The sequence below is a fragment of the Apium graveolens genome, chromosome 7, assembly GCF_009905375.1.
Source record: "Apium graveolens cultivar Ventura chromosome 7, ASM990537v1, whole genome shotgun sequence".
Lineage (NCBI taxonomy): Eukaryota > Viridiplantae > Streptophyta > Magnoliopsida > Apiales > Apiaceae > Apium > Apium graveolens.
The window spans coordinates 204,656,303-204,728,391 of record NC_133653.1 but is presented as its reverse complement, the minus strand read 5'-3'; the positions used below and the strand labels follow the sequence as shown (position 1 = coordinate 204,728,391).

General features: G+C 36.0%; 2 protein-coding genes across 2 annotated transcripts; both read left to right on the top strand.

The window, feature by feature from the left end:
* Nucleotides 1-41,525: 41,525 nt before the first annotated feature.
* On the top strand, nt 41,526-42,349 carry LOC141674396 (uncharacterized). The gene is made up of 2 exons (XM_074481104.1): nt 41,526-41,660; nt 41,789-42,349. Exons 1-2 carry the CDS (start codon nt 41,526-41,528, stop codon nt 42,347-42,349), a joined length of 696 nt encoding a protein of 231 aa, XP_074337205.1.
* A 9,346-nt stretch (nt 42,350-51,695) lies between these two features.
* On the top strand, nt 51,696-53,762 carry LOC141671676 (aspartyl protease AED3-like). Its single transcript, XM_074477978.1, has 3 exons — nt 51,696-52,277; nt 52,433-52,910; nt 53,228-53,762. Exons 1-3 carry the CDS (start codon nt 51,795-51,797, stop codon nt 53,584-53,586), a joined length of 1,320 nt encoding a protein of 439 aa, XP_074334079.1. The 5' UTR covers nt 51,696-51,794; the 3' UTR covers nt 53,587-53,762.
* Nucleotides 53,763-72,089: the final 18,327 nt, after the last annotated feature.

Here is a 72,089-nt window from a genome sequence, read left to right as displayed (position 1 = left end):
TAGTCAAAACAGATGCTTCTGAGTTAGGATACAATGGTATACTAAAATAAGTAGCCAATGGTAAAGAACAAATAGTTCAGTTTATATCTGCACATTGGAATGATTCTCAAAGAAATTATTCTACTATAAAAAAGGAAATACTTTCAATTGTTTTATGTATTACAAAATTTTAGAGTGATTTATCAAATCAAAAATTTCTCCTTAGAGTCGATTGTAAAACTGCAAAAGAGGTTTTACAAAAAGATGTCCAAAATATTGCATCAAAACAAATTTTCGCCAGATGGAAAGCATTATTAAGCATTTTTATTTTGATATTGAACACATTAAGGGACATATGAACTGTGTCCCTGATTTCCTGACCCGTGAGTTTCTACAAAACAGATAGTCTCATGCCCCGAAAAGGCAGAGATGGGGGAAAAACCCAACCTTTCCCGGACAATACCCGGTCACTCAACAAAGCAAAGTGAGTACTTCATCAGGAAAACCGATCACATACTGGATCGATAGGGATTACCAGCAAGCGTGACACAATTCATTCTTTATCCAAAATCAGAAGAATAGTCATTCCTGTTTATTTTATTTCAACACCAAAATCCAAGTCCAGGAACTCCCTGTTTGGTTCCTTCAATGGTAGGATTTTATTTGAGCAATTGAAGAAATTCTTACTCCAAATGCATCTGAATGTCTAAAACTGTTCAAAACACACTTCAAACCCACAGAATATGAAAGACTTTTTGTGGCGCCCTCCAAACCCGGGTCAGAAGTTTGGGGTCCACAACACATACTCAATATATAAACCTGTATATAAAATATTATTTGCAATGACCCTGCTTTACATAACCACAGATCGCAACAGGTTAAAGTATGAAAACAAGCCACAACCTTAACTTTTATTACAACGTACCAAATCCCAACTAATTTAATTTACAACTGATATGAAATTATTCTTACAACCTTACAATCTCACTACTGCAATAAGCTCCTGCTAGCTCGATCAATCAAAATCTGGAATCCTAGCTTGAACATTGAACTGGGAAACCTCGCTATCAGCCGTATCCTTCTTAAATGTAGAATACATAAAAAGATTCGCAAGAGTGAGCTAATTAGCTCAGCAAGTCATATTATCAATAACTGAGGTTAAACAATAATAAACGATATGATTCAAAGGAATCAAGTTTCTTGTTAAACAACCAATAGAATTGGATATTCATTTTAAGTTTTTAAAACCAAGGTTAGGCTGCTGATCAGTCACGCACTAACCCCGAGCAAAGCACACAGCACTGCTCTCATTACTGGATCCAAGGCACACATTGGCCTAACTTGACCATTAATATGGTCTGACCACGAATCTGGTCTCTATATAAAAACTATCCAATTCTAAAGCAGTTCAATATGATAAACAATATAATTCAATAAAACATGATCATAATCAACAGTGATGAAACTTTTGTATAAAGGCATAATGCATTTCATGAGTATCACATGGGTTATCAAAGTATGTATAAGAAATGGCCTCCAGCTTGTAGGAGAATTGGGGTATTAGAGGAACAATGGTTTACAGGATTTAGCTCTTTGAGGTCGCAAGGTATGGTTGAGCATAAAAGTTTCAGTAGGTTTAAACAATTTTGTTCCAGAGTTTGGTATATGATGGGTATATATATCTGTGGAGTAGTATCGTATTTGTGTGGTTTAGTAACTAGTAGATCAACAAGAAATGGTTTACAAAGAATAAGACTTACGGCTCAAAAATCAAATGATGTGGCTCAGGTTCAAGGCTGAAGGATTCAAAGTACGTACAGTATAAAACAGAGATATTTTGGGTATTAACAGTATGCTACAAAAGAATTTAGAAATATTTGCATTGTATCTTGAAAAAGGTTTAGCAATACTTTCCTTATCATAATCAATTTCAACTTCACTTGTACTTTTCTAATGACCCCATTCAACAATCACTCGTTTGCTTCTCATATGCCTCGCTTCTATCTTCTGATCACTTGCTGTATTTTCTACATGTCAATTCTATTTTCTGATCACCTGCTTCCCTTTCTTACGCCTTGCTTATTCTGCTAGGAATCATAAGCATCTATTAATATTCATATCACATTGTTCTAGTCGTTACATGGACGTCATAAGGTTTCAACTACCCTTCGTTTCACCCAAATCCGATTAACGGATTGAAAGTTATGCTATAATCAAGTAATCACTGAACATATAGACCGATAGTGAATCAACGAGTCACATATAACACATAACACATCAAATAATCAATGACATATCCCTTATAAAGGAGTCTCGGGTCATAAACAGGCTTTCGGGTATTTAAAATGATTTTTAAAACATTTTTCGGAATTAAAACGGGTCGTTGGATCAATTTCAGAGTAATAAACAAGGTTCGGTTGGCAAATTCTGGCTTCGAAACAATTTTATAATAATTATCGAGCCTTGGAAATAATTTAAAATAATATTTTAAAGCTCGAAACTATTTTTTGGAATTTTTAAATCAATTTTAGATAATTAAATCCAATTAAATATTCAATTAAAATTAATTAATAAATAATTAAATCAATTAATCAATTAATATTTAAATTAATTGACTAATTAAATATTTATTTATTAATTAAAATTAATTAATTAAATAATTCAGATTTATTTCTAAATATTTAAATCATTGAAAGTATTTTTGGAATTAAAAATGAATTTTAGGAAATAAAAATAGAATTTTTGAATTAATATTAAAAAGAATTTGATAGAAACAAGTTCTATGTTTTCTTTTCTGCAGGAATAGATCAAGGGACGGCAAACAGGCGGCCGGATCAGGCGGCAGACCGGCAGAACCAAGAACAGGTAGCCGGTTTCTGGGGAACCCATATTCCGGACACCGGTTCTGGTCGCCGGGAATAATTCCGGCCGAGCCTTTACTAACAACAAACGATACGGTTTGAACCGTATTTTTTACTCCAAATCGCTCCTTACACTCCCAGAAATCCATATAACACAATAACCACAACAATCCATGTCAGAATCAACTACAACGTGAGAAATCCGGCCAAATTTTCAAGTTTTCCGGCGATAATTCGATTTTCCAAAATACTCAACCAAACTCGACGTATTATATGTAAAATCGAAGCTTAAATCATACCCAAACTATTCATACAATCCACAGTAACAGCCATAGCTTAAATAATCTGGAAAATCGAACTCCCAAAACGACAATAACAACGAATTCGGTTTAACAGTTCTAGGGACTCAATACATCAATTATATACATGAATCGATTATAAACTACGTTTTAAAACTATATAAATCATCAACATCAGCAAACAATCCGTATATTGAAAACCCCTAAATTTGTATAAGAACCCTAGAATTTCAGAATGAAAATTACCCATTCTCGGGATGATTTGATGGTGAATATGGATAGAATAGATCAACACCTTCAATCTGGTTACTCATACTTGCAGTTTGGACACCAGAATCATCTTCAAATATTGTTTTGATTGTAAAGTACGCGAAGAACACGAAGAACACAACTCGCCTCTCTGGATAATTATGCATTTTACTGTATTATTATATTTAGCTGTACCGAATTACAATACTGTATTGGCTATTTATATTTACGGAAAATTAGTATCCCGTTGGATCATTCCGGATATAGAATAGTACGTTTATTTATAAAAACGGATCCAAACGGTACCGGTTTTCGGGATAATTATCAAAATCAGTACAATTTGTACTGCGGTCTTGGTCTCAGCGCCTGGTTACACCTATTACGAGGTGGTAATTGTGATAGTTTAATAAAAAGCTCTTGTTTATCGAAAATACGAGTTTTACTGATTTATCGAAACGAATAATGTATCAAAAATGTTGCGCCGGGACCCGCGCAGAACAAACCGTACGCCGGATCGAAAAAGTCGAAACACGGAAAATGCTCGGAATATTGCAATTAGGTTAGGAAGGAGTTCTCGGAAGAGTTTCGGGTTCTAAAAACGTAAAAACGGATAACGGTGGTTGGTTCCCGTTTTTATAAAATAGGTTTTAAATACCCGGAAAAAGATTTTATAAAATCCATATGATTCTTATAAATTCATAAATTAACATAAAAATAATTAGGAAGATATGACAATTATCTATATTTTATTTTGGACATATAAAATTGAAATACTCAATTAATAATATTTTTAAACATCCAAACATATTTAACACTTAACAAATAATTCACAAAATAGATACTGAACATACATAATAATTATTTATTAGCAAAAATAGTTACACGATATATCCCGGATATTACATCCTTCCCCCCTTAAAAGGATTCTGTCCTCAGAATCTCCTAAGAAAACAAATGAGGGTACTTTTCCTTCATATTACTTTCTAACTCCCAGGTTGACTTTTCAACCTTTGGGGTTTCTCCATAACACTCTTACTAGTTTTACCACTTTATTCCTCAATACTTTCTCTCTTTACTCTAGAATCTCTATCGGACTCTCTACATATGGTAAATCTGTCTGAAGCTCTATTGGCTTCTATTCTATTACATGCTTGGAGTCTGGATTATACTTTCTAATCATCGATACGTGAAAAACATTGTGAATGTGCTCCATGTGCGGGGATAACGACAACTCGTAAACTACTTTACCAACGTGCTTTAAAATTCCAAAAGGTCCGACATATCTGGGGCACGGTTTTCCTTTCTTTCCAAATCTCGTTAATCCCTTCCACGGTGATACTTTTAGTGATACCAAATTCCCTTCTTCGAATTCCATATCTTTCTTTGATTAGTCTGCATATTTCCTTTGACGATCTTGTGTTGTTATCAATCTTTTCTGGATAACTTTAATAGCTTCCTTTGTCTGCTGCACTAATTTGGGTCCAAGAAATTTGCGTTATTTCCTACTTCGTTCCAGTATACTGGAGATCTGCATTTGCGTCCCTAAAGGGCTTTATAGGGTGGCATCCCAATACTGGCGTGATAACTGTTGATGTAAGCAAATTCTACCGGGGTAAATGCTCATCCCAATTTCCTTTAAATCAATAGTACACACGTGTAACATGTCCTCGATTGTCTAGATCGTTCCTTTACTCTGGCCGTCCCTTTTGCGGGTGGTAAGCCGTACTCATATTCAGTCTTGTTCCCAAACATTCTTGAAAATTCTCCCAAAATCTTGAATTAAATTTTAGATCTCGATCGGATACGATGGACACAAGAATTCCATGACGAACTTATAATTTCTTTTAAGTACATATGAACTGACTTGTCCGGTGAAAATCTTCCATCTATAGACATAAAATGAGTTGACTTGATAAATCTATCCATTATAATCCAAATGGTATCATGATTATCTCTTGTGCTTGGTAACCTAACTATGAAATCCATGGCGATATGCTCCCACTTCCCACTCTGGAACCTCCAATGGCTATAGCAATCCACTTGGTCTCTGATGTTCTACCTTAACTCTTTGACGTATGTAACATCTGCTAATCCATTCCGTAATTTCTCTCTTCGTATCTGGCCACCAATAATTTTCCTTTAAATCCTTATACATCTTGGTACTCCCTGAATGGATTGAATACCTTGAATTATGAGCTTTCTGTAAAATTTCATTCTTCAATTCCGTCACTGGTGGAATCCAAGTTCTAGAAGAAAACCTAAGAATACCTTGATCGCCCTTTTTGCGTGCACTATTCTTCACATACTAAATGATTTATATCCTGATCCACTACCTCTTCCTGACACTTCTTTATTTTCTCTAACAATCCCGACTGAAAAGTTATACTTATACATTCTTACTCCTTTTTGGATCATGAACTCTGATTTCCAATTCCACTTTCTAGAATTCCATAGCTAATTCTTCTTGTACAATCTCTATGTTCATTCTCCCTCCTTCTTACCCATCTCTTGCCACTACATTTGCTTTTCCTCGGGAGTTCATACTTCAAACTCTTATGGTTCGTATATATATCTTCATCTTTCTCTATATTTATAATATTTCCCAATCTTTCAAAACAAATATTATGGTTGCTTTTAAATTCCCAGTTATGAGTAGGGTACTTCTGCTCATAAGGTTTCGGTTGTCTGGATGCATATGCAATAACTGTATTGCTTTGCGTCAACACACATCCTATTCCCTTACGAGAAGTATCACTATAAACTACCAAATCTCCCTGGTACTTTTAAAGTGATAAAATAGGTGTTGTAATCATTCTTTCATTTAACTCCGCAAAACTTTCTTCACCCTTCTCCATTTCATATAACTTTCTTGCTTTTCCGGTTTAGCCTCATTCAAAATATTACAACTTTTAAGAATCTTGCACAATCTCTGATAATAACTGGTCCACGATAAAACTTCTTACTTTTGTTGGTGCTTCTGGTCTTTCTTCATTCATACTATCTTTAAACTCTTCTGCTGAATCCCCTTTTTGTCTCCTCCTTACTGACGGTCTATACTAAGAATTACACTTCCTGGCATTAAAGTTTTCACCTGGTAACCTTTTTATACCGCCTCCTTTTTCTTTGACTCCTCAGCTATCATTGTATAGGTTGCATGGTTCTCCTTAAGTAACACAAGTACATCTTATCCAGATTCCTCCTTCAAGATTCTACTTATCAAATTTAAATATCACTAGTATATCAGTTCATCCAACTAACATTTCTAGAATTTTGTAACAACAGTACTGAGTTCTGAAAATTATCTTTTATATGTCCATAAGTTCAATCTTCACTTGGTAATATACCCAGTCTTAAATCAATCTTATAAAAATACCTTGCCTTGTTCATTTAATTAAACAAATCATTGGTTCGAGGTAACAGATATCTGCTCTTGAGAGTAAACTTGTTGAGCTTTCGCCAACACATAATCTCACACTTCCATCTTTCTTATTAACACATCGTGTCGGTGCACTTTAGGGGGTATGCTGGTCCAGTTGCTTTTTCTTCTAATTATCTCCTGTGTTTGCTCTGGTAATTTCTTTATTTTATCTGGTGCTATTCTGTGCGGGGTTTTGGGCACTGGCTTCATTTCAGGTGCTAAATCAATCATAAACACATTTTCTTTATCTAAAGGAAATATTGGTAACTCATCTGGAAATATATCTTGAGACTGTAAAATCTTCAAGTTCGGTTTGCTCCGGACTCTTAGTTATAATCGTCATAGTACTTATATTTTGGTCACTGTAATCTTAAATCGTTCTTAACAAATTCTTTACTTTCCTTTGTCCTTTAAACTTCTTCATGTTCGCATTTGGCGTCTTCAGAACTATCTTCCATCACGACGGTCTACCTGAGCATCACACTTGAATAGTTAATCCACTCCTTAGAATAATGTCAAATCCTCTTATCTCAAATGATATCAATTCTTCACAACTTATTGCCAGAAATATCGATTCCGCCATTGGTACTTACTTATTCAATAATTGCACGTTCTTAACTTGCTAGTCCTTTAGTCATAAACTTATTAATTCAACAGGATAATTCATCTTATCAATAAAACCTTGAGAGATATATGATCAAATTGCTCCCACATCTTTCAATACTTTAACTCATAAGGTATCCGTAATAATCTTCCACGTCATCACATCCATATTTTAAATAACATATTTCTCAGGAAAAATCGCAAATTCTCGTTCTCGGAGACGTATCCCTTATTGAAGTAGATTCCCTTGGCTCTTAATGCATTCCTGGCTAGGGCCAGTGATTTGTAATTCTCACCATATGCCCTTGTTTCCTTTCCATGCATGAGAGGTAGATGAGACTTTGCCCGTTGGGTGTATAATATGTTGACTTTTGCTTGAAAAGCTCTCGCAAAGATCAACGGTACAATGAAACAACTAGAAGGATTCACAATTTTAATAAACTTAGAGTTGAAAAGAAAGAAGAAGTAATGATTTGAATATGAATGAGACAACCACATTGGTACTTAAGATGGCCAGTCTTTCATACCGTATGGCATACAGCACATGATTAGGTGGCGTCCCACCCGACTCTTTGTTATTTCGACAAAGTGTCTCATTATAACACTGTTTGTCCCAATCAGAAAGCAAAACTTGAGGGAAACAATTGGATTTGAAAGGAATGCAAAATCCTTCATTTTGATATCATCAGAAAGAATTTATTAAGAAAAGGAGTTCATACATTTTTAGGAATTAAAAAGGAATATACGCTGTAATGTTGAGGACAAGAATAATACCATTGGTCACCATCCACATTTCACTTGTATTCATCTTTCGAGTTTGATCGATCATATCCCAATTCTATCATATAACAACTTTAAAAGTATGCTAAAATGCCTTTGCAATTAAGCATTATGGTAGATTCTTACTTGTTAAGTCTTGCGTCTGTAATATCGCACCTACACGTATAATACTTTAACAATTCGATCATAATGGCATTCTTATCAGATAACCTTGAGTTTCCTCTTTTTAATTTGGAATAACCATGAATCATTCAACATAGCGATCTTTTTATTAATAATATTCTTCTTTGAGAAAGGTCTGGAAATCTTCCCAATCTTCTTCGGTCATGCGCAGGCTTCCGTTAAATCAATGAATTCTTCGAACTCTGATAATCCCAGTAATTGGATGAATAGTTACTCCGTACGCTGGTTCTGTTGCTAATCCTATCAGACAATACTTGCACCTTGCTGTTAGGAATAATTAACTTCTTCATAATCGCAGGTTACCTCGTTCTCCAAATTAACAATACTGAGTCTGAAACAGCATCCTTCCAGGTAATCCGGGTCTTTTAACAAACAAGAAACTCAAGTAGTAACTTGACAACCAAGGTTTAAAACTTATTTTATTCAAAAAGGCTTTTTTTTTAAAAAATAAATGTGAGGAAAAATCTTTTTCGAAAACTTGTTAAAATTTTTGAAAATCACACCTCTGGTTGTCCTCACTATATGAGTTGGTTGTTGTCCTTCTTATGACCAAATACCAAGTTAAAGAACGATCACTCAAAGGTCCATTCTCTTCCATTTATCTCCTCTCCTTCATTGGGGTCTATTACTTTCCGTAATCAATGAAAACTTCTGCTGTCGTTGCACGTTATCTTATTCATAGCTTCACATTAAGGCTCCCATACTGGTAGTACTCCCGTTAACCACTTTGCAATCATTAAGTGGAACAGACTATCCAATAGTCAACAAGTCAGCTAATGTCACATCATCTTGTTAAAATATATCTCACATCATGACAACACCATTTTCTGATTTCAAGAAATCTTCAGATCCCTAATCTTCTCTAACTCTCTCTCTTCAACATTTTTCTACTTCATTTCACAAGCTAGTCATGAGTGGCCTAATTACTAATAGCTCCTGATAACAGCCATTCGCCAAAACACTTGAATCTTCTTTCTAAACTCCTTCTTACCTTAATTTGTATCTCAATACTCACCATTTACTGCAGCTATCGTGTCCTCTTTTCACAAATGTCGTTGTTTCATTGGAAGGGTTTTTAAAACTGAGGATATAGAATATGGTGTATAGTAAACAGAAAAGATATATTCATAGTGTTCAAAAGAACAAGATTAAGCAAATGAAAGTTCTTGAATAGGCAGTCTCATATCGAGAGATGATAGAATAGCGTTGAATAACTTGGAGAGGCGCAACTGTCATAACAGAAAGTAATACCGCTAATACTGATGGAAGAACAAGGCGCAAATCGAATCTGGGAGAAGATGACGATCCTTAAACGGAAAGCTTCCAAACGACCAGTTAATGCAGGGAAATCAGGATCTGCCATTGTCGTTGCCTGGATATCACGTTGCTAGTCAAGAATCCCGAATCACAACACGAACCGTGCCGGAGGCCTACTACACAGTCGCACTCAACCTCACAATGACATATCTTTCTATTTCCTATTCCTAATCCTAACCCTCTACCCAATCCCGACAATCTAGGCTTGTTTTAGTGACTTATAACATGTAGCTCTGATACCAACCTGTGGCGCCCTCCAAACCCGGGTCAGAAGTTTGGGGTCCACAACACATACTCAATATATAAACCTGTATATAAAATATTATTTGCAATGACCCTGCTTTACATAACCACGGATCGCAACAGGTTAAAGTATGAAAATAAGCCATAACCTTAACTTTTATTACAATGTACCAAATCCCAACTAATTTAATTTACAACTTATATGAAATTATTCTTACAACCTTACTATCTCACTACTGCAATAAGCTCCTGCTCGCTCGATCAATCAAAATCTGGAATCCTAGCTTGAACATTGAACTGGGAAACCTCGCTATCAGCCGTATCCTTCTTAACTGTAGAATACATAAAAAGATTCGCAAGAGTGAGCTAACTAGCTCAGCAAGTCATATTATCAATAACTGGGGTTAAACAATAATAAACGAGATAATTCAAAGGAATCAAGTTTCTTGTTAAACAACCAATAGAATTGGATATTCATTTTAAGTTTTTAAAACCAAGGTTAGGCTGCTGATCAGTCACGCACTAACCCCGAGCAAAGCACACAACACTGCTCTCATTACTGGATCCAAGGCACACATTGGCCTAACTTGACCATTGATATGGTCTGACCACGAATCTGGTCTCTATATAAAAACTATCCAATTCTAAAGCAGTTCAATATGATAAACAATATAATTCAATAAAACATGATCATAATCAACAGTGATGAAACTTTTGTATAAAGGCATAATGTATTTCATGAGTATCACATGGGTTATCAAAGTATGTATAAGAAATGGCCTCCAGCTTGTAGGAGAATTGGGGTATTAGAGGAACAATGGTTTACAGGATTTAGCTCTTTGAGGTCGCAAGGTATGGTTGAGCATAAAAGTTTCAGTAGCTTTAAACAATTGTGTTCCAGAGTTTGGTATATGATGGGTATATATATTTGTGGAGTAGTATCGTATTTGTGTGGTTTAGTATCTGGTAGATCAACAAGAAATGGTTTACAAAGAATAAGACTTACGGCTCAAAAATCAAATGATGTGGCTCAGGTTAAAGGCTGAAGGATTCAAAGTATGTACAGTATAAAATAGAGATATTTTGGGTATTAATAGTATGCTACAAAAGAATTTAGAAATATTTGCATTGTATCTTGAAAAAGGTTTAGAAATACTTACTTTATCATAATCAATTTCAACTTCACTTGTACTTGTCTAATGACCCCATTCAACAATCACTCGTTTGCTTCTCCTATGCCTCGCTTCTATCTTCTGATCACTTGCTGTATTTTCTACATATCAATTCTATTTTCTGATCACATGCTTCCCTTTCTTACGCCTTGCTTATTCTGCTAGGCATCATAATCATCTATTAATATTCATCTCACATTGTTCTAGTCGTCACATGAACATCATAACGTTTCAACTACCCTTAGTTTCACCCAAATCCGATTAACGGATTGAAAGTTATGTTATAAACAAGTAATCACCGAACATATAGACTGATAGTCAATCAACGAGTCACATATAACACATAACACGTCAAATAATCAATGACATATCACTTATAAAGGAGTCTCGGGTCATAAACAGGCTTTCGGGTATTTAAAATGATTTTTAAAACATTTTTCGGAATTAAAACGGGTCGTTGGATCAATTTCAGAGTAATAAACAAAGTTCGGTTAGCCAATTCTGGCTTCGAAACAATTTTATAATAATTATCGAGCCTTGGAAATAATTTAAAATAATATTTTAAAGCTCAAAACTATTTTTCGGAATTTTTAAATCAATTTTAGATAATTAAATCCAATTAAATATTCAATTAAAATTAATTAATAAATAATTAAATCAATTAATCAATTAATATTTAAATTAATTGACTAATTAAATATTTATTTATTAATTAAAATTAATTAATTAAATAATTCAGATTTATTTCTAAATTTTTAAATCATTGAAAGTATTTTTGGAATTAAAAATGAATTTTAGGAAATAAAAATAGAATTTTTGAATTAATATTAAAAAGAATTTGACAGAAACAAGTTCTATGTTTTCTTTTCTGCAGGAATAGATCAAGGGACGGCAAACACGTGGCCGGATCAGGCGGCGGACCGGCAGAACCAAGAACAGGTAGCCGGTTTCTGGGGAACCCATATTCTGGACACCGGTTCTGGTCGCCGGGAATAATTTCGGCCGAGCCTTTACTAACAACAAACGATACGGTTTGAACCGTATTTTTTACTCCAAATCGCTCCTTACACTCCCAGAAATCCATATAACAGAATAACCACAACAATCCATGTCAGAATCAACTACAACGTGAGAAATCCGGCCAATGTTTCAAGTTTTCCGGCGATAATTCGATTTTCCAAAATACTCAACCAAACTCGACGTATTATATGTAAAAACGAAGCTTAAATCATACCCAAACTATTCATACAATCCACAGTAACAGCCATAGCTTAAATAATCTGGAAAATCGAACTCCAAAAACGACAATAACAACGAATTCGGTTTAACTGTTCTAGGGACTCAATACATCAATTATATACATAAATCGATTATAAACTACGTTTTAAAACTATACAAATCATCAACATCAGCAAACAATCCGTATATTGAAAACCCCTAAATTTGTATAAGAACCCTAGAATTTCAGAATGAAAATTACCCATTCTCGGGATGATTTGATGGTGAATATGAAAGGAATATGTCCTAAGTCCAATCATGTATTAGGATTTAGGAATAACTTTTATGTAATATGTTTTGATTTCATTGATATTAATAAAGACTTGTTTTGTTTTTATTACGGGCTTTATCTATTTAAGTGTTTAAATAAGATATACCATAGTTTAGAGTAAAGCTTTTTATGGATTATGATGAGATCATAATAGTGAGACCTAAAAAGATGATAACTCTAAACTTAAATAGTTCTTGGTCATAGGATTACTAACTGGTAATTAATAATCCGCAAAGATCGGTACATACTATGCTTGCTTCATTTTGAAGGATGTCTGTTCTCATAGACATTTGTGTGGTGACACTATAGCTAGTATGTAGGTGCTTATTATAGAATAAGTTCACTGAACATGACTCGCACAGCTGAACAACTGATGGAGTTCACTCACGTGTCAGCAGTTGTTCACATAGTGATAGCTGTACAAGTATCCTTAGACTTGAGGTCATCATAGTCATCTTGTGTACACTGAACTATGCTTTGGTTTAGTTCTTAGTCTCCAGGGACAATTATTAGGGCTCTTCTGGGTATAGAAATTTGTACACGAAGATAGTGTATGATCAATAAAGGATCTACCCCTTCCAGTAAAGGAAGCGAATGTTCAAGGCTGATCCACTTATGCTAGTTCAGAAATCTCTGGCCAGAGTGAATGAAATTAGAAAGGAGTTTCTAATTTGCATAGAAAAATGCATAATAAATGGTAAGCAAGTGATTGAATTAGATAGGCTTGACACGAGATCCATGCCTTGTATTTAATCGGGACATTGTAGGGTAGAAGGAGTTTATTGTACGGTAACTATTCACTGAATAGGTTCTTGGTATTCTAAGCAGTGAATTCATATTATCCGGATAGTCGCGATATGCTGAGAAGTATCCCTCACGATGTAGAATAAATGTGATTAATTAATCATATTTAATAAATTAGAGAATTTATATAAATAATGATAAAATAGTTTTATTATTATTTATTTCTACTATCGGCTTAATATTGAACCTACAGGGTCACACAATAAAAAGAGAATGATTTAATGGTGGAGGAATTAATTAATAATGGCTAATAACTATTTATTTGTGAAATAAATAATTAATTGGCAAATTTAATAATTGATTAAATGAGATTTAATTAATTATAAATTAATTAAGAAAAGTTCTTAATATTATTAATTAAAGGATTTAATTTTTGGAAATTAAATCAAGAGAGAGAATTATTTCTAAAGTGTTTAGAAAAAGGATTAATAATTAAAAGGTGTTTTAACTATTAATGAGAATAATAAATGGGATAATAATAATATTATTTATGGGAAAATTTCAGCTGAAAATTTTGCCTATAAATACACTATTATAGACCCTATTTTATTCGAACCCACATCGAACCCGAAAACCCAAAAAGTTTGGAAAACCCAATTCTCTCCACCTTCTTCCTCCTCCTTAACATCGTTTTCTTGGTGGATACCGGTGGAGTGCTTCACACTTGAGGAGCAACTGCTAAGGATCTCTGATCGTTGTCTCCGAATTTAATTTAAAAGGTTAGATTCGATCCCTCGAATTTTTATTCACGATTTATATGCTTTTATTTGGATTTTGTATGTGTAAAAGCATTTTGTCATGCCCCCACTGCGTTAAAAATCCATCACTGGTATCAGAGCATAGGTTGTATGCATATAAATCTGTGGTAAAAATTTCAGAATTTTATGTGCTTGTATGAATTAATTATGATTTTTACAAGGTATATCATGGATTAATTTTTTCTGATGAAAAATCGTTTCTCAGAATAATTTTGAATGTTGATCTGGGTTCTACAAGTGTTGTAGATCGTCTGGGTATTTTTTCATAATTTTAGGATGTATAGATTTTTTATTATGAATTTTTGAAGTTCTTACAATTAAATTCGTAATTAAATAAATCATATATATATATATTATTTGTACGTATATATATATATATATATATGTACATCTGTAAGTCATCTGCATATGTTGTTGTTGCTGTTTGATTACTGTTGCACGGAAGACAGAAACAGAGATTGTCAGGCTCGTTTTCCGAGGAAAAGCTGTCGGCTGCTGAAAAATAAAAAAAAAATAGGGGTGTAACGCATTCCGGGAATGCGTTACACACCTGTGGCGCTGTGTGGCGCATTCACGGAATGCGTTACACCCTTTAATGGCTTAAAAGGGGTGTAACGCATCACCGGAATGCGTTACAAGGCTTGTAACGCGTTCCTGTAATGCGTTACAGCCCGTCTGTTGATTTTAAAATTGATTTTCTGGGAGTTTCGTAACTCCGTTTTGGGCGTGCAATATACCGTTGGATTCGTTTTTCCGAGACGGATCTAATGGAGTGATCAATTTTAGTTATTATAAAAGTTTTGAACTGTTTATATTTCCATGAAGTGTTTTAAAGCTGTTTTTGACTGTTTTTAATTGTTTTAAATGCTTCATGTGATACATAGAGATGTAAAATGCTTAGACTAATGTGCTAGATGATATAACATGCCTACCTTGATGTTTATTCATGTTGATATATGTGATATATGCTTAGTTTATCATGCGATGATAGATATAGGTGAACTTAAATGAACATAAGGCGTTTGTTAGACAACCTAGTATAGTGAAATTGTTTCATAACCTTAATAACAATATTATGAATACAATCATGAGATTCTTGTGTTTGTGAAACACGTAATTGAATATAAATTTTCGATATGAGAGAAAGGATGATTCTGTCAACAACAGATTTCTATCTGTAAGAAAGGGTTATTAAGTGACGCCTCTTGACAATGCTCCACCCGATCTGGGAATCATCTGATTATTGATTATTGATTTGAAATATTTAATTTAAAAGGTAGAATCTCTTTATAATATGATTATGATTGTAACGTAATATAATCCCTCTAAAATTAAATAATATCAAGTTGTAATTGGCCAATGTTACAACGGGCTTGTGTCGGTCATAGCCTTCCAACATGATAGAAAAGTAGTTCTTATTTTTGAATCATTGTCGGTTCGTGCTACAGCCGAGGGCTTTGATTTCGAAATAAGAAATACTTTTCTATTACATAGAGATGTGTACATTGAATAAGAATCTAAAGGTCGGTACGTGCTACAGCCGTGGGCCTTTGGGGACTGATTCAACTGTACGGAATGTTGGGTTAGACTTGACTTAGAATATTGAGTTTGTCGTGCTACAGCCGAGACTCAATTATTCAAGGGGCTAAAGTTTGATTAGGGAATAACATAAGATGTAATTGACAAGAGTTGTCTGCCTATTGAACATTACATGGCGGTTCGTGCTACAGCCGGGGTCGTGTAATGGAATGTAGGATCCCTATTCCCACTAGCATTATGAATGCTTAATTTTTCACGTAGGGGGTTGAATAAATTAGGAAAACTAGTGGGAGCCACTTATGAATAAAGACCCGATTCATATAGTGTTTTAAAATGAAATTGAATATTTGCTAAGTGTTGTTATGTGTTTATCATTTACAGATTTACAATATATATTATATCTTCTGTACTATCACTCAGGAGCATACTGGATGCTCACAAATTGACTGGTCCTAATTATGCTGACTGGCTTCGAAACTTGAGAATTGTTCTCAGGATTGAGAAGCTGGAATACGTGATTGACTCACCTAAGCCTACTGAACCTGCTAGTGATGCACATAATGATGAACATGTTGTGTATCGTAAGTGGATAGATGATGCAAATGTTGCTCAATGCATCATGCTAGCTTCTATGAACATTGAGCTACAGAAGCAACATGAGCATATGGATGCTCACACTATCCTCATGCATCTACAAGAGTTGTATGATGTGGCAGGGAGGACAGCTCGATATGAGATATCGAAAGAGCTGTTCGGGTGTAGGATGTCTGAGGGATCATCTGTGAATGACCATGTACTTAAGATGATCAATTTGATTGAACGTCTTGGACAACTTGGTTTTGCCATGGATGGGGAGCTGAGCCAAGACTTGGTCTTACAATCGCTTCCGAGTTCGTTCTCGCAGTTTGTTGTGAACTTTTACATGAATAAGTTGGATGTCAGCCTGCCTGAACTCCACAACATGTTGAAGACTGCAGAATCAAATTTTCCCCCTAAGAAGAGTTCTGTTCTTTTAATTGGTGAAGGTTCCAATCCTAAGAAAAGGAAGAGGAACTCTTCCAAGAAGAAGAAAGTATGTGAAGAAAAGCCGTTTCCACCGAAAGCTGAAGACCCCAAGAGCAAAGTTGTTTGCTTTCACTGTAATAAGGTGGGGCACTGGAAGAGGAACTACAAGGTTTACCTTGCAGAATTGAAGAAGAAGAAGGGTAGTGAGAATACCGCTTCTGATTCATATGTTCATGATAGAAGTGAATATGTCATTAAATCAAATTTCTACTTGGGTATTAGATACCGCCTGTGGTTCTCAAATCTGCAATTTGTTGCAGGGACCAAGGAGAAGTAGGACTCTTGAGGAAGAGGAGGTGATTCTACTGATGGGAAATGGAGCAAGAGTTATTGCTGAAGATGTAGAATCATTTCATTTACATATGCCTACGGGCAAGACTATTGTTTTAAATAATTGTTATTTTGTTCCCTCGATTGTGAGGAATATTATTCTCATGTTAGACTTGGCTGAATTTTCATTTATTATTGAGAATAATGAATGTTCTATTCTTAGAGATAATATTCTTTATGGACGTGGTGCTTTAAATAATGGTCTGTATATATATGTGACATAATTTGCTTCAGATTGAACAAACTAATAAAAGAAAAGGGATGATGAAAATCTCACTTCATTGTGGCACTGCAGTCTCCATTTAGTGGACATGGAGAGAGGGCTGCAGATGTGCTAGGAATGGTACACACAGATGTATGTGGACCAATGTCTACGCAAGCCATGGGTGGATTTTCATACTTCATTACTTTCATAGATGATAGATCTAGATTCGGATATGTGTTTGATGAAACACAAGTCTGAGGCCTTTGAAAAGTTAAAAGAATATAAGTATGAAGTGGAGAAACAACCAAACATAGTATTATAACTCTTCGATCAAATCGAGGTGGTGAATACTTTAATGGAGTGTTTCTAGATTATCTCAAAGTAAATGGTATAGTCTCCCAGTGGACTCCTCCAGATTGGTATCTGAAAGGAGAAATCGAACTTTGTTAGACATAGTTCGGTCCATGATGAGCTATGCAAATCTTCCAGTATTCCTATGGGGTTATGCATTGGAAACCTCAGCATATTTACTGAATAAGGTGCTTTCCAAATCTGTTCCTCAAACTCCGTATGAGATATGGAAAGAAAGGAAATCGAGTCTTAAACACGTTAAGATTTGGGGATGTCCAGCTTATGTCAAGTAAGTTGACCCAGATAAGCTGGAATATCGATCCGTAAGATGTAGTTTTGTGGGATATCCTAAAGAGACTTTAGGGTATTACTTTTATACCGATCATCGGGTGTTTGACTCCAGACATGCTACCTTCTTGGAAAAGAAGTTTATCCTTGAAGGAAACAGTGGGAGCAAAATTGAACTTGATGAAGTTCAAGAAGCACAAACTACTACGGATCAAGTGGAAACACCTGTTCTGACTGAACAACCTTTTGTGGAACAGCCCATTCATAGATCAGGTAGAGTGTCTCGCCAACCTGAGAGGTAATATGGCCTTGTCATTGAGAATGACAATGAGTTGTCGATCATTGATGATGACGACCCTATAACCTATAATGAGGCTATGAGTAGTGTTGACTCAGAGAAATGGCATAGTGTCATGAAATCCAGAATGGAATCTATGTATACGGTATACAAAAGATAGATTATAGCAGATGGCCAGGTGGAGACCTATAAGGCCAGGCTTGTGGCAAAAGGATTCAAACAAAGGCAATGGATTGACTTTGATGAAACTTTTTACATGTAGCCCTGTTAAAATCAGTTCGAATTTTGCTTGCGAATGCTGCTTACTACGACTATGAAATCTGGCAGATGGCCAGATGTATTAGGATTTAGGAATAACTTTTATGTAATCTGTTTTGATTTCATTGATATTAATAAAGACTTGTTTTGTTTTTATTACGGGCTTTATCTATTTAAGTGTTTAAATAAGATATACCATAGTTTAGAGTAAAGCTTTTTATGGATTATGATGAGATCATAATAGTGAGACCTAAAAAGATGATAACTCTAAACATAAATAGTTCCTGGTCATAGGATTACTAACTGGTACTTAATAATCCGCAAAGATCGGTACATACTATGCTTGCTTCAGTATGAAGGATGTCTGTTCTCATAGACATTTGTGTGGTGACACTATAGCTAGTATGTAGGTGCTTATTATAGAATAAGTTCACTGAACATAACTCGTACAGCTGAACAACTGATGGAGTTCACTCACGTGTCAGCAGTTGTTCGCATAGTGATAGTTGTACAAGTATCCTTAGACTTGAGGTCATCATAGTCATCTTGTGTACACTGAACTATGCTTTGGTTTAGTTCTTAGTCTCCAGGGACAATTATTAGGGCTCTTCTGGGTATAGAAATTTGTACACGAAGATAGTGTATGATCAATAAAGGATCTACCCCTTCCAGTGAAGGAAGCGAATGTTCAAGGCTGATCCACTTATGCTAGTTCAGAAATCTCTGGCCAGAGTGAATGAAATTAGAAAGGAGTTTCTAATTTGCATAGAACTACGCATAATAAATGGTAAGCAAGTGATTGAATTAGATAGGCTTGACACGAGATCCATGCCTTGTATTTAATCGGGACATTGTAGGGTAGAAGGAGTTTATTGTACGGTAACTATTCACTGAATAGGTTCTTGGTATTCTAAGCAGTGAATTCATATTATCCGGATAGTCGCGATATGCTGAGAAGTATCCCTCACGGTGTAGAATAAATGTGATTAATTAATCATATTTAATAAATTAGAGAATTTATATAAATAATGATAAAATAGTTTTATTATTATTTATTTCTACTACCGGCTTAATATTGAACATACAGGGTCACACAATAAAAAGAGAATGATTTAATGGTGGAGGAATTAATTAATAATGGCTAATATCTATTTATTTGTGAAATAAATAATTAATTGGCAAATTTAATAATTGATTAAATGAGATTTAATTGATTATAAATAAATTAAGAAAAGTTCTTAATATTATTAATTAAAGAATTTAATTTTTGGAAATTAAATCAAGAGAGAGAATTATTTCTAAAGTGTTTAGAAAAAGGATTAATAATTAAAAGGTGTTTTAATTATTAATGAGAATAATAAATGGGATAATAATAATATTATTTATGGGAAAATTTCAGCTGAAAATTTTGCCTATAAATACACTATTATAGACCCTATTTTATTCGAACCCACATCGAACCCGAAAACCCAAAAACTTTGGAAAACCCAATTCTCTCCACCTCTTTCCTCCTCCTTAACATCATTTTCTTGGTGGATACCGGTGGAGTGCTTCACACTTGAGGAGCAACTGCTAAGGATCTCTGATCGTTGTCTCCGAATTTAATTTAAAAGGTTAGATTCGATCCCTCGAATTTTTATTCACGATTTATATGCTTTTATTTGGATTTTGTATGTGTAAAAGCGTTTTGCCATGCCCCCGCTGCGTTGAAAATCCATCAGAATATGGATAGAATAGATCAACACCTTTAATCTGGTTACTCATACTTGCAGTTTGGACACCAGAATCATCTTCAAATGTTGTTTTGATTGTAAAGTACGCAAAGAACACGAAGAACACAACTCGCCTCTCTGGATAATTATGCATTTTACTGTATTATTATATTTAGCTGTACCGAATTCCAATACTGTATTGGCTATTAATATTTACGAAAAATTAGTATCTCGTTGGATCATTCCGGATATAGAATAGTACGTTTATTTATAAAAACGGATCCAAACGGTACCGGTTTTCGGGATAATTATCCAAATCAGTACAATTTATACTGCGGTCTTGGTCTCAGCGCCTGGTTACACGTATTACGAGGTGATAATTGTGATAGTTTAATAAAAAGCTCTTGTTTATCAAAAATACGAGTTTTACTGATTTACCGAAACGAATAATGTATCAAAAATGTTGCGTCGGGACCCACGCAGAACAAACCGTACGCCGGATCGAAAAAGTCGAAACACGGAAAATGCTCGAAATATTACAATTAGGTTAGGAAGGAGTTCTCGGAAGAGTTTCGGGTTCTAAAAACGTAAAAATGGATAACGGTGGTTGGTTCCCGTTTTTATAAAATAGGTTTTAAATACCCGGAAAAAGATTTTATAAAATCCATATGATTCCTATAAATTCATAAATTAACATAAAAATAATTAGGAAGATATGACAATTATCTATATTTTAATTTGGACATATAAAAACTGAAATACTCAATTAATAATATTTTTAAACATCCAAACATATTTAACACTTAACAAATAATTCACAAAATAGATACTGAACATACATAATAATTATTTATTAGCAAAAATAGTTACACGATATATCCCGGATATTACACTTTTTCCTCCTCTTAAATGTTATGTTCAAATTTATTTATTTCATGGGTCTGTTCTTGGGAGTTTAAAATTCATGTCACCCAAATGCAGTCCTGTATTGTTCGGTCTTTTAAAGTCAAATGGTGGAGCGATTTCAAAGAAGACCAAAAGATTTCCAAAGAGATCATTCACAAATGGTTATCAAGTCAAAATTTTATTACCAACAAAGAAGTTACCACTTTCTTTACCCAAAAATCAAATGCCCAAGCATTATTAGCCCAAGCAAAAATGAGAAGCCAATACAAAGAATCATTACTTCAATTCGCAAATTCAATTTATGATTCCGACGACGAAAGTAGTCAGGTTCATTTAGGAGATGACAACGGAGATGACTGTCACGGGATATTTTCCCCTGTAGTTTCCACTGATTGATTGATTAAAAAAAAAGTCCAAAATACCCCCATAAATTTTATGCAAATATACATCATTTCATATTATTTAGTGTTCCTTTATTTCATTATTGTAATCAGTTTGTATAGATAGTTTTTTACTCCAAATTATTAGGGTTAAAACGGTAAAAAGTACTTTAAAAAAATTGTACAACGTTTAAATTTTGTATCTAGTTTTCATTATATCTGTATTTCTACCTCAAAAACCCTTGAAAAAAGCAGAAGACACAAAAGAAGACAAACAAAACACAAAAGAAGATTTCCACTGAGACTAACTCAGCATTATTCAAAAGAAGACAAAAAAGACATAAAAGAAGATTCCCACTGAGACAAACTAAACATTATTCTTCAAACAAAGCAACTTTCGGTGGAAGAGAAATCATACTCAAAATCTTGTGAAAAAAGCAGCCTCCCACTCAGAAAAGCAACCTCTCCACTAAGAAAAAGAGGACCCCCCCACTCAAGTAAAGCAGCCCACTCAGGAAAGCAGAACTCCACTACAAGAAAAAAATGATGTTGTTTCAAGAATTTAGGCTCCTCATCCTCCTATAAATAAAGAGAAGAAGAGAGTAATAGTCACACTTGAAATTAGAGAGCAGATAACATACACATCTTGTACCAGTGATAGCAGTTCATATTTCCCAGGTTTATTCTCAAGTTTTATCAAATTGTACACAAAGACTAGCAGATTGCTTTCAGTTGTATAATCAAAAGCGTTTCCAATCGAAGTAATTTCAAATCATATTCTTGTTCATATCATGTTTTAATATTTTATGTTAATTCTTATGTTTTGCCATGACTTAGTTATATATAATATGCATACCATGTCTTAGTCTTATATTACTCTCCCTGCTGTTTATATTAATATTTTTTGGTCCAATTATGTTATATATATAGGAGGGGTTACTCTAATAAAAACCAATTTTAGAATAGAACTAGAAACCAAATAATTTTTTTTTAAATTACTTTGAAATATATCATATATGGTATGCAAATCGATCGTTGAGAGATGTAGAAAAATACAGTGAAGTCGGATTTAAAAAAAAACTTACCGTTTGACGAAAAAAACTAAATAAAAAAAAGGGGAGGAAAAGGCGAGATTGTGTGTGGGATGGTGTATATTAGTTGGGTGTGGTGCTTTTAGGGAGACCATTAGATTAGATTGATCTAATGGCTTATATTAGTTTCTAGTTTCCATTTTAATTTTAGTTTCTATTTGATCATGTGCATATATATATATATATATATATATATATATATATATATATATATATATATATATATATGAGGTAGCACTCCATCGAGAACCCTCTTATATAGAAAATCGTGAAAAACTATTATTTAATAAATGTAAAAAATATAATTTATTTTATTTTCCCATATATAGTTTTAAATTTTAATTATCAAGTTAAAAATCGAAGTTACACAATTTTTTTATTTAAAAAATCATTAAAATTAATGAAAAGGTTTAAATTTGTTCTATAGTACAATCACACTTATTAAACATTATTTCATAATAGAATCAAATTTAAAATCAAATAATTTTATCAAATTTTAATTGTTAAATTTTTTATTATTTTCAAATAAAATTATTATTCTAGATTAGCATCGAATTTCATTTTTGAAATAAAATTTTACAATTTGTGATGAGGTTCTATAATAAAATCAATGGTTCTCCACAGTTCTTCATTTAAGATGGTTATATACGGAGTAAAGGTCTATATATATATATATATATATATATACACAAATAATCAAATACAAACCAATATTAAAATACAAACTACAAATAAGTGACTAACTACTGATTGATGTAGGTATAATTAGTGATTATAAAATAATCCACTTATATATTTATGTAGGTGGCGCTACTCATGTAATTTACTGATTTCTAGTAATTTCGTGATTATTTTTGTATAATTTAGTGAATGCCGCTAAATTGTTAATATATAGTTTATTTTATATTTAGTGATTTTCTCAATTAGTGATTTACATAAATTTATATTTTGTTTTTTAATTTAGTTTATGTTGGAGTAAGACTATATATATATATATGGTAACATGTTTTAGTTGAAAAAGGTAATTAGTATTTTTTTTCTGACAAATATGACTTATATCTTTATAAATAAGTATATGTTCTATGAAATTCTTGGACTGGGTCAGAGTCGAACCGAACAATATAAAATAAGCCCTTAACCAATTGTGCTCAGGTAATTGGTATTTTAGTTGAAAAAATTAATTGATTGGTTATTATTGCCCGTGATATTTTTGAAGAATGAGATGTTTAGTTGGGAGATATAGAAAAGTTTACGTATTTTTAAAAAAAAATAAAGGTAACATGTTTTAGTTGAAAAGGCAGTTGTTATATTATTGGGAATAAAAGTAAATGTTTATAATAATATTATTAAGTAAATGATCAAAATCTGTTAAACCAAAATTTTGATATTTTTCTAGTAATTAGACTTATATGTTTTAAAGTTGAGTATATGTTCAAATAAAATTTCGGGATGGGCGAAAATCAAACCCAAATCGTGGGAAAATATAAGCCCCTAATCACGGAGTCATTTCCTCGTGCTCAAGTTTTGATGTTTAGTAGATTCGTATTTTTTCGGAGCTGGGCACGCAAGTAACCAAAACCTTTACTCCCTCTGTCCCTCCCAAATGTTTACATTTGGATTTGGTACGGAGTTTAAGAAAAATGATAAAATAGTGGAGAAAAGTTAAAAAAAGTGAGTAAAGTAGTGAGACCGATTAATATTATAGGTATAAAGTGTGTATGGGAGAGATAATTAGTGAATGTAGTTATTTTAAAAATTATAAAAAATTTACTATTTTTAAAATTTTTGAAATATAAACAATTGGAAGGCACATCCTAAAAGGGAAAGCGTAAACAAATGAGAGGGACAGATGGGCGTATAAGTTATATAAGTCAGAAGTAGAAGTTAACGATTTGAAATATGAAATCTGGCTCCTCGGGTGTATGTAGGGCTGTCAAAAAAATTCGAAAAATCCGATATTCGTCCGAAAAATCCGCACCCGTATCCGAGAAAAAACGGATATTATTCGTATCCGAGAAAAAGTGGATATTATCCGTATCCGAATTTGGGATATTCGAATCCGAAACTAAATACATATATGATATTTAAATTATATAAATATAAAATTATATATAATTTTAAATTTATTTTTTTAGTTTATAATGTGTGTAATGTATTAAATAATACGTTTATACAAATTATATATATATTATACACTTACTTTATATATATATATATATATAAATATATTATGTGTATTTAATCGTATAAAATGTTCTATAATCATCGTCAAAACGGTAGGGGCAACAAAAAAATTCAAAAAATCCGATATTCGTCTGAAATATCCGTATTCGTATCCGAGAAAAATCGGATATTATCCGTATCCGAATTAAAGCAGATATTATCCGTATTCGAATACGATAATTGCGAATGCGGATGCGGATGCAGATATAGGCATATCCGTATCCGAATTATCTGTTTGACGGCCTAGATATATGATCGGCGGGTCAATTATGGGTGGAATGTATCTATATGCATGAAACAAATTTTAATTATCCTTACCGCATATATGTCTTGTCAAACACATTCGAGCAACCAATGATGCAATCAAAATTAACGAACCAATATGAAATCAATCATGAAGATCTGTAATCGCTGATAACAAAATAAAACAAACTAAATTCTGGCAAACAGAGAAAACAAAATCCTAACTAGGGTACCAACCCAAAACCCACATGGGTAAAATGGAAGGATAATTATTTGTTGTTTTCAAAGAATTAGAATATGATATTCTAACAATATGATCTGGTGTTAAGTGTTAACGATATTATATTTCCAACTAATTGAAATCGTAAACCCCTTGGGCCTTGTCTCCACTTTCTTACCATGACACATTGGTAACACACTTGTGACTTGTGAGAGTTAGATATATATGGCTGATGGCTTCCCACCATAAATTTAGAACATGTCATTTTCATTGGAAAAAATCAATCCAAGCAAATTAAAAGGTTTCTGGCTCTTAAAATTTGACATGGGGAAAGGTACAGGTTAAATATGTATAATACAGATAATAAAAGTAGCATATTGAATAGTATTACAGGAGTCAGAATATGTTCAGAAAGTCAGATTATTTAAGTTGTCCAAGTGCATTTACAGTGCACTCACATGCACAATAGTAATCCAGCTTCTGTACAACACTACTTGACAAATTCATCATTTCAAGATCTTGACTGCACAGAATTTACCAGGATGTGTCTGTGGCCTACCTTCATTATTTTTCATTGACTACTTCGTACTATACTGAAATTCTCCGGTGCAATTTTTTTTCAGATCTTTATTACAGGCTTACAGCTTCATTACTACTCCACAAATTGCAAATTTTGGTAATACTGCTAAATTTGAAGACTCGATTACATGTACTTACTGAGACTCAAAACCTCCGTTTTACTGCATTTTTTAGCCACCATAGATTTAAAGGTATTTCGATTATACATGAATAAGAGCAAGTTCAATATAAGATACAAAATACTTATTGTTATTCCTATAATTTAGCATCAAAAATTGTCTTTTAATGCTAAAATAAAACTTTAACTCTAATGCTGGATACATTTTGAAACCAAATATTTCCTAATTTACCTAAATTTTGTTATTTTCCCCTAAATTATATTTAAAACACTAGAATATTTAGTAGTTTGATATGCATCCTTGGTTTCAAATTTAGAACCAAAGATGCATATATGTATATTTGTATCCAAATATAAAACTTATTTGAAATTGTAATTTTTGACATTTGATTTTAAATTATAGAAATGACATCACTTATAACATTGTATTGGACTTATTTTAAAACCTGGCTAAAGGGGCTTCCCCTATTTAACAATCTCAAAATTCTCTAATTTCCTGGTTCGAAAAATTTCAATCATAAAGTGTCTTTGAGTTCAACCAAGCCCAGTAAATTTCAATGATGAGCCGTTTTTTGGTTCATACAAAAAACAAGCAGCTTTTTAGACATTTGACTTGTGTTGGACGTGATTGATGATCAATGAGTCTCGTTAACAACAATGGAAACCTTAATTCGGTGCAATGGTATTTGAGCTAACAATTTGTAGTTATTCAGGACATGAATCTATGATGGTAAATCAAACCCCTCTGCTCTTCCAAATTCCATTTCATTATCATTTATTTTTGTTCTTCATCTCGGTTCCCTATTCTCATTAAGAAGCGTATTATTGACTTATTCTATAGTTTGTACTTAGCATAGTTTATCTTACCTCGAAATAACAACCTTCTGTGTAAAAAAAATGATGTAGTGACTAATGACTTTACTGAGTTGGAAGAAATGTGGACATTCATTTTCTCTCCGTCCGTGTGTATAATATATTTTTAATTCTGCATTTCTACCAAAGTTTATTTCCCTTTGTTAGTTTTTATAATACGGTTTATAAACGGGGAAGAATGTAAAGTATGACTTGGGCTATAAAGTATGTTTGCTTTCTCTTTCATTCCATGTTATACTTACATACTGAGTTATTCCTTGAGATCCGGATCTCTTGTCTGTTGAAAAATCTGATTTTGTACAATATATAACTTGAAGTATAATAGATCATACTACAAATGGGCTTCCCTCGTGCATCTTCGGTCGAGAAACTCTTTAGTCTTTAGACAATCATTGTAAATTCATCTAAAATATTTATTTTTTAATTTATTTATCGTTCATGTCAAACTTGACATCTTTAATTTCAATGACTAGCACTTTCTTAAATCACTTAAATGATTCCCGCACTAACTTAAATAAAATCAACACCATATAAATAAATAAATAAATAAATAAATAAATAAAATATAATCCAAAAGATAAAATTTATATATATATTTCTTAAAAAAATTGAATTTTTAGCTATACTAAGGATGCCAAGACAATGTTAAAATTGATCAATTTTCTTGATATTCTTCAAACATTCTTGACATTTTTATTGATTGACATTCAAGAATATCATGTCACGTAAAACTTGAAGCACATATTGAAGTTATTGAATATACTAAGGATGCCAAGACACTGTTAAAATTGATTAATTTTCTTGATATTCTTCAAATATTCTTGACATTTTTATTGATTGACATTCAAGAATGTCAATGTCATGTAAAACTTGAAGCCCATATTGAAGTTATTGAAATTGGAGTTGCTCATATAGCATGGATGGCTTTGCAACATACAATTTTTGTACTTCCTCTGTCCACCAGATTTTATGTATTTAAATAGAAGGAAATATGAATTGAACATTCGTGTATTGAGTTAAGTATTTTAAGAGGCATTTTCAAAGATGCGTTGTGCTAATAAAATGTCAATGAAGCCGATGTTTACAATTTTTTTAATTGCAGTTATACGCTACATGTTGTAGTAAGAAATGACTCTGATAGCCCATAACAATTCAGGCCCAAGTGAAGAGACCCAGGGCCCAAATACAAGATCCCAGGACACGTGGCGGCATCACCACCGTCCAGGTTCCCGAGATCCAGAACATTTCTACGGTCCGGATCTGGCAGTACTCTGACGGATTCAGCGTTGACCTTGAGGAGCCCAGGACACGTGGCAGCATCGCCACCGTCCAGGTACCCGGGACCCAAGACGTTCCTACAGTCCGGATACGATAGTACTCTGACGCATCTCAGGCGTCCAGATGCCCTACAGTCCAAAAGGCCAACCCACGGTCCAGATGAGAAGGGACAAACCCCGGAACCCTAGTAGGAGGCCTATAAAAGGTAGAACAGAAGGAAGGTTACAGGTTACGATCTCACATACTCTCTCTCTCACCTATACTTACATGCACACACGTACACCCCATAAAGATATTCGCATAATACCCCATTTTGCCCTTCTTCTCCTTAAGAACCCTTTCTCATTCTCACGCCGGAGGTGTCGCGGGGCCGCCACCCCCCTCCGGTTCTGTTTTGTAGGTTCCCACCCTACAGCTACACCGCACGCCGCCGCCGTCGCCGTCCAAAAGGAGTTTGAGTCTGGGCCTAGCCAGGAGAAGACCCCGGGGTGATCGGGGATTATCATTGACGCTAGAAGGAGGGGCTGAACCTCCGATCAGTGGTGTTCATATCCGCAGCCCCACCGCCCAGAAACTTGAAACACCATCTCCCACACCTTTAAATAACCATGACTACGAGAAAAAGCAAAGCAGCAGTTTCTGCCTCTTTCCTTCCGCCTCCTCCCCAACCCAGGGATGGAGACATGGAAGGTCTGGACGAAGGGCTCCCCATAACCCAAACTCCCTCTCAAAATCTCCAACCAGCAGACCAGAGAATTGTTATTGAAAGAGCAGCCCACAAACACACAGGGGTTCCCACCAATCCCTGGGGAAGCATGACCCCGGAACAGATACAGGCGGCCATGGACTTGTGGAAGGAAAAGCAGGACGCCGAGTCTGAGACCCGCCCAGGGGATCAGCGAGAGCGGTCCGGAGAATCTCGGGGATCCGTCTTCGACCGGATTGCGAAGAACTTCAAAAGGCCACCAGAGGATGCCAGAGATGAAATAAAAAGAGCCGCCCTCCGTGAGAGAATCCAGAAAGAAAAAGAGGCTAAAGCCCAGGAATCTATAGAAAGGAGAGTCCGGGAGGAGGAGGCCAAGCTAAAGAGAAAGGCCCACTGGATTCATGTTTCTTCAGACTCGGAGCCAGAGAAGGAATCCAAGCAAGAACAAATGGCCCGGGTCCTTCGAGACCTTAAAAGGAAAGTAGAAGGCGACATGGAAGTAGGGGCAGCAGCATGCCAGCAACCCCGTTCACAAAGAATCTGGAATCCACCCCCAGGGAGTCAGGGCTGAAGCACTTCAATTTTGACTCTTTTGACGGACTAGCTGACCCCGAGGAGCATCTGAACTATTTTGAGCAAATATCCAATATTTATGATTACAGCGACCTGACTAGATGTCGATTCTTCGCATCAACGTTGAAGGGAGGCGCTCAGAAATGGTTCAACCGCATACCATCCCGGAGTGTGGACTCCTGGAAGGACTTCCGCGAGATATTTTTGAAAAGATTCAGGGCCAACCGGATGAACGAGCTGCAGATGTGTCATCTGGAAACAATCCAGCAAAGAAGCAAGGAGCCCCTTCCGGAATTCATCAAAAGATTCTAGGAAGCGGTCAACCAACTCTCCAACTTAGAAGAAAAGGAGGCAGTAAACATCTTTCGAAGAAACTTACACCCGATATCTTGTGAAGGCTATGTTAAAGACCTGATTCATAGGGAGCCCCAAAGCCTGGCATCAGCATATGCGTTGGCATCAAAGTTCATAAAGGAAAACGATCTCCTCAAATCAATGAAGATGAATAGAAGAATACATGATGATGACGAGTCTCCGGAGCGACGCTTGTCGTCCCGAAGGGACAAAAGGTACAAACTTGACAGGCAAGCAAACTACATTCAGCAGTCCCGGGGAACCCCACCCCAGGACACATACACCGAATCAAGAAAGAGTGAAAGGAAACCCAAGACAAAGAAGGTGAAAGAGATATGTCCTAAGTCCAATCACGTATGAGGATTTAAGAATAACTTTTATGTAATCTGTTTTGATTTCATTGATAATTAATAAAAGACTTGTTTTGTTTTTATTACGGGCTCTATCTATTTAAATGTTTAAATAAGATATACCATAGTTTAGAGTAAAGCTTTTTATGGATTATGATGAGATCATAATAGTGAGACCTAAAAGATGATAACTCTAAACTTAAATTGTTCCTGGTCATAGGATTACTAACTGGTAATTAATAATCCGCAAAGATTGGTACATACTATGCTTGCTCCCTTCAGGAGGATGTCTGTTCTCATAGGCATTTGTGTGGTGACACTATAGCTAGTATGTAGGTGCTTATTATAGAATAAGTTCACTGAACATGACTCGCACAGCTGAACAACTGATGGAGTTCACTCACGTGTCAGCAGTTGTTCACATAGTGATAGTTGTACAAGTATCCTTAGACTTGAGGTCATCATAGTCATCTTGTGTACACTGAACTATGCTTTGATTTAGTTCTTAGTCTCCAGGGACAATTATTAGGGCTCTACTGGGTATAGGAATTCGTACACGAAGATAGTGTATAATCAATAAAGGATCTACCCCTTCCAGTGAAGGAAGAGAATGTTCAAAGCTGATCCACTTATGCTAGTTCAGGAATCTCTGGCCAGAGTGAATGAAATTAGAAAAGAGTTTCTAATTTACATAGAACTGAGCATAGTGAATGGGAAAGCAAATGATTAAATTAGATAGGCTTGACACAAGATCCATGCCTTGTATTTAATCAGGACATTGGTGGGTAGAAGGAGTTAATTGTACGGTAACTATTCACTGACAGGTTCTTGGTATTCTAAGCAGTGAATTCATATTATCCGGATAGTCGCGATATGTTGAGAAGCATCACTCACGATGTAGAATAAATATAATTAATCATTTAATTATATTTAGTGAATTTTAATATTCATATAAATAATTAATAAAAAGTTTATTATTATTTATTTCTACTACCGGCATAATATTGAACCTACAGGGTCACACCATAAAAGAATGTTTCATTTGATGAATAATGAGAGGGAGAATTATTTTTCTAAATAGTTAAGAAAAAGAAATAATGATTAAAATAGTTTTAATTATTATTAAAGCATTTTATGAAGATAAAATGTGGGGGATAAAATATATAAAGATATATTATAAAACCCTAGGAGAGTCCTATAAATAGAATGAGATGGATGGCTCATTTAGAAAAAGATACACAACTTTGGTTTTGTGAAAACCCTAGCCTCCATCTTCTTCTTCTCTCTCTCTCCCAAAACTCCATTTTTATAAAAGCTTAGTTTTATAAAAAGGTTCATCGAAGCGGATCGTTCTTGGTGGATACCGGTAGAGTGCTTCACACACTGAGGAGCAACTGCTAGCACTCCAATTTTATAAAGCTTCGATTCACGAGGTATGGTTACGATTCCTCAGCTTTTCCCTTTTATATATTTTTCTATATATGCGGTATATGGTTTTTATGGAATAATTGTTATTTCACGCTTCCGCTCATCCGTAAATTTCTTCATTGGCATCAGAGCTAGGTTCTGCATATAGAGATTCATATAAAAAAATTCAGATTTTTTAATGCATGTATGAATTTATTATATTTTTTGCAAGTTTATTTGGATTTAATTATGAATTAATTCGAAATGATTTTTACATGAGATTTTGACTACTGATCTGGGTTCTACAAGTGTTGTAGATCATCTAGGTATTTTTTTCATAATTTTGTGATGTGTAGATTATTTGTTATGAATTTTTTAAAATTGTTTTAATTAAAATTCATAAAATAATTATGCATGTGAATAATTATGATTAAAATTTGCACAAGGACCCATGGCTGATTTGGTATTTTTCTGCTACTCCCTGATTTAAGAAATCATATTATTTTGATTTTTATTAATTTATTAATTAACTGTTAATTAATTTATTAATAATAAAATTAAAATAATGATAATATTAATAAAGAGTTATTAATAAGGGAGTAAAGGGAAAGGGGGTTACATCTCCTAATTGTAACAGCAGGCAGACAAACAGCCACGGCAGGAAGGAACAAACGAAAAAAAAAATAAAACCTGCTATCGGTTGGCTGCTGCAGGCGCGTGCAGCGCACGCGGGGCGGGGGGTGTGTTGCGCATTCCGTGAATGCGTTACACACTGTTGCGCATTTACGGAATGCGTTACACGCGTAAATGGCTCAAAAGTGTTGTAACGCATTACGTACATGCGTTATAGCCGTATGTCCACATTAAATTTGATTTTTTGGGAGTTTCGTAACTCCGTTTTGGGCGTGCAATATATCGTTGGATTCGTTTTTCCGAGACGGATCTAATGGAGTGGTCAAATATTTTTTGTATAAAAGTTTTGAACTGTTTATATTCCCGAAAGTGTTTTAAAGCATGTTTTAATTGTTTTAATTGCTTTTAAATGCTATAATAAATCCATACATCATTATATCAATGTGTGACATGATATTAATTGCATGCTTACTTGTTTATTTATTTTTATATATGAGATATATGCCTGTGTTTACCATGCGATGATAGATTTAGGTGAACTTAAATCAATATAAGGCGTGCTCTAGAAAATCTAGAATATGAATCGTTTCTTGCCTTGACAATAATATTATGAATACAATCATGAGATTCTTGTGTTTATGAAACACGTAATTAAATATGAATTTTCAATTTTGAGAGAAAGGATGATTCTGTCAATAACAGATTTCTATCTGTAAGAAAGGGTTATTAAGTGACGCCTCTTGACAATGCTCCACCCGATCTGGGAATCATCTGATTATCGATTATTGATTTGAAATATTTAATTTAAAAGGAAGAATCTCTTTATAATATGATTATGATTGTAACGTAATATAATCCCTCTAAAATTAAATAATATCAAGTAGTAATTGGCCAATGATACAACGGGCTTGTGTCGGTCATAGCCTTCCAACATGATAGAAAGTGGTTCTTATATTTTAAATCATTGTCGTTTCGTGCTACAGCCGAGGGCTTTGATTTCGAAATAAGAAATACTTGTCTATTACATAGAGATGTGTACATTGAATTAGAATCTAAAGGTCGTTACGTGCCACAGCCGTGGGCCGTTGGAGACTGATTCAATTGTACGGAATGTTGGGTTAGACTTGACTTAGAATATTGAGTTTGTCGTGCCACAGCCGTGACTCAATTATTCAAAAGGCTAAAATTATATTAGGGAATAACATAAGATGTAATTGACAAGAGTTGTCTGTCTATTGAACATCACATGACGTTTCGTGCTACAGCCGAGGTTGTGTAATGGAATGTAGGATCCCGATTCCCACTAGCATTATGAATGCCTAATTTTCACTTAGGGGGTTGTATAAATTAGATAAACTGGTGGGAGCAACTTATGAATAAAGACCCGATTCATATAGTGTTTTTGAAATAAAATTGAATATTTGCTAAGTGTTGTTATGTGTTTATCATTCACAGATTTACTATATTCGTTATGTCTTCTGCACTATCACTCCGGAGTATACTAGATGCTCACAAGTTGACTGGTCCTAATTTTGCTGACTGGCTTCGAAATTTGAGAATTGTTCTCAGGGTGGAGAAGCTGGAATATGTGCTTGACTCACCTAAGCCTACTGAACCTGCTAACGATGCACATAATGATAAACATGTTGTGTATCGTAAGTGGATAGATGATGCAAATGTTGCTCAATACATCATGCTAGTTTCCATGAACATTGAGCTACAGAAGCAGCATGAGCATATGGATGCTCACACTATCCTTATGCATCTACAAGAGTTGTATGATGTGGCAGGGATGACAGCTCGATATGAGATATCGAAGGAGCTGTTCGGTTGTAGGATGTCTGAGGGATCATCCGTGAATGACCATGTACTTAAGATGATCAATTTGATTGAACATCTTGGACAACTTGGTTTTGCCATGGATGGGGAGCTGAGCCAAGACTTGATCTTGCAATCACTTCCGGGTTCGTTTTCGCAGTTTGTTGTGAACTTTCACATGAATAAGCTGGATGTCAGCCTGGCTGAACTCCACACATGTTGAAGACTGCGGAATCGAATTTTCCCCCTAAGAAGAGTTCTGTTCTTCTAATTGGTGAAGGTTCCAATCCTAAGATAAGGAAGAGGAACCCTTCCAAGAAGAAGAAAGTAGGTGAGAAAATGTCGGTTCCACCAAAAGCTGAAGACCCCAAGAGCAAAGTTGTTTGCTTTCACTGTAACAAGGTGGGGCACTGGAAGAGGAACTGCAAGGTATACCTTGCAGAGTTAAAGAAGAAGAAGGGGAGTGAGACTACCGCTTCTGATTCAGGTATGTTCATGATAGAAATGAATATGTCATTAAGTCAAATTTCTACTTGGGTATTAGATACCGCCTATGGTTCTTACATCTGCAATTCGTTGCAGGGACTAAGGAGAAGTAGGACTCTTGAGGAAGATGAGGTGATTCTATTGATGGGAAATTGAGCAAGAGTTGCTGCTGAAGATGTAGGATCATTTCATTTACATATGCCTACGAGCAAGACTATTGTTTGAAACAATTGTTATTTTGTTTCCTCGATTGTAAGGAATATTGTTTCTATTCCTATGTTGGATTTGGATGGTTTTTCATTTTATTATTAAGAATAATGAATGTTCTATCCTTAGAGATAATATTCTTTATTGACGTGATATTTTAAATAATGGTCTGTATGTATGTGACATAATTTACTTCAGATTGAACAAACTAATAAAAGAAAAGGGATGATGAAAATCTCACTTCATTGTGGCACTGCAGTCTCCATTTAGTGGACATGGAGAGAGGGCTGCAGATTTGCTAGGATTGGTACACACAGATGTATGTGGACCAATGTCTACGCAAGCCATGGGTGGTTTTTCATACTTCATTACTTTCATAGATAATAGATCTAGATTCGGATATGTGTTTGATGAAACACAAGTCTGATGCCTTTGAAAAGTTCAAAGATTATAAGTATGAAGTGGAGAAACAAACCAAAATGGTATTATAACTCTTCGATCAGATCGAGGTGGTGAATACTTGAATGGAGAATTTCTAGATTATCTCAAATAAAAGGGTATAGTCTCCCAGTGGACTCCTCCAAATAGGTATCTGAAAGGAGAAATTGAACTCTGTTAGACATGGTTCGGTCCATGATGAGCTATGCGAATCTTCTAGTATTCCTATGGGGTTATACATTGGAAACCTCAGCATATTTACTGAATAAGGTGCCTTCCAAATCTGTTCCTCAAACTCTATATGAGATATGGAAAGAAAGGAAACCGAGTCTTAAACACGTTAAGATTTGGGGATGTCCAGCTTATGTCAAGAAAGTTGACCCAGATAAGCTGGAATCTCGATCCGTAAAATGTAGTTTTGTGGGATATCCTAAAGAAATTTTGGGGTATTACTTTTGCACCAATCATCGGGTGTTTGTCTCCAGACATGCTACCTTCTTGGAAAAGCAGTTTATCCTTGAAGGAAACAGTGGGAGCAAAATTGAACTTGATGAAGTTCAAGAAGCACAAACTACTACGAATCAAGCGGAAACACCTGTTCAGCCTGAACAACCTTCTGTGGAACAACCCGTTTGTAGGTTAGAGAGAGTGTCTCTCCAACCTGAGAGGTATTATGGCCTTTTCATTGAGAATGACAATGAGTTGTCAATCATTGATGATGACGACCCTGTGACCTATAATGTGGCTATGAGTAGTGTTGACTCAGAGAAATGGCAAAGTGCCATGAAATCCGCAATGAAATCTATGTATATGGTATACAAAAGAAAGATTAGAGCAGATGGCCAGGTGGAGACCTTTAAAGCCAGGCTTGTGGCAAAAGGATTCAAACAAAGGCAATGGATTGACTTTGATGAAACCTTTTACCTGTAGCCCTGTTAAAATCAGTTCGGATTTTGCTTGCGATTGCTGCTTACTACGACTATGAGATCTGGCAGATGGCCAGATGGTTTTCTTTCCAAGGGAAATGAAAAACCTAGTGTGTAAGCTGCTGTGAACCATATGTGGTTTAAAGCAAGCTTCTCGTAGATGGAACATCCGTTTTGATGAGACAATCAAAGAGTTTGGTTTTATCAAAAACGTAGATGAACCATGTGTCTACAAAAGGGTTAGTGGGAGCGCGGTAACATTTCTTGTATTGTATTGAAAGAGAGTTGACACACATAACAACATAGCAGACCCACTCACAAAGCCACTTTCTGAAAGTCACTTTGATCGTCATAAAGACAAGATGGGTATTAGATACCAGAGTGATTGGCTTTAGTACAAGTGGGAGATTGAAAGAGATATGTCCTAAGTCCAATCACGTATGAGGATTTAGGAATAACTTTTATGTAATCTGTTTTGATTTCATTGATAATTAATAAAAGACTTGTTTTGTTTTTATTACGGGCTCTATCTATTTAAATGTTTAAATAAGATATACCATAGTTTAGAGTAAAGCTTTTTATGGAATATGATGAGATCATAATAGTGAGACCTAAAAGATGATAACTCTAAACTTAAATTGTTCCTGATCATAGGATTACTAACTGGTAATTAATAATCCGCAAAGATTGGTACATACTATGCTTGCTCCCTTCGGGAGGATGTCTGTTCTCATAGGCATTTGTGTGGTGACACTATAGCTAGTATGTAGGTGCTTATTATAGAATAAGTTCACTGAACATGACTCACACAGCTGAACAACTGATGGAGTTCACTCACGTGTCAGCAGTTGTTCACATAGTGATAGTTGTACAAGTATCCTTAGACTTGAGGTCATCATAGTCATCTTGTGTACACTGAACTATGCTTTGGTTTAGTTCTTAGTCTCCAGGGACAATTATTAGGGCTCTACTGGGTATAGGAATTCGTATACGAAGATAGTGTATGATCAATAAAGGATCTACCCCTTCCAGTGAAGGAAGAGAATGTTCAAAGCTGATCCACTTATGCTAGTTCAGGAATCTTTGGCCAGAGTGAATGAAATTAGAAAAGAGTTTCTAATTTACATAGAACTGAGCATAGTGAATGGGAAAGCAAATGATTAAATTAGATAGGCTTGACACAAGATCCATGCCTTGTATTTAATCAGAACATTGGTGGGTAGAAGGAGTTAATTGTACGGTAACTATTCACTGACAGGTTCTTGGTATTCTAAGCAGTGAATTCATATTATCCGGATAGTCGCGATATGTTGAGAAGCATCACTCACGATGTAGAATAAATATAATTAATCATTTAATTATATTTAGTGAATTTTAATATTCATATAAATAATTAATAAAAAGTTTATTATTATTTATTTCTACTACCGGCATAATATTGAACCTACAGGGTCACACCATAAAAGAATGTTTCATTTGATGAATAATGAGAGGGAGAATTATTTTTCTAAATAGTTAAGAAAAAAAAATAATGATTAAAATAGTTTTAATTATTATTAAAGCATTTTATGAAGATAAAATATGGGGGATAAAATATATAAAGATATATTATAAAACCCTAGGAGAGTCCTATAAATAGAATGAGATGGATGGCTCATTTAGAATAAGACACACAACTTTGGTTTTGTGAAAACCCTAGCCTCCATCTTCTTCTTCTCTCTCTCCCCCAAAATTCCATTTTTATAAAAGCTTAGTTTTATAAAAAGGTTCATCGAAGCGGATCGTTCTTGGTGGATATCGGTAGAGTGCTTCACACACTGAGGAGCAACTGCTAGCACTCCAATTTTATAAAGCTTCGATTCACGAGGTATGGTTACGATTCCTCAGCTTTTCCCTTTTATATGTTTTTCTATATGTGCGGTATATGGTTTTTACGGAATAATTGTTATTTCACGCTTCCGCTCATCCGTAAATTCCTTCAGAAGGAATCCAAGCCGGAACCGGAGTGAACACCCCTCAACAGGCCCCGGGCCGACATTTTGCGCGAAGTCAAGGGCAAACCGTTCTATTATCCGCCAAAACCCTTGCTGGCGCCTCCCGAAAACAGGGCCCGGGACAAGCATTGTGGCTATCAGGAGGATCATGACCATACCACTGAAAATTGTTTCTCCCTCAAGATGTTCATAGATGACCAAATCAAGAAAGGAAACATGAACCAATATCTTCAAAGGGGGTCAAATGACAAAGACAGAGCCCGGGGAAGAGGCAAAAATGTGGTGAATGTTGTTTTTGGAGGCACAGCCTCTCCACCTCGGAGCCCGGATCGGGAGAATGATGTGATGATGATCTAGACTCTGGAGGATGAGCCGATCTGCTTCTCTTATTCTGATTATGAGGGCCTCGATCCGGATCACAACTTGGCATTAGTGGTGACCCTTGACGTCACAAACAACGAGGTAAAAAGAATTTTAGTTGACAATGGTTCATCTGCTATTATTGTATTCGAGCACACACTTAACAGGATGGAGCTCGGATACCTCCGAATGGATCCCTGTCTTGAAGACCCCTTGTACGGATTTGGGAACACCATGATTCCAATCCGGGGTATCATTTATCTTACCATCATCTTTGGAACCGCACCTCGGCAGGTCTCTCATATGATGAAATTCTATGTGATAAGCGCAACTTCCTCATACAATATGATCCTTGGAAGGCCCACTATCACCAAGCTCAGGGCGATCCCCTCAACTATTCACTTAAAACTCAAGTTCCCCACCCCGGTAGGCATTGGAGAACTGAAAGGAGACAGGGACATGGCAGGTAAATGCTATGGTCAAGCACTCGTCATGGCAGAAACGGAACCGGAAAACCGGAAGAAGATAATGTCCCTACCCAAGGGACAAAGCAGAAAGAAGCATCGAGAGCACCTTAGTAAAAGGGCCCGTTTGGATGTGAACATGATCGAAGACTCCGGATACAGCGTAACCAACGCTGATGCCCGGATTCAAAAATTTGTAGAGAGCAAGGAGAAGACAAAGGTAGAACCTGCCCAACAGACAATCGAGGTAGATCTGGAACCCGGGAACCCCACCCGAAAAATCAAAATCGGAAAAGGCCTGGAAACCACATTCCAAAAGGAGCTCATTGATCTACTAAAAGAATACGCTGATGTATTCGCCTGGTCCCCGGAAGACATGCCGGGGATTGATGAATCTGTGGCCATGCACAGTCTGGATGTAGATCCAAAGAAAAAACCAATCAAACAAAAGCGAAGGAACTTTGCCCCGGAGAGACAACAGGCAATCGACCAAGAAGTCGAAAAGTTGTTAAAGGCAGACATAATCTGTGAAATTAAGTATCCGGATTGGCTAGCAAACGTTGTGCTGGTCAAGAAACCCAATGGAAAATGGCGAATGTGCGTGGATTATACAAACCTCAATTCAGCGTGTCCTAAAGATTCTTACCCCCTGCCCAACATTGACCAGCTGATAGACGCGACCTCGGGCCATGTTATGTTAAGTTTCATGGATGCCTTCTCGAGATACAACCAGGTCAAGATGAATCCGGCAGACATCGCGAAGACGGCACACACCGGGCTGTCTACGCCTTTGTCATGATGCCGTTTGGGTTAATCAACGCCGGAGCAACATACCAAAAAATGATGAATACCATCTTCAAAGATCAGCTGGGCAGGAACATGGAATCTTATGTTGATGATATGATCTCCAAGTCGGTCACAATCTCTGAGCACATCCAGGACCTTAGGGAGTGTTTTGACAACTTGAGGAAGTACAACATGAAGTTGAACCCAGAGACATGCACGTTCGGGGTCCCTTCCGGGAAGTTTCTGGGTTTTCTGGTCAGCGAAAGAGGAATAGAAGCCAACCCGGAGAAGATCAAAGCTATAATGGAAATTACAGTCCCCCGGACTTAAAGGGACATCCAAAAGCTTTCAGGATGCCTAGCAGCACTTCGGAGATTTATCCCAAAGTTGGCAGAGAAATGCCTACCTTTCTTCGAGTTGTTAAAAGGAGCCCAGAACAAAAAGCTAATCGACTGGACCCCGGATTGCCAAACAACGTTTGAGGAAGTAAAGCGACATCTGATGAACCCGCCTATTTTATCAAAAGCAAAGCCCGGGGAGCCCCTTTATCTCTACATCGCAGCCGGAGAAAGAGCAGTGTCTTCCGCACTCATCCGGGAGGAAAATGGGACGCATGCCCCGGTATACTATGCAAGCCAAGTCCTGAAAGATGCTGAAACCCGGTACCCAAACTTGGAAAAATTCGCATTAGCCCTCGTGCACTCGAGTAGAAAGCTAAGACAATACTTCCAAGGCCGGGAAATCAGGATAATCATTAATCAACCACTTCGCAAAATCATCCACAAGTTAGACGCCTCCGGGAGGTTAGTCAATTGGGCAATCGAGTTGAGCCAGTTCAATATCAAATTTATCCCGAGGACAACCATAAAAGCCCAGGCGTTGGCCGAATTTGTCATGGAATGCACTTTTCCGGAAACCCCTGAGACGCCTGAAACCAGATCCAAAAGGGAAAAAGAGTTTAATAACCGGGATTCTTAGACATTATATGTCGATGGTTCGGCTACAACCGAAAGGTCCGGAGTCGGCCTGATCCTCTCCAGCCCGGATGGGTTCGCAATCCAGCAGGCCATCACCTTCGCCTTCAAAGCAACAAACAACCAGACTGAATATGAAGCCCTACTCTCCGGGTTCAGGTTAGCTAAATCTCTTGGAGTAAGGAAACTAACAATTTATAGTGATTCTCAGATTGTGGTAAGGCAAACCAATGGCGAATATGTCGCAAAAGATCCTAAATTGGCCCGATATCAGGAAATGGTTAGAGCAACCCTGGAAACCATCCCGGACTCAACCATCTTGCAGATAAACAGAGAAGAAAATGTGAAAGCAGACGAGCTGTCCAAGCTCATCCAGAATACTTCGGACTTAAGCAGCTCGGTTTACTTCGAGGAGCTCGGAGCTCCCAGCACCGATCGACACGAAGTATTATGTGTTAGTAGCCCGGAGAACTGGATGACTACTTACATAGCCTATCTCAAGGACGGTACCCTCCCGGAAGATCAGGACAAAGCCCGGTACCTCAAGTATAAGGTTGCACGCTTCTTTTTAGAAGACAATCAGTTATACCGGAGAACGTTCTCTGCACCAACTCTAAAGTGCGTTGATCCAGATGAAGCGGATTACTGTCTCCGGGAGGTTCACGAGTGGATCTGCGGGGACCACCTAGCCGCTAAAGCTCTAGCCTACAAGGTCATTAGACAAGGCTATTATTGGCCAACAATCCACGCTGATTCAGTGGCCTATGTCAAGAAATGCAATAAGTGCCAGAAGTTCAGCAACGTACCAAAATAAGGTTCAAGCTTCCCTGGGTCCGTTCTCTCCCCGCTCCCATTTGCTGTCTGGGGAATTGACATCATGGGCCCTTTCCCTCGGGCAAAAGGGGATCTCCGTTATGTTCTGGTAGCAATAGATTATATGACTAAGTGGGCGGAGGCCAAGGCTATGAGAACCATTAACGAGCAAGACTGCATCAAGTTTGTGGACATGATTGTAATGAGGTTCGGGATCCCGATGGTTTTAATCTCGGACAACGGTCCACAGTTCGTAGGGTCGGATTTTGAAGCTTATCTCAAAGAGCTCGGGATTAGACACAAAAAGCATCTGTCGCCCATCCACAGGGAAATGGACAGGTTGAGGTCACAAACAGAACCATACTCCGAGGTCTGGAAAAGAGACTGGAAGATTCTAAAAAGAACTGGCCGGATGAACTCCCGAGGGTTTTATGGTCATACAGAACTACCCCCCGGACAGGAACCAGGGAGACTCCATTCAAGCTTGCCTATGGTACCGAAGCCCGGTTACCGATAGAAACCGAATCCCCTTCACATAGAGTGACCAACTTTGATGTGGACTCTAATATAGAAGGCCTCAGAACCAACCTCGAACTCCTTGATGAAGTAAGAGACCGGGCCGTAGAAAAAATGGAAAGCTACAAGGAAAAAACAAAGCTTTACTTTGCGAAGAAGACCAGGATAAGGGAATATGCGGCGGGAGATCTAGTGCTCCGGGACACTGAAGCCTCGGACCCAGCTAACCAGGGGAAACTGCAGCCGAACTGGGAAGGCCCTTATATAGTCAAAGAAGTGATCCGTCCGGGAACTTACAAGCTGAACTACCTCAGCAGAACCGAGGTCCCCAATACCTGGCATGGAACCCGCCTAAGGAAATTCTACCAATAAGGAAAAGGTGCACACTCTGAAAACACCTCTACATTCATACTATGATATTTTGATGTAAGCATTGTCCTCATTCACCCCAGAATGTAATTTTTGTTTTCAATATGGATGAAAAACTCTACTTTAAGCGTTCCATAGCTTGAATCAGTTTCATTACGTTGTTCCTTTATTTGCTATCAAATTTAAACAAATACAGCCCATGTGTACTCAAAGACTTTATGAAAAGGGTATAAAAAAATTTTACCCCATCCCGGGGTCCGCAAAAACGCAGCCCATGTGTACTTATAAAAAATTTCTATCAAATTGAAAATTACCCCTACCCGGGGTCCTATAAAAGCTCAGCCTATGAGTGTCCATAAAATTTTACCCCATCCCGGGGTCCGCTAAAACACAGCCCATGTGTCCTTAGGAAAATTCCTAACTATTCCTGAAATCCTAAGTCAGAAGTTCTAATATACAAATCAATATGAAGGAAACGAAGCACAATCACATTAAACTACCCTGGGGAAACACACCCTAGGGGGCAAATCGAAAGCAGTCAGATTACAAACAAGTTAAAAATAAAGCCAAAAGGCTCAGTTCGGAACAGCTTAATCTAAAAACAGGAAAATAGAAATTACATGCCAAAAAATGGCAGTCTTCAAGCTTCGACGCCAGGATTGGTGGGAGGAGAAGGAGGCTGCTCCGGATCACCCTCTGGTACGGGAGGCTGCTCAGCAAGTGGTGATCCGGGGTAGGAAGGAACGTTGTTAGAAGTTTCGGCACCAGACTCCCTTACCTGGATGGCTTTTTTCTCCTGCTCCAGCCGAGTCTCCTCCTCAATGTACTTCTCCAGGAAGACATCAATGGTACCCTGAGGCTCTTCAACAAGATACTTAGAAGCAACATTCCAGCAGATCTGGATCTTCTCGAGGGCCTTGTCGTTCAGTTCTTAAAAATATGCAGGAGTGCCCCGGAACCCTGTCAGAACCTCCTCGGGAGTGGGACGAGCAGCAAGATCATCCTTCAACTTCTGATTTTCAGCCCTCATCTCCCGAACAGAAGTCTCAGCCCGATCCTGCCTCTCCCGGATCTCGTCCAGAATCTTCTTATGAGCAGCAGCCTCCCTTGCACTCGCCTCCTTCAGCTCCTGTATCTCCCGGGAAAGCCGCTCGGATTCAGTCTTGTAGACCTCAGCAGCATCAGCCTTCGCCTGAAGGCTCCGGGTTATGCAAACCAGCCCAGCAACCCGGGAGTTAGCCTGAAAACATTATAAAACGCGATTAGGTAACACGACTACAAGAACACAAGAAGAAGACAAGTAAGAAAAAGGCTTACATCAGTGATATCCTCCTGAAGCCCGACCAGGAAGTCGTCGAGAGGCTCCTTCCTGTACTTCTTCCTCTCCGCCGTGCTAGCATAATTCTCAAACAGCTCCCTCCGGCGAGTCTCCGGGGTGAAACTACCAAGCAGGGCCTTCAAAGTTTCCGGAGTGTCCGGGGCCAGGTCAACAGCAGTCTTCTTCGAAACCGGGCCCTCGTACACATCATCACCTTTGTCCCCGGAACTCGCGGGGGTGCTCTTCCTCTTTCGAGGTGCTGGAACCCTTATCACATCCCCCTGCTGCACGTCCCCAGCCCGGGGTTCGTTGATCACGATTGTTGTCCTCCCCGGGCGAGACGCCGCCGCCTTCCGGGCCGCATCATCACCCTCTCCAACCTTCTTCTTCCCAGCGTCCAAGCTCGTCATTCCCCCAATCCTTCGCAGTTTGGCCGACAGATTTTTAAGTTGGGCAGACATATTGGGGGGATAGGGGATTAACTTCGGAATACCTGAAAAGGAAAACAACAAAATATCAGTCCCGGATACAAGCAATCAATAAAAGTTACGGTATCAAAATAAAGCTAAGGCAATAGACTTACATCCGGCAGCATGCATGTTCTCATTGCTAGTAAAATAGTCCCGGGTCCACTGCGTCCCAAGTGCCCCACAGAAGGCATAAACCATCGCGAGAGCTGCTTACCCGAGCCGCTGGACCGGAAACCTATCTGTTTTAATTTCATGTTTATGGAGTGGCATGAACTCCAGATCCCCACCCCGGACAAAAATGAACTCCCGGTGCCATCCCTTAAGCGACGTCAACATACTAACCGGGAGAACCATCTTATCAGAGGGATACCCACAGTCCTCTATCCTAAACATGAACTCATAAATCGGCCGAGCGGTGGATCTCTTAATTTTAAAAATATGATGGAAAAGTTTGAAGGTGGGGAGGTAATTTTTGGCATGGCAGCAAGCTAAAAACCAGCTGATCCATTTCACCGAATTCGGGGCTAGCTGAGTAAAAGGGATACCATAAACATCCCGACATAGGGATTTGGTGAACTGATGTAATCCGAGGCGCATGCCCCGGAGATGCTCCAATGGAATTCCAACTTATACCCCCTCTGGTCTGTGGTATACCCTTTCATGCTCCTCGGGCCATCTCCACTGGTATGTATCATCAAGGTTAAAGGCGAGTCTAAGGGCGTCATCTACCTCAGCGTCCGTATATTTCTCCTGGACCTCTTTATGAACCGCCCCGCACTCATACCTAGTCCCCGGGGCGGTGAAGAACTTCCTGTTCATGTCATCCTCGTTATAGGGCTCCCTGCCTCCCAAACCATCCGGGCCCCCATATGCCTCGGATAAATCTCTGTAATAAAAGCCCAGGGGCTTAGGGTTCACTCTGCACTGGACAAAGTATTCATCTACATCCTCCCATGACCCATCCGGATTCGATAAGGTACCCCCGGGACCTAACACTAGGGTCTGAGCTAAAACTTGTTGAGACTGGTCAACCCGGGGAGGCATCTCTACTGAACTACTGCTAGAGGAAGAAGAAGGGTAGAAGGAGTTAAGTTTGCCTAATCCGACAGGACGCTCGGGATACCGGTTCCTAAGAGTAGCAATACGTTTAAAACGGCTACCTGGCATATACTATGTGTGTCTATATAAACGCACCCCGGAGTCAATGCCAAACCCGAACCCAACAACAACAAAAACAAAACAAAAAACAGAGAAAATTTAGAAACAAATCGTGTACGTATCTTACCCCAAAAACAAGATCTACAGCATATACATACATATACAACCAAAAACATATATCAAGAACACACCCCGGGCCCTTCAACTTTTTACACTACTGAAAACCCACTTATTCGCATACAAAACTACCAAAATCCATGTTATTTGCACAAATCAAACACAAAACCACTGAAAAAGCTATGCAAAATCAATTAAACTGCACGATTTTAGTTTCAAAGCAACAAAGCATTCACACTACTCGAACAAAAAACTGCACAATAATGGAGAGACGCTCGAGCAAAACCAGTGGCATGCATGGCATAAAAGTGGAAGAAAGCAAGAAGAATGTACTTACAAATAGCAGGAGATAAAATGAAGGCTTCAACAAGAAATACTCCGAAAATCTCTGAAAAATCTCTCTTCGCTCTCTGTTGAAAGTGTTCGCGTAAAAGAAAAAAGAAAGAAGGGAGGTATTTATAGGAGGAAGAGGGACAAAAGAAAGATGAACGATTTTGTGGTGTAAAAAGTAACTGCACGCCTCCCCCACGTGGCAACCTCCAATTCGCCCCCAGAAATTAACTACACAGCCGTTATTACCACGACTGTCAAGGTAATGATGAAAAGGCACGTCTTTTAAGGAGAAAAAATGGGGGGAGTTAAAATTCCTGTACACTCAAAAGATATGTATAAAACGTACGTATCCTTGACCCCGGCTGGAATCCCAACAGTCGCCTGACACCCCGGATTCGCAGTATCAACCTTTCAGAGTCCGGTCAAATCAAATGTCAGGGGTATACTTTTCCACCAAACCACGCACAAAATTCAAATTCAAAATCAAAGACTAATCAAAGCAACCCCGGAGTCTCATCCCCATTCGACCCCGGGGTCAGGGGGCAACAAATAAAAACCCCCCAAAACTTTTCTAAGTATGTCAAGGAATCTCACCTTGAACTCAAGTCAAATGACTAACCAAGTCAACCCCGGAGTCTCATCCTCATTTGACCCCGGGGTTAGGGGACAACAAATCAAACAACCCCCAAAATTTTTCAAAGGCGTCGCGGCACAAAGGTAATTACTCTATTCCCCCATCCGGGTAAACCCGCATAAGGGAGTGGGGGGCAAATGATAGCCCATAACAATTCAGGCCCAAGTGAAGAGGCCCAGGGCCCAAACACAAGATCCCAGGACACGTGGCGGCATCACCACCGTCCAGGTTCCCGAGATCCAGAACATTTCTACGGTCCGGATCTGGCAGTACTCTGACGGATTCAGCGTTGACCTTGAGGAGCCCAGGACACGTGGCAGCATCGCCACCGTCCAGGTACCCGGGACCCAAGACGTTCCTAAGGTCCGGATACGATAGTACTCTAACGCATCCCAGACGTCTAGATGCCCTACAGTCCAAAAGGTCAACCCACGGTCCAGATGAGAAGGGACAAACCCCTGAACCCTAGTACGAGGCCTATAAAAGGTAGAACAGAAGGAAGGTTACAGGTTACGATCTCACATACTCTCTCTCTCACCTATACTTACATGCACACACGTACACCCCATAAAGATATTCGCATAATCCCCCATTTTGCCCTTCTTCTCCTTAAGAACCCTTTCTCATTCTCACGCCGGAGGTGCCGCGGGGCTGCTACCCCCCTCCGGTTCTGTTTTATAGGTTCTCACCCTACAGCTACACCGCACGCCGCCGCCGTCGCCGTCCAAAAGGAGTTTGAGTCCGGGCCCAGCCAGGAGAAGACCCCGGAGTGATCGGGGATTATCAGACTCTGTATTAGATACCTCAAACCTTTTTTCCCCTAAAAAGTGAATCATCCTATTTTTTATGTGTTGTTTCATGTTTTCTTAATGAATTTCGCCTGGAAAAAAAAAAGAAGTAATGAATTTCGCCTATTATTATGAATTTTACTAACAAAAACACACTATATTTTTTAAAAACAATTATAATGTTTACTGAAATTATAATAGAATACGTTATAATTATTACTCCCTCCGTCCCAAAATATTCTTCCTATTTTGACTTTTTGTGTTGTTCATGTTAAGCAATTGACTACTAATTTATATCTAATTTATAAGATCAAACATAGTTATGAGTGATTTTGTTAAATTCGTATTTATTAGTATTTTAAAAATTTTAATATTTAATACTAATAAGAAATTAAAGATATTAACCATCAAAAGTATGCATAAACGTGTTTAACACAAATAGGAAACGTTTTTAGGGGGACGAGAGAGTATCGGTCAGGACTCGGGATCTGGAACCACGAAAATTACGCCCCCTTGCTAATATAAAGTGATTTTGATTATATTACTCTGTCAAGTCTAATGGCCCTTTCTCTCCTGATGTTGTTAACTTTTGGTTTTATACATTTGGATCTAGATCTTGGGCGTGTTCGTGTGACAATTTATAACTTATTTTTTATATGATTTTATAGGTTCCTAACAGTTTATTAAGAAGTGTTTGTCGATCATATTTAGAAGTTGAATTTATAATTTATAAACTCATAAATTGAATGTTAACAACGACATATTTTTTCTTAATATTTTAATATTTTATTTTTTTATTAACTTTAATTTTAAAATAGATTTTTATAAATATTATATTAATTCGAAACTCATGAATTAAGATAATTGTATATAAAAAATATTTATTTTAGTTCATTTAAATAAAAATAATTCTGACTTCTAAGTAAAGTGATCCAAATACTTATATAACTTCTAATTTTTAATTTACTTATCACTTATAAATTATTTATTCATTTTAAATTATAAATTATTTATTTTAATATTTTTCAAACGGACCCCTCCTGTTTATACGAAGATCTGGAAACCCCCCACGGTTTAACACTTAAAGTACCTACATTTGGTAATTACATTAGCATAATTAATAGTATACACAGCATCTAACAAATAATTTGCATCTTGAACTTGGTGTGATTCAGTCCGATACATCAATGAAAAACATTCGTCATAGTTTAGATTCTGAATTCAAGAATTTTGTGTGTCGGTAGGAGCGTATATACATTTAGTAATAAAATCAGATATAATATTTACCTACAAATTCAAAAAATCTTGCAGGCATAAGCTACTGGGGGCAGGGGCCCGTCAAGACCTTTGACCAATCTTAAATAAGAGGCCTTACTTAAAAAAATATATATTAATTTAATGATACTCCCACTTAACTCATATTTAAATTTATGACACATACTTTAAAGTGATTAAAACTTGATATATTAGATATTATTTTTAATTTTTATATCAAATTAAAACTTAGATTATGAACTTTAATTTAATAAAAGTATTAAAAATGATAATTATGTTTACGTACAATTTTTTTAACACCTCGATATAATGTTAAGTCATTATTTACTTAATATTTTCTAATAAAATATTTAAGTTAACTTTTTGTAAATTTTTTAAATTATTAATAAAATCTTTTATCAAATATTTTAAATTCTTTAGGTTTTAATTATATATATATCAAATAATTTAATAATATTATAATAAGCGAAATCCCTTTTTATTTGGTCCCAAATTTGATATCACTTTATTTTTATTTGACCCATATTTTGGTTTCACTCTACTCATCCTATTTTTAATACAACTCTATATTATTTTACTTTTAATGAAATATAACTAAATTGCTAAAATCTTATTATAATTATTTCTATTTTTATTTCAGCTCCAAAATCTTATTTCTGATATGACTCTATATAACCATATAGTATTTTTTTAATGAAATAGTAAAATCATTAGTATTATTATAATCTTTTTTTCATTATAATTCTAATGCAAGTAATTTATTTATCACATGTATATTACAATTTTTTTACTTTTCTTAAAATAATTGTAAATAAAAAAATAAATTAATAATAACTTCAATTCCCGATTTGTCTAACTTTTATTTCACGTCTAGATTCATATATTTTGTACAGTTGTAAATTATTTTTCAATAAATTAATATGATTATTAGAATTATATTGTAATTGTAATTGTAATTTTATTAATAATCAATTATATTGTAATAAATAATATATTGAGATAATTATGGTGATATATAATGAGAAAATGTACGGATTACCCCTTTTTTAAATTCGGATGCCCGAAAATAAATATTAGCGTGCAGTAGGGATTAAAAAACCGGTCAACTAATGCGTACTAATATTTTATTTGAACTATACACATGTTTTTTACGCGTGATCATGCAATTAAAATTTTGAGTTTGCTAAATACGAATGTTAAACGTGCGTATCATATATTAAAAAAATATTATAAAAACATACATGTTCGACATGTTTATATATAAATATATACAAAATATACATTTTTGTGATATATATTCGTGTTTAATGGATATTTTGGGCAATACTTTTCACCACGGGATATTTTGGATAGTTTGGATTGGGCTTTGTAAGTATAAATAATTTTTTTTGATATAACATCTATACTATTATGATTTTTAAAAATTATTTAAATAAATTAATTCGCTTCACACGGATTAATACCTAGTTATTATTTAATATATAAAATAGGTGTATTGAAAAAAAGTAGTGGATATAAATGCATGTAATGATTTATATTCTTTATCATTTTTAAAATATATATAATTGAGCCAGATGTATAAAAAAAACTGTATAAAATTGAACGAATAATATGCGGACCTATTAAGCTTTAAGGTTTACATTAACACAGTCGTTTAGCCCGTGATGTAAAAATATTCCTTTTAATTTTTAAAGTAATAAAATATATTTTTCACCCTTAACCTAGAAAAAGGTGTATATTGGAGGGTCCGCAAATAAAAAATATTTTCAATTCTTTAAGAACAAAAATGTACAATTTTAAATCAAATAGATCGACAAGTATATTAGTGAAAACATAAATCTCCAATAAAATTATAAAAATATGATAATTATATCTCCTTTTTTAATACTCGTTTAAAGTATAGATCTATAATTTTTTTTTAATTTTTTTCTTTCTCAATAAATATTTTATGTTTAAACTTTTATATAAAAAAATTAAAAAAATATTATAAAACCGTATTTTATATAAGTCTCCAAATATGTGTAAATGGAGGGGTAGTATATATTATTACTCCCTCCATCCCATTTTAATTGTCACATTTGGATTTGTGTAGTTCAAATTGACTTAAGTTTGACAGAAGTTTATTAATAATTTATAACTAAACAAAATAAAAAAGTTATATCAGTGAAAAGTAGATTTAATCTACTTTAATATATAATTTTCAGTTTTGTGAAATAATATAAGAGTAATATTTAATTTTTGATCAAAAAATGATCAATCTGACTTCTATAAAAGGAAATGTGATAACTAAAATGAGATTTTGCTCAAGGAGGTGCCCACGAGGGTTTAAGCCGCCATGGTTCATTCTAAAAACCAATGGCTACTTTGCTACCGACTTCTTTCTTTATACTCCCTATATCCCCTTGAATTCTATACTTACTTTTCGGTACGCTTTTTAATATTTATTTAAAACATAATTCCATAATATTTTTTTTAAAAAAAATTCTGAATAAAAGTTTCATGTTTAAACTTTTATTAAAAAAAAAATTTGAAAAAAACATTATCAAACTTTACTTTATAAAAGCACGTGCAAATAATAAACGTATAGAATCGAACGGCAAGGAGGTAGGAGGTAGTATTCAAGAGTGACGTCATGATATCAATAAGTGCTGGCAAAATGGCACTATAATTAACTTCTTTGATACACCTTTTCGTCCCCATGCTTTGTTCTATAATGTATGTTTGCACTCCTCCACAGTCCCACCTCCCACTCCCAAGTCGACCTGTACCTCGCACAAAAGCACAATACACCCATATCAAAATTCTAGTGAATATGTGTTTACATTTATCCTACTATTCAAAATTATTGGATGAGTCATGAGTGTCACTTTCCTAAAAAACTAACCCAAGATTACTTCTTTTAAGTCTTAATTTAGCTCAAACACTACTCTAATTCATCATTTGTTGATTTTCAGAGCAAATGCGAGATGAAAAGACAAAAATGACCTTGAATACACAATAAATAATTATTAAAAAATTTAGTTTTTTCATACTTTTTTTGCCATGTAAATTATAAAAGTGTGCTGCCAAATAACATTTCCCTAATGCAAAGATTAATGGTCCATTGGTTCTTTTGGCTTTAGACAATGGGTAGTGTTATATTTCTTTTGCATCAAGAATGGGGGGGGGGGCCTATGGGGAAACCAGAGGCATGTGTTGGCTATAAGACAAACACAAATTTACTGGAATACAGAACATAATTCACTACACTTAAACACTGGGGAGCCAAGAGTCATAAACTAAAACAACACTCCTTTCTATATATACACACACCCCTTAAGCTCTTACTAATAAAACCATCACTCTTCTATCAGCAATGAAGGCCTCAAGCCCCTTAACCCTCTCCCCCATTATCTTCTTTACATTTGCACTGGTCTTAATTTCTACTGCCCAAGGCAATAACTGTGACAAGCCACAACAAGCCTCAACCCTCCAAGTCTTCCATGTCAACAGCCAATGCTCGCCATTCCGTTCGCAAAACCACGTCTCGTGGGAAGAAAGTGTGCTTCAAATGCAGTCAGAAGACAAATCCAGGCTCCTCTACTTGTCAAGCCTCGCGGTTGCAAAGAAGTCTGTGGTGCCTATTGCTTCAGGGAGAGGGATTATACAAAGCCCAACATATGTTGTGAGGGCAATGGTTGGAACACCACCTCAAACATTCCTTATGGCTGTGGATACTAGTAGTGATGCTGCTTGGGTGCCTTGCTCTGGCTGCATTGGCTGCCCTTCTTCTACTTTTGCTTCCGAAAAATCGACATCTTTTAAGACTCTTGGTTGTCAAGCTCCTCAATGCAAACAGGTAACACTAACATCTAAACATTTGTCAAGTATTTTCATTCACTTAGGGATTCGAATCCTCGAAAGTGCCAGGGAGGCACTTGAACAACTCAAAAAAATTGTTGTAACCAGTTTTTCAGTTCCATGACTAATTATCCTTTGTGATGAAATAATTAGGTTCTGAACCCCACCACTTGCACAGCCATTGCTTGCAGCTTCAACACAACCTACGGAGGCTCCACTGTGGCGGCAAACCTCTCGCAAGATTCCCTAAAACTCGCATTGGACATCATTCCAAGCTACACATTCGGCTGCATTCAGAAGACCACAGGCAACTCGGTGCCACCGCAAGGTCTTCTCGGTCTAGGCAGAGGTCCATTGTCACTGTTGTCACAAACTCAGAGCCTTTACAAATCCACATTCTCTTATTGCTTGCCTAGCTACAAGTCACCTAACTTCTCCGGTTCGCTCCGGTTGGGTCCCACTGCTCAACCCTTTCGGATCAAGTATACCCAATTACTCAAGAATCCTAGAAGATCATCACTTTACTATGTCAACTTACTTGCCATCAAAGTTGGCAAGAGAGTTGTCGACATTCCGGCTAGCGCATTCGCATTCAATCCAACTACCGGTGCAGGAACTGTTTTCGATTCAGGTAATATTTCAGATTTAAATTCTAGGTGACTAGATAATTCATTATTAAAAACTTAACTTTGATGCTAACATTCTTAGATATCATTTCGGTCCACATTAGTGAATAATAACATAGGAAAAAAGGTGAAAAAATTTGTAGGCACGAGTTGGTGCCAATTTGTCAAAAAAGGACCACACTCACCACACTAACGCGTCACCCGTGCCTTATGCGGTTGTGCCATGTACCTATAACTTAAATTACAGGGAACGATTTAATGGTTGAAATAATAATTTTGTTTCCGTGCTTAAAAATCGAGATTTTCTGTTTTGTTATATCAGGCACCACCTTCACTCGGCTTGTACAATCAGCCTACATTCCAGTAAGAAATGAATTTCGCAGACGTATGGGCAAAACCGGAACCGTCTCATCACTAGGCGGATTCGACACGTGTTATTCGGTCCCGATCACTATCCCATCCATCACATTCATGTTCTCGGGCATGAATGTGACACTCCCTCAAGACAATTTCCTGATCCACAGCAGCTCTGGTAGCACAACTTGCCTGGCCATGGCAGGGGCACCAGATAATGTGAACTCTGTCCTCAATGTCATTGCCAGCTTGCAACAACAAAACCATAGAGTTCTCTTTGATGTTCCAAACTCAAGGCTTGGTGTATCCAGGGAGACATGCACTTAGATTATACATAAATCTGTTTGTTAAATTAATGGCTTCAATAATTAATTGGCACTTAACTTGTGTCATCTTATCTTCTTTAAGCTTGTTTATTTTGGTTGAGGTGATGCTCTGATATGGATGTGTATGTTCTTTTTCTTCATTGTGTTTGTTTATGGGGAAATCGATCATTTTATTTAGATCTTGAAGCAAATTTATCTGATACATTCGATACTTGAGCGTGATGATTTCGGTAAGATAAAAAATATGTATCTCAGTATTCGCGAACACAATTATTATTACAATCCGAGCTCTCAAACTCTGTTACTGAAAATGAGGTAGCAGATAGCAATAAATAAACAAATTATATATATTTTTTGTGAATAGTAAATAGCGCATAATGAGATCCTAATTATGTAATTCAATAATTATATGAAAATCAATTTAAATCTATTCGAAAATTATTCGAACCGAAAATATAACCAAAAATGATCCAAAATACTAGAACCGATTATAACTTGGAACTAATCAAAACCGAATAATATATCATCTGAACCGAATATGACCCGAATCACGCAAAATTATGCTTATTTTTTTTTGTAAAAGTACATTATATAATATTAAAAATACTATATTTAATAAAATGATACCTTTTTAAATCTTACAAATTAAAAAATTAATAAGTTATGATCTGAAAATATTTAAATCGAACTTAATTTGAACCGAAGTTTGTTCTATCTTAAAGCGAATTTCATCCGATTTCAATCCGAATTAGACCCGAATCAAATCACATTCGATTTAATTCAATCCGGTGGTCTCTAAGTATATATCCTAATCCTAAAGTAAATTCGATATGAAATTGATCATATCGGGAATCGATCGAATTGTCCGATTTGCAAGATGTACGTACGAGGTTGTAAAGTAACATTTCTTGTTATATATGTATTTTTTGCAAGAAAAATTGTAACCACTGTATTTCTTTTAAAAAATATTATTACTAGAAATGGGGCAAATCTTGTAACTATTATCTTGGTCACAAGTTCGAATCCCACGGGAGGAGAATTTATGATTATGCCTCCTGAGTCAGAGTCTGTCACTTAAATGCGGTTTACCTTGATTCACGTGATTTGCAGGCTATTGCGTGAGCCCGTAGGGTTTACCCAGTGCGCACCCAAAGGATAGCGGCTGCGGATTACTTACGATAAAAAAAGTGCCTAAAAGTACATGCTATTAAGTGAGCCCGAATAATTTATACAGTGCGCACCCAAAAGGTAGCGGATACGGATTAATTAGATTAAAAAAAAGATGCCTAAAAGTATGTATCTTTTAATTGTACAAGTTTAGGATATATTTTTATTATTCTTAAGAAATTAATTTATTTAGTAAATAAAAAATACAATGAACAAAATTGACAAGGCAAGTGGCCACACTTGTGATTAATAACATAGATACATGTACGCAACATTTGTTAAATATAACCGAATTTCAGACAGAATGTTTTGGGACATGTTAAATCAAGTACTTACGTGACTATTATTATTGCTAACCGTTAGAAAGGTGATCCAGCTAAAGATCCATCCAAGTGAAGAAAAGTATCGACTAATTTTTAATTCTAATCCGACTGTAATGGTGTCACGGGTCACCTGTTCATTTTGTCCCTCTCTAAAAGAAAAAAAGTATTTAACAGAAATAAAATTTAAATTAAACATATAACCACAGTTTTAAGACAAATCTAACTTTATTTGTAGTAAAGTCACGAGATCATAAAGGAAAATGATATTTCCAGAGCTATTTCTTCATTTACAGAGCAATATTAGTATGAAAAGACAAAACTACCCTCCCTATATTTACAATTAAAGCATTAAAAAATATGAATGTAAAGTTAATTTGATTTTTTCACAATTTATTTGCCCTGAAAACAAAAAAAGAGTTCTGGAAATAATATTTCCCATCATAAAATATCGAAATACACCGTTATTTTTAAATTTTGATTGTGCAACACCTTTTCTTTTACCTTTGATTTGTGTGGTTTAGAGCATTATAGGACATTGGTTCGCTAAAATAATAATTAATAATTAAACGGAAATTGTACTCTAGTCATAATTGTTAAATATATTTTAAAAATAATATTTTAAGTAACTAAAATTAATTTTATTATTACAAAAATGACATTCAAACTTTATAAACAAAATCCTTATCACTTTATATAACTTTCCTCAAGTTAACTTTAATTTTTTTTTCCTCTTAATATATTTAGAATATGATAAAAATGTTCTCGAATTCAGGGCAGATAATTTAAAACCAAAATAGCCGAGTATCAACTCTTACCGTCGGTGCTCCTTTTCTGTGATCAAGTCCTAACGTCAATGTCATACAGGAAACCATAATGTTTATATTGGGCGTATATTTGGGCCTCCAAGCAGGGTGCATGTCACGCCGTAATTAGTATGTTTTTTCATGATTTGAAATGTCTTTTTATTAAAAAAAATTTAATATTTATTATAATGTTAGAAATATCTAGAAATAATAAATATAATTATAAAATATTTACATATATTTGAATATCTAAAAAGTTAATAATGTAAATGAGTATTATGATGGTATTCGGTTGTTACTATTAACTCACTTTAATTTTACATTCAAATTCATTATATATTAGTATAATAAATATATTTTAAATTTTATTATATTTAATTGATAATGACATGCCATTTGTGCATGCCTTTTAACAAAAAGTATGCCTATAGACATGCATTGGACTATATACAATTTTTGAATTTTTACTAAACTTGGTGTTCACCAAGCTTCTCTTCTATATCTCTTTTTTGACTTTTAAATAGTCAAATTTACTAGTTTTTGACGGGTAATTAAGAAAAATTTATATATTATTTTAAAAAATTAAAAAATATATTTTAAAGAGATTTATATATATATTTTAATGGTGTAAGTTTTTAAATTTATCTAATAATAAATTAAATGTAATTTACGGTCAAAATATGATAAAATTGACTAGAAATTATTTAAAACAGAACACATAATATGAGATGGATGAAGTATTAGAATATTATAATTAAAAATACGATTAGTTTACAAATTGCAGTTTGCAGATTAGAATATCATACTTTGCATTTTCTTTTTCCCCCTTTGACAGGATCATCTAGTCTACTCTGGCGAAACTTCCCAGCTTACAAAAATCTTGCTGATCAAGCATCGGGTAGGATGACACTTTATAAATCCAACATTAAGATAAAACATTTTTTTAACACTATTGTCAGTGAACAGTGAACCGTCTTTTCAGTCTGCTAAATTTCATACCATTTCAAATTTTTTTGCTAATTAAACAGAAGCATACACTTTGAACTCTTGACATGCTATAAGAGAAGCAATAGAGATGCGCTACAAAGGAAGAGGTTCACGGAGTAATCTGGTAACAACAAAATTTGAGATTTTTAGCCGGAATTAAAATCTATTATAGTGGTTTTTTGCCGAAAAATCAAGAGGTGTGTGGTGGTTTGTGGTTGTTTTAAGCTGAGATTGATCAGAGTAAGTGGTGGCTAACTTATCTGTTCTCAACTTTTTAATCTCAATGTGTCTACGTACCCTTTATATAGGGATCAAACCTAACGTAGTTCTTGGGGAACAAGAAATCTAATGGGCTTAGACTTCTTATTCCTAGGCCCGGTAGAAACCTATCCAAAATCCATTTTCCGATAGCTTTAGGAATGTCCAACTATGAGGCCCAACCGCGAAGGCCCAAGACTCGTCCGTAATCGTAGGACTTCACGGATAGTGCATCTTCCAGCGCAAGGATAACACTCCGCTACAACTATCTCCCTTGATTTACGGACGCAGGTATAGCCACGGTTTATCTCAAATACCAGACGCATTCCTGTCCCCCGAATGAGGATAACCCACCAGATAGCAGGACAGATGATCCCAAGCTCTTGGGTGCAAAGTGCAGGATGACTCCAAAGTTCTCCAACGAGGACACCCGTTGAATACAAGAACAGAGTTCTCAAAGCACACACCAAAGTTAACCCCACATCCCCAACGAGGACACCCGTTGAATACAGGAGGAGGCCTTCAATCATCAGGCATACCCCTGGAGGCTTTCTAGCTTTTCACGGACATCCCCCTCCTTGACCGTCTCAAAGAGGGAATTCTTCAAAGAGTGCCTGCAACAAATACATTAATAGAAATAACCCTCCATTGCTCCTTTTCACGCATGCTTTGTCCTGAGCTCATCCTTGAGAATGCATTTACCACACATAGGACGCGTCCTAAGACATTGGACGCGTACTCCAACCTTCATTGCTAAAAGACCACAATTGCTAGATACGTCCTCCACGGTGGACGCGTCTTCTGTTCCTGGACGCGTCCTACACCATATAGTTGCTTTCAAACCTCCTTACCACAAAATTATCATTAATAAACATTCCACAAATTTTGGGTGCGTCCTACGTTCATGGGCGCGTCTTCTATCTTCCTTGTCAAAGGACCACTTTGGTAAACACTTCCACCAAAGTGGACGTGTCCTACAGACTTGGGCGCATCACCTCTTTTGCAACGCAGCACCGAGTTTGACTCTAATCAACCCGCGTTTGACCCGCATTGATCCAATGCCAAATTTTGGGTATAACAACTACCCCCAAATTCCATACGCAGTTGAAAACAAAGTTGGAATTTTTCTCCTTAAACCCAAGCAACGAAATTTGGCTTACAAACACAGGACGCGTCGTTGGTTGAGGACGCGTCTTTTCATTCACTTTATACCCGTTGCGTTACAGTTGTCATCCACATCAGCATGCCCTCTTCTATAAATACCCTAAAATGAAATTCATATCATCACTTTACTCTCTCAACAACCGCCGTCGCCGCCGTTCAAGCAAAAATTTCAAGGTCAAAAATCCGGCTATTTTCTCCACTCATTTCTCAACTTTTTGTAGCCAAACCACCCCTCAACTTACAAGGTATGTAAATCTCTTCTTATTTCTTCATTTCATCGATTAGATTGACTGTAATAATCAAAAAACTGTTCGTATACCTTTTTCCTCCATGAACTGTTCTTCTTTTCTCTTTGTATATATATATATATGTATGTATATGTCATCCTCTATATTTTTCTCTTTTGATTCTCTAATTACGTGATTTTAGGGTTTTGTGGAATTCCCCCAAATTGATCACAGTCAATTTAACTTCTATTGTATTTCAATTCCTGTGGACGCGTCGTCCTTATAGGGCACGTCCTACCTATTCGCATAATCTAAATGTCATAAGCTAATTCATCATAACATGAAGAGAGTTAACGTTTCATCAGACTAGGACGCACCTTAGGCCATACATATTAATAAAATTTCCCTGAGTTAGACTTTTTAGGACGCGTCTGAAAGAGATATGTCCTAAGTCCAATCATGTATGATGATTTAGGAATAACTTTTATGTAATCTGTTTTGATTTCATTGATATTAATAAAAGACTTGTCTTATTTTTTATTGCGGGCTTTATCTATTTTAAGTGTTTAAATAAGATATACCACAGTTTAGAGTAAAGCTTTTTATGGATTGTGATGAGATCATAATAATGAGACCTAAAAGATGATAACTCTAAACTTAAATAGTTCCTGGTCGTAGGATTACTAACTGGTAATTAATAATCCGTAAAGATCGGTACATACTATGCTTGCTTCATTATGAAGGCTGTCTGTTCTCATAGACATTTGTGTGGTGACACTATAGCTAGTATGTAGGTGCTTATTATAGAATAAGTTCACTGAACATGACTCACACAGCTGAACAACTGATGGAGTTCACTCACGTGTCAGCAGTTGTTCACATAGTGATAATTGTACAAGTATCCTTAGACTTGAGATCATCATAGTCATCTTGTGTACACTGAATTATGCTTTGGTTTAGTTCTTAGTCTCCAGGGACAATTATAAGGGCTCTACTGGGTATAGGAATTTGTACACGAAGATAGTGTATGATCAATAAAGGATCTACCCCTTCCAGTGAATGAAGAGAATGTTCAATGCTGATCCACTTATACTAGTTCAGGAATCTCTGGCCAGAGTGAATGAAATTAGAAAGGAGTTTCTAATTTACATTAATTAGAACAAAGCATAGTGAATGGGAAAGCATATGATTAAATAAGATAGGTTTGACACAAGTTCCATACCTTGTATTTAATCGTGACATTGCAGGGTAGAAGGAATTAATTGTATGGCAACTATTCACTAAATGAGTTCTTGGTATTCTAGCAGTGAATTCGTATTATCCGGATAGTCGCGATATGCTGAGAAGTATCCCTCACGATGTAGAATAAATATGATTAATTAATTAATCATATTTAATGAATTAGAGAATTTATATAAATAATGATAAAATAGTTTTATTATTATTTATTTCTACTACCGGCTTAATATTGAACCTACAGGGTCACACCATAAAAGAGAATGATTTAATGGTGGAAGAATTAATTAATAATGGCTGGTAATTATTTATTTATGAAATAAATAATTAATTAGCAAATTTAATAATTGATTAAATGAGATTTAATTAATTATAAAATAATTAAGAAAAGTTCTTAATATTATTAATTAAGAATTTAATTTTGGAAATTAAATAAAGTGAGATAATTATTTCTAAAGTGTTTAGAAAAAGGATTAATAATTAAAAGATATTTTAATTATTAGTTAATAGGTTAATAAGAATAAAGGGTTAATAATAATAATATTTTATGGGAAAATTTTCAGCTGAAAATTTTGCCTATAAATATACTATTATAAACCCTTATTTTGCCTCAACCTAAAAATTGAAGAAAACCCTAATTCTCCCACCCCTTCCTCCTCCATCACATTGATCTCTTGGTGGATACCGGTGGAGTGCTTCACACTTGAGGAGCAGCTGTTAGGGATCTCCGCTCGTCGTTCTTGGACCGCTTTTAAAGATTAGAAACGATCCCATATGATTTAATCACGATTTGTATGTCTTTATTAGGATTTAATATCAAGAAAATTGTTTTACCACGCTTTTGTGATGTTTAAAATCCTACAATGGTATCAGAGCATAGGTTGTATGCATATAGATCTGTGATAAAAATTTCAGAATTTTATGATCTTGTATGAATTTATTATGATTTTTGCAAGTTATATCATGGATTAATTATGATTGATTAGAAATTGTTTCTCAGAATTTTTTTGACTATAGATCTGGGTTCTACAAGTGTTGTAGATCGTCTGAGTATTTTTTTCATAATTTTCTGATGTGTGGATTAATTATTATGATTTTTTGAAGTCGTTTTAATTAAAATTCATAATTAAATATATGTATATAAAGTATATATATATATATTTGTTTGACTGCTGGTAATTAAAGAGAAGACAGTATGTTGATGGAGGCACGACTTCCAATGCTTTGTACGGCGGCGGTGGCGATTTAATAAAAAAAATGGCTGAAGTCTGAAACGGGCAAAGGGCCGCGCATCTGGCTAGCGCGCGTGGGGCTCACGCGCTTGTGTGTCACGCGCGGCGCGTGTCAGACACGCGCGGTCAACGGTCAATGTTGATGCTGACATCATGCTGATGTCAACACAGCTGTCAGGGCGCGTGAGGCGCGTGTGCGCGTGGGGGCGTGTGGCTGACTGACAGACACGCGCCTGACAGCGTGTGTGCACGTGGGGGCGCGTGGCAGAGCTTCTCGGGGCGCGTGAGGGCTCGTGGTTGGTCAGATTGGGGCGTGCTTGGTGCCGTTGGATTCGTCTTTTGGAGACACATCTAATGGTATATTATATTATATTTTCTGAAATTGTTTCGGACTGTTTATAGCTAACATTAGTGTATTAAAGCTATTTTTAACCTTATTCAGTAAATATGCTGAGGTTTCCAATGCATAACCCCACAGGAATACTGGAAGATTCGCATAGCTCATCATGGACCGAACCATGTCTAACAAAGTTCGATTTCTCCTTTCAGATACCCCATTAAACTGTGGAGTATATGGAGGAGTCCACTGGGAGACTATACCATTTTCTTTGAGATAATCTAGAAACTCTCCATTCAAGTATTCACCACCTCGATCTGATCGAAGAGTTAGAATACTATGTTTGGTTTGTTACTCCACTTCATGCTTATATTCTTTGAACTTTGCAAAGGCTTCAGACTTGTGTTTCATCAAATACACATATCTGAATCTAGATCGATCATCTATGAAAGTAATGAAGTATGAAATTCCACCCATGGCTTGTGTAGACATTGGTCCACATACATCCGTGTGTACCAATCCTAGCAAATCTGCAGCCCTCTCTCCATGTCCACTAAATGGAGATTTGGTCATTTTACCCAATAGACAAGACTCGCATGTAGGATATGATTCAAAATCAATGGGGTCAAGTAACCCTTCCTTATACAATATCTGCAGTGTATTTTCACTAATATGACCAAGTCTACAGTGCCACAAAAAGGTGAGATTTTCATCATCCCTTTTTCTTTTATTAGTATGTTCAATTTTTAGTAAATTATGCTCTACATCACATACATACAGACCATTATTTAAAATACCACTTCCATAAAGAACGTTATCTCTAAGAATTGAACATTTATTATTCTGAATAACAAACGAAAATCCAGCCAAGTCTAACATGGGAATAGAAATAATATTCCTCGCAATCGAGGGAACAAAATAACAATTATTTAAAACAATAGTCTTGCTCGTAGGCATATGTAAATGAAATGATCCTACAGCTTCAGCAGCAACTCTTGCTCCATTTCCCATCCGTAGAATCACCTCCTCTTCCTCAAGAGTCCTACTTCTCCTTAGTCCCTGCAACAAATTGCAAATATGAGAACCACAGGCGGTATCTAATACCCTAGTAGAAATTTGATTTAATGACATATTCACTTCAATCATGAACATACCTGAAACAGAAGCGGTAGTCTCACTACCCTTCCAGTGCCCCACCTTATTACTGTGGAAGCAAACATCTTTGCTCTTGGGGTCTTCAGTTTTTGGTGGAACATGCTTTTTCTCACCTACTTTCTTCTACTTGGAAGGGTTCTTCTTCCTTTTCTTAGGATTGGAACCTTCACCAATTAGAAGAACTGAGCTCTTCTTAGAGGGAAAATTCGATTCCGCAGTCTTCAACATGTTGTGGAGTTCATCCAGGCTGACATCCAAGTTATTCTTGTGAAAGTTCACAAAAAACTGCGAAAATGAACCCGAAAGTGATTGCAAGACCAAGACTTGGCTCAGCTCCCCATCATCATACAACTCTTGTAGATGCATAAGGATAGTGTGAGCATCCATATGCTCATGCTGCTTCTGTAGCTCAATGTTCATGGAAGCTAGCATGATACATTGAGCAACATTTGCATCATCTATCTATTTACGATACACAACATGTTCATCATTATGTGCATCGTCAGCAGGTTCAGCAGGCTTAGGTGAGTCAAGCACATATTCCAGCTTCTCAACCCTGAGAACAATTCTCAAGTTTCGAAGCCGGTCAGCAAAATTAGGACCAGTCGACTTGTGAGCATCTAGTATGCTTCGGAGTGAGTGCAGAAGACATAACGTATATAGTAAATCTGTAAATGATGAACACATAACAACACTTAGCAAATATTCAATTTCATTTCAAAATACTATATGAATTGGGTCTTTATTCATAAGCGGCTCCCACTAGTTTATCTAATTTATGCAACCCCCTTAAGTGAAAAATTAAGCATTCATAATGCTAGTGGGAATAGGGATCCTACATTCCATCACACAACCTCGGCTGTAGCACGAAATGTCATGTGATGTTCAATAGGCAGACAACTCTTATCAATTACATCTTATGTTATTCCCTAATAAAACTTTAGCCTCTTGAATAATTGAGTCACGGTTGTAGCACGAGAGACTCAATATTCTAAGTCAAGTCTAACCCAAAATTTCGTATAATTGAATCAGTCTCCAACGGCCTACGGCTGCAGCACGTAACGACCTTTAGATTCTAATTCAATGTACACATCTCTATGTAATAGAAAAGTATTTCTTATTTCGAAATCGAAGCCCTCGGCTGTAGCATGAAACGACAATGATTTAAAAATAAGAACTACTTTCTACCATGTTAGAAGGCTTTGACCGACACAAGCTCGTTGTGTCATTGGCCAATTACTACTTGATATTATTTAATTTTAGAGGGATTATATTATGGTACAATCATAATCATATTATAAAGAGATTCTTCCTTTTAAATTAAATATTTCAAATCAATAATCGATAATCAGATGATTCCCAGATCGGGGGGAGCATTATCAAGAGGCGTCAGTTAATACCCCTTTCTTACAGATCGTAATCTGATTTTTACAGAATCATCCTTTCTCTCAAAATTGAAAATTCATATTTAATTACATGTTTCATAAACACAAGAATCTCATGATTGTATTCATAAAATTATTGTTAAGGCAAGAAACGATTCATATTCTAGATTTTCTAGAGCACGCCTTATTTTGATTTAAGTTCACCTAAATCTATCATCGCATGGTAAACATAGGCATATCTCATATATAAAAATAAATAAACAAGTAAGCATGTAAGTAATATCATGTCACACATTGATATAATGATGTATGGATTTATTATAGCATTTAAAAACAATTAAAACAATTAAAACATGCTTTAAAACACTTTCGGGAATATAAAAAGTTCAAAACTTTTATATAAAAAATATTTGACCACTCCATTAGATCCGTCTCGGAAAATCGAATCCAACGATATATTGCACTCCCAAAACGGAGTTACGAAACTCCCAAAAAATCAAATTTAATGTGGACAGACAGGCTGTAACGCATTACAGGAATGCGTTACAAGGGCTGTAACGCATTCCGATAATGCGTTACAACACGATTAGGCCAATAATGTGTGTAACGCATTCCGTGAATGCGCAACAAGGTGTAACGCATTCCGTGAATACGCAACAAGGTGTAACGCATTCCCGGAATGCGCGACAACCCTCCCCCCCGCGCGTGCGCTACACGCGCTTGCACAGCCGACCGTTGTTGTTGTTCAGTTTTTTTTCTTTGTTTTCTCCTTGCCGTTTCTTTTGCTGACTGCTGTTACAAAAAGAGGAGTAACCCCCTTCCATTACTCCCCCACTTAATAACCTTTATTAATATGTTATTATTTTAATTTTATTATTAATAAATTAATTAACATTTAATTAATAAATTAATAAAAATCAAAATAATATAATTTCTTAAATCAGGAAGTAGCAGAAAATTATCAAATCAGCCATGAGTCCTTGTACAAATTTTAATCATAATTATTCACATGCATAATTATTTCATGAATTTTAATTAAAACAATTTTAAAAAATTCATAACAAATAATCTACACATCACAAAATTATGAAAAAATACCTAGATGATCTACAACACTTGTAGAACTCAGATCAGTAGTCAAGATCTTATGCAAAAATTATTTCGAATTAATTCATAATTAAATCTAAATAAACTTGCAAAAATCATAACAAATCCATATATGCATTAAAAAATCTGAATTTTTTTATATGAATCTATATATGCAAAACCTAGCTCTGATGCCAATGAAGGAATTTACGGATGAGCGAAAGCGTGATATAACAATTATTCCGTAAAAACCATGTTTCGCACATATAGAAAAATATATAAATCAGAAAAACGGAGAAATCGTAACCATACCTTGAAAATCGAAGCTTTATGATTATGGTTGCTAGCAGTTGCCCCTCAGTGTATGAAGCACTCTACCGGTATCCACCAAGAATGATCTTCTTCGATGAAGCTTTTTTTAAAATCAAGCTTTTATAATGTTAGGTCACACACACTGTAGAGGGGGTGAATACAGTGTAAAATACAATCAAATCGAACTTTAATATCTCAAGTAACAGAAAACAAACTTTATTGAAACAATAAACTCTGTTACAGTATGGGACTGTTACCTCTCAGTGATGAACAAATATCACGAGAGCTGCTAGGGTTATATTGAATAATCTTCTCGAATATGATAACACTTTTAGTGTAAACCCTATATCTATACTACACAGTTACAAGATAATCGCTAATTGATATGGAATATAATTTTGCTTCCTAAAATATATCAATCAGATATCTTTTCTTCCAAGTATTCTATTCTTCATAGAACTCCTTCTTCATGCATATCTCTTCTTATGTTTATCTCGATCTTCTTTCCTTTAATCAGCTGTTGTCCTTATCTGATCGTCCTTCAGCACTTAAGTTCTGATATCCATCTTCTGATGATTATCTCCTGATAATATAAGTACTGATATCCTTAAGTCCTGACTTCCAGTAAGTACTGATTTATCATGTTTAAGTAAGATCTGAAAACTAAACATAAATCATATTAGCCATGACATTATCAAATATATCTAACAATCTCACCCAACTTGTAAATTAGCATAATATACAAGTTCAATAAATATTTGATAATATCAAAAACATTAAGTACAAATGCATGAGAATTAGACTAGATAACAGTCCTTAAAGCTTTACCAATATTTAACTTCTGATAACAGCTTCAGTCTGTACAAAGATCAGAATTTAACCAGTTGTAGATCTTGACTTGGCTTCATCTTCTGATCTCTCTGATGTCAGGAGTTGTTCTGAGATAGTTCTTCAACAAACATCTCTCAGCATATCTAAGTTCATCAATCATCCTCCTTTTAGCATCTTTAAGCTCTGCAGTATCTTCACCAATTTGAAAGATTGCAGCCCTGAGATCATTAATCTTAGCTTTTCTTATATCCTGATCCAGTCTGATCAAATATGCCTTATCAGACTCAAGATTGAATTCCACAGCCCTGTAACCCAGAAAGGTAGTTATAATCTTAGCAGTGTTGGGCTTCATTTCAACTATATCACCTTTGTGATCTCTGTACTTTGGAACATATGTGATATCAGACGTAACAGAATAAAACCTTTTCTGTCTCTGAACCTGATCCTTCAAATAGTTTGCAGCACTTCCTGTCAATCTGTCATCCACTTGAAGTAAGAATAGTACATGCTCCAATTCTTCAAAATACTTTAATGGAATGGCATTTTGCCTTATATGATAAACCCTACCATCTGTCATGAAGTACACAAAGATGTGTTCTTTCAAGTAGGTATGGTAAACCATTTGTACAGATTCCAGTTGATTCAATCTCTCAGGAGTTGCTCCAATACCTGGTTCACTCAAGGAAGTTGGATCATTGGTAGTGTTCTGTATTCTTCTTTCATCAGCACTTCCCAATCCATTTTTATCTCTTGCTTCCTTTCCAGTAACTACTCTTGCTTCAAAACCACTTGCAGCAGTCTTCAAAGGTTGAGTCTGTTTTGCTTTAGTGAATCCTGGTAGGAGTTTCTTTGATCTATCTTCTGATATCAAGTTAACTTGAGCTGTGTCAGAGGTTACTTGCTTCTTCAAAATATCAGAACTTACAGTCTCTTGACTCTGAACAACTTAAGCCATGTCAGAGGTTGTTTTAAGAACTTTTCTCGAAGTCAGAGCAAGATCATCCTTTTCATCAGCGATTTCTTCATTTTCAGGAGGCACATAAACCTTGATAGGTTCACCAACCTTTTCTTTACCCTTGGATCTTGGATCTATCCGCGGTTGTGATTAAGCCAATATTGCTTCAGTATTTGTCCTTTCTTTTATCACAATGCCTTTGAGTTTTGGAAGTGTCTCTTTACCAGAAGCTTCAGATTTAGATGTGACTTTCTCTGATTTAAGTTTGGCTTCTTCTTCCATTAAACTCTCCAAGTCCATTCCTGGATTTTCCTGAAGAAATAACTGTCTTGACATTTCTTCATCAAGATCTAGAAGTTCATCAAAACTTATCCTTTTACCAGTAGCAGAACTAATTCTTTTCCCAGTATCAGAACTTGTCCTGTGACTTGTGATTTCAGCTTTTCTTGATGAGAAACCTCTACCTTGACTATGACCTCTACCCATTCCAGAGTTTCCTTGATCATCCTTTTCATCATCCTTCCCTTTCAATGTCTTAACAGTCTTGCATTTGGACTTAATTACTTTCTCCCCCTTTTTGGCATCAGCAGGTAATAGAAGAGAGACAAGCAATTCCACTGAGGCTTGGATTTCATTAAGTTGTGATTGCTGAGAAACTTGATTTTTCAGAATATCATCAATCTGAGCTTGTTGAGTCTCTTGAGTCTTCTCAGTATAAGCAATCCTGTCAAAGGTAGGTTGGAAGAACTTTTTCTTATCAATCTTTTGAACTTGTTCTTGTTTGATGAATTCTTCTTGAATCTTGTGTAGCTCTGCATGAGTAGTTGAATGGAGACCTTGTAAATGTTTAGTACTCAATGCAGTGACTCTAAGCTGTATTTTTAAATCATCAGTACTTAACATCTCATCAGCTTTAGTCAAGTGCTCAGCAAGATGCTTTGCAGATGGAGCACATGTGACTGAATTCCATTCCTTAGTCCACTCCTGTCCTGCAGGAATTTCACTCCAAGGCACTGGTGCTTCTCTTGTAACAAACTTCTTAACAAGTTCAGTTTTAAGAACAGTTTGTTGAGGAGCATGTCCTGAAGGACCTGCTTCATCAGCATCTGCATTTGTAGCAGCATCACCAGTATCTCCAGCATTTATAGCATCAGAACTTACAGAATCAGTATCTTCTGATAAAACAACAATGTGAGTAGCAATGGAGGCTTCGGCATCCTCTAATTGCTGATCTGGTTCCAAGTTCTGATCAACAGCCATATCCTAATGCTTACCTATATTCTGATCATCAGCATCTAGATGCAGAGAAGGTGTAGTAGATAATTCTGGAGTTTGAGCAGCATCAGTAACAGGTGTTATTGATGGATTAGTTGCTGTTGGAGCTTCTAAGCAAATGACTTCAGACACAACCAAGGTCTGGATATCTATATCAGCACTTGTGCCTGTATTAACAGGAGATACAGACTTTTGAACAGGAGACACAAATGGTGTGTTGGCCTTTTCAGTAATAGCTTCCTGAGGTGGAGTTGATGGAGAAGTAGTGACTTTAGTAGATTCCTTTTCTTGTGAGATCAGAGATTCCTGATCTCCTTCCTTAGCCGCTGCTTCTTCATCATCTGAAACTGGCCTTTTTGCCCTCTGTTTCTTGTATCTCTTTGAAGATATGGAGTCCTTGGGAGTTTCATCAACAGTCATTCTTCTAAGCCTTTTGAGAAGCCTAGATCCCCCAATTGCAGAATCCTTCTGAGAAGTCACTTTCTCAGCTTCTTTTACAACAGGTTCTGAAGTAGGAACCTGTTCCTCACTATCAGATTCATCTCTCAAAGCAATCCTCCTTCTCTTTTGAGGTGTTTGAGGAACAGTCTTTGTCCTCTTTGGCTTGGAAGATGAAGGCTTCACAGGAGGTTCTGAGGATGAAGATTGAACTTTCTGTGAAGTTGTGAGATATGATTTGAGATATTTCCTGAGAGTGGGTTGAGTAGTTTGGGTGGTATGTTCTGATGGTTGTTGTAGTGGTTGGGAGGTGGTTGTTGGTTGGACATCAGGATAAACAGATCTATAGGATTCAGGATCAGCATTTAGTAAGATCTGTTTTACAGACTGAGGAATCTGTAAAGGTCTAACCACTTGTTTCTTAGTGTCAGCATTTACCAGGTCATTAAAGTAACGTTTTGCAACTTTGAAAGGTGGAGTTAAGGTACTGGCTAGTCGAGGTTCATCAGTACAAAAAGTATATATAAGTTGACAGAATCTAGCAAAGTAGACAACATTCCTATCCTCTGTCATCCTATCTCCAATAAAACCTATTACAGTAGTTGCAAAATCAAAATGAGTTTGGTTAATGATGGCATACCCGATGTGCTGACTCATTAAAGGGATGGCATCAAAATTTGAACACTTGTTTCCAAAAGCTTTAGTGATGCAGTCAAAAAAGAAGCTCCATTCCTTCCTGATATGAGCCCGTTTTAACTGCCCAAGTTTTGCCAAACTCTGCTCATACCCCAAACTGGCCATTAACTCCTGAAGAGCTGATTCCTCTGGAGTTGAAAAAGTACATCCTTCTGGTCGATGTAGAGCCTTGCATATTGTACCAGGAGTGACTGCATATGGAGAATCACCCACTTCGAAAACAATACTAGGAGTACCATTTTGACCACCATTATCAAAGTTTCCAGTCCTACAAAAAGTCAGAACTTGTTGGCTTGAGAAGACTGAAGGTTGGGTCAATGCATACCCGATTTCACTGTGTGCAAGAAGGTCTTGCACAAAATGCAACTCAGACGGAGCTTCAGCATTATCAAGAATTGCAGCATAGTTGTTTGGAACAAATTTAGCTCCATCAATGATTAAATCCTTAGGTGCCATAAAATTAATCGAGATTTATAAGTGCCCGTTAGGTGTTTGATAGAATTTCTATATGAACAACCAACGTTAGAAGAAGAAAGAGAGTAAAAGCAAGTAGAGAGAAAAAGTATAAAAGTGAATAAAAGATTAGAAAATCCTCTCTCTGTCTTACTTATATTTTTGAAAAAAAATGTAACCGTTGGACACCTGTCAGACATGCAGTAATAACGGATAGTTAATGGGCACGAGAAAACAGTAAACATTACTTACCCGCTTGCAGTTTTTCAAGGAAAAACCGTTCCACTTACCCAATTATTCCATTAATCAAGGTAAATCAGTTTTAATTCAAAATTGAAACTGTTCCCACTTATTCAATTTCAACACCAATAGTCTGAAACAAAATTTGAGTGAAAATGACCAAAATAAATCAGATGAGCAAGTACTGATAGAGGAAAATCAGAACTTAATTTTAAAATAAAATTTATATGGTCAACAGAATATGAATAGTTATCAGGATTTATCAATGCATTACAAAATATCTCAGAGACAAGATCTTGTAAAAAAAACAAATTTCATTAATATATCAAGAGAATACATTCATGAAAGTGAAATTATATCAGAACTTTTACAAGATTGCCCTAAGCTGCTAAACCTAACGTCAACAGCCTTTGTCCTAGCTCAAGAAGCAGGGCAAGGCTGATGATGAAGAAAAATAGGAAGAAGAAAATAAATCATTTCTTCTTCCTACTCTCGACAAACAGAATAGCGAGTCGTATGATTCGCTCTTGCTGGCGGAGAGCTTCTAGCCTTTCCTCCTCCAATCGCTCCAGATGGCGATGGTAGTCCATGTAGAAGAACAGGAGGTGGGTAAGTACCTCCTGGGGAACGGAGTCCCATATCTCATCAGGAATGGCAGTAACGTGCCATTCCTGCTGCCAATCGGCACAACTCAGCTCCATGTTAAATGTGTCATAGTTCAAAAACATATTGTAACTGACCATGTTGTTTTTGATAGAAAGATTATGAAGGTGAGTTTGTGATAAAAGATTTGATGGGAAGGCTGATGTGAAGTGGTTGTTTATATAGGCAAGAGAATGCCAGGAGACGCAAAGAAATTTAATGCTGACAGGTAGAATTAATTCTACCTCGTCTCCCCAGACTTGGAAAAAGAAAAACAGTCATTGGAAATGTAAAACAAGGTTTAATGCGCACAAGTAGCAAGTAAAAATTGACTGTGCATGTACGAGTACCACTATCCCTAAATATAGTGACTGTTAATCTTCCACTTCAACATATTCCGGTTTAAACTGAGACTGTTTTTAAATTGAATCCACAAATAAGTCAAGTAAAGAATCAGAATTTAATATCAGAACTTAGACTTATATCAGAACTTAACAGTCATCAGAACATAATTTCTTAACTCGAAAAATGAATGCCTATATTAGTAAGTCCTCACACAAATTCTGATTTAGATTCTTCAGAACTTAATCATTAGAGCATGCAATCAGAACTTGTCCTCAGAATTTGTGCAGTGTGACACAATAACTGTTCATCTAAAACAACATAGATCACCACAGGAATTTTCATCATTCATATAGAGTGTTTAGTGTGTGCATTAAGCCAAATATCTGACAAAGAGTAAAGTCTGATTCACTTCAGTACATCTTAGAAATAAGGCATAACTAAAACTTTACTAAAACCTGTCATTATTCTGAAACCTACAGTTGAATGAGTTCATGCTGGAGTCCACCTCAACTATTTTGTGCTAATTTTGTGCATCTTTTTAAATTCCATTTTACAGTGGCTTCTCAGTGTAAGTGAGTCACGACTGCATATCAGAATTTATGCTATTATCAGAGTATTTCTCCAGTAATTATAGAGTGTGAAAAGTCACCAAGAAAATATTTTGCTTTTCTGATGCATATTTACTTAATACTAGCAATGCACTTGGGTCGTTCCTTCCACATTTGTACTCTAGATCTCAAAGGAGTACCTGAATTTTAATCCTTGATTCTTTTGATAAGTGAGGTTTATCAACACTTAGTACATCCAAACAGATTTACTAGCATCAGAACTCACAGATGAGAAGCAATATTCTATTTTGTGACTTAGTAATAAGATAGACAAAGTAAACTCAACCAAGCTCAATATCAGAATTTGCTTGTGTCAATGAATTTCCACATAAATAATTACTTCTAACAT

What these genes read in the sequence shown, in the direction of transcription:
- LOC141671676 (XM_074477978.1), top strand. Translation starts at nt 51,795, where the DNA reads ATGAAGGCCTCAAGCCCCTTAACCCTCTCCCCCATTATCTTCTTTACA. An exon ending in AAGCTCCTCAATGCAAACAG is followed by an intron (nt 52,278 to 52,432) that starts GTAACACTAACA and finishes TGAAATAATTAG; the next exon opens with GTTCTGAACCCCACCACTTG. An exon ending in AGGAACTGTTTTCGATTCAG is followed by an intron (nt 52,911 to 53,227) that starts GTAATATTTCAG and finishes TTGTTATATCAG; the next exon opens with GCACCACCTTCACTCGGCTT.
- LOC141674396 (XM_074481104.1), top strand. Translation starts at nt 41,526, where the DNA reads ATGGGCCCTTTCCCTCGGGCAAAAGGGGATCTCCGTTATGTTCTGGTA. An exon ending in TCAAGTTTGTGGACATGATT is followed by an intron (nt 41,661 to 41,788) that starts GTAATGAGGTTC and finishes GCCCATCCACAG; the next exon opens with GGAAATGGACAGGTTGAGGT.